This window comes from Mus musculus, chromosome 6 (assembly GCF_000001635.26).
Source record: "Mus musculus strain C57BL/6J chromosome 6, GRCm38.p6 C57BL/6J".
NCBI classification, from domain to species: Eukaryota; Metazoa; Chordata; class Mammalia; order Rodentia; family Muridae; genus Mus; species Mus musculus.
Window position 1 is genome coordinate 124470604 of NC_000072.6, and position 70250 is coordinate 124540853.

At 46.6% G+C, this 70250-nt stretch overlaps 3 protein-coding genes and 1 long non-coding RNA gene across 8 annotated transcripts in view; 2 read left to right on the plus strand and 2 right to left on the minus strand.

Annotated features, from left to right (window-relative positions):
* Positions 1-21549: 21549 nt before the first annotated feature.
* Positions 21550-23799, minus strand: Gm44096. Its single transcript, XR_003956364.1, has 3 exons — positions 23630-23799; positions 23188-23532; positions 21550-21927 (listed from the first exon to the last, which is right to left on the minus strand). It is a non-coding gene; the product is annotated as a predicted gene, 44096 (long non-coding RNA).
* C1rl (complement component 1, r subcomponent-like) lies at positions 22510-40040 on the plus strand. The gene is made up of 6 exons (NM_181344.5): positions 22510-22627; positions 23212-23440; positions 34628-34817; positions 36289-36390; positions 36487-36561; positions 37745-40040. Exons 1-6 carry the CDS (start codon positions 22548-22550, stop codon positions 38515-38517), a joined length of 1449 nt encoding a protein of 482 aa, NP_851989.3. The 5' UTR covers positions 22510-22547; the 3' UTR covers positions 38518-40040.
* A 1977-nt stretch (positions 40041-42017) lies between these two features.
* Positions 42018-52837, plus strand: C1ra (complement component 1, r subcomponent A). Its single transcript, NM_023143.3, has 11 exons — positions 42018-42197; positions 43049-43274; positions 45064-45256; positions 46109-46255; positions 46353-46549; positions 46758-46905; positions 47090-47211; positions 48749-48827; positions 49118-49273; positions 51017-51091; positions 51599-52837. Coding segments are annotated over exons 1-11 (2124 nt in total). The 5' UTR covers positions 42018-42195; the 3' UTR covers positions 52378-52837.
* Positions 52838-59740: 6903 nt separating this feature from the next.
* The window catches only part of C1s1 (complement component 1, s subcomponent 1), a 12049-nt gene continuing 1539 nt past the window's right edge, over positions 59741-70250 (minus strand). For 3 of the 5 annotated variants that reach the window (XM_011241405.2, XM_006506365.4, XM_011241404.3), the window contains exons 3-12: positions 70186-70250; positions 69718-69895; positions 66758-66883; positions 65729-65928; positions 64630-64783; positions 63755-63870; positions 63293-63371; positions 62671-62799; positions 61938-62012; positions 59742-61137 (exon numbers count right to left, since the gene is read on the minus strand). The exon at positions 70186-70250 is cut by the window's right edge and continues 143 nt beyond it. In XM_011241405.2, the coding sequence (XP_011239707.1) occupies positions 60341-61137; positions 61938-62012; positions 62671-62799; positions 63293-63371; positions 63755-63870; positions 64630-64783; positions 65729-65928; positions 66758-66883; positions 69718-69895; positions 70186-70250 (1919 nt within the window). In that variant the 3' untranslated portion in view covers positions 59742-60340. Of the gene's footprint in view, positions 61138-61937; positions 62013-62670; positions 62800-63292; positions 63372-63754; positions 63871-64629; positions 64784-65728; positions 65929-66757; positions 66884-69717; positions 69896-70185 lie in introns of all 5 variants that reach the window. The other 2 variants (NM_001097617.1, NM_144938.2) reach the window with 1 other exon arrangement.

The window sequence follows — 70250 nt, forward strand, 5'->3', positions numbered from 1 at the left end:
GAGGAGCCAAGGGCCCCTCAGTCCAGACCTCAACTCAGCCCATGAGGTCGGAGGGCAACTTGCAGAAGTGGTTCTTTCTCCCCACCATGTGCGTCCCAGAGGGATCCAGCCTGGCCATCCTGCTTATCCACTGAGAAATCTCCTCTTTCTTCCCACCATGTGAGTCCCAGAGGGATCCATCCTGGCCATCCTGCTTATCCACTGAGAAATCTCCTCTTTCTTCCCACCATGTGAGTCCCAGAGGGATCCAACCTGGCCATCCTGCTTATCCACTGAGAAATCTCCTTGGGGGAGTCTCATTTGTCTTCATTGTTCAGAAAATGCATTTCCCAGAGTGAGATCCAAGGCCATACCCACAGAGGATCACAGACTCCACCTCACCCCACAGTTGAGGACAGGTCTTTCCCATATGCTAGAACAAAGGATCAGTCTGAGCAAGACTCACACAGCCCTGGAGGAAGTTATCAGCTTCCAAATAACGGCCAGCCCACCATGGCTACACTGGAAACCATGGGCAGCTAAAGGGCTGGGGAGCGAGGGAGGAGACAGCAGACAGGACCAGGAGATGGAAGAATAAGTTACATTTGGGTACGGAAAGGACCAGCAGGGACAACTGTAAAGACCATCTGCTTACAAACCAGCAAGGCTGGGGATAAAGGACAAGAGGAACAGCTGGGTACAATGAAGCTTAGAGTCCCAGGGTCACTGTCCTGGAAAGCAACCAGAAGGGCAAAGCTGGTTCAGGGACAGCCTCAGCCTCTTCCCTCTAGAGAACTTAGTTCCTTCAGAATAAAAGTCTGTGGATCAAGTGTCAAGAAGAAAAGGGTTCAGTGTAGAAGTAACACACAGTGAGGTGGGAAAGTCAAGGAGTGGGTATCAGAAAGTCCTTGGAAGCCAGGTATGGCGGTACACATCTGATACAAGAATTTTCTCCCTGAAGGTAAGGGGAAGAGGCAGCTTCTACCCTCGTCCTTCTAAAGTCACAACAACAAATCAAAATATTTTCCACCAAAGTCCTCCTGAGGGAAGTGACATGGTTTTTGGCCTTGCTTGCAGGGTACGGATGATCCCAACCACCCGCACTGGAAAGTCCACATCCAGCATGAGTGATGGATGGCTTTCTCAGAGCTGTATAGGTGGAGCTTTCTCCCACTCCTCCCTCCCTGCCTGAGACCTAGAAGGCCATGTGCAATTGGGATAAAATCACAGTACAGCTACTTAGAAGGAGTCTGGACACTCGGTGAGGGTCCAGTGATTCTCTCTACCCCTCCTTCTAGGAGAGAATGTCCACAGTCAACAAGCCCGGCTGTGGCAATCTGGTTTGAGCACACAGAACTGATCTTATAAAGATGGGGGCTCTCCATGGCTCAGAGCAGAGCACTGTACTGGCTAGTTTTGTGTCAACTTGACACAGCTGGAGTTATCACAGAAAAAGGAGCTTCAGTTGAGGAAATGCCTTCATGAGATAACAACTGTAAGGCATTTTCTCAATTAGTGATCAAGGGGGAAAGGCCCCTTGTGGGTGGGACCATCTCTGTGCTGGTAATCTTGGTTCTATAAGAGAGCAGGCTAAGCAAGCCAGTAAAGAACATCCCTCCATGGCCTCTGCATCAGCTCCTGCTTCCTGACCTGCTTGAGTTCCAGTCCTGACTTCTTTGGTGATGAACAACAGTATGGAAGTGTAAGCCGAATAACCCCTTTCCTCCCCAACTTGCTTCTTGGTCATGATGTTTGTGCAGGAGTAGCAACCCTGACTAAGACAAGCGCTGAGTGACAATATCCAAAGCGTCAGCTCTGGGGGAGCCTGGAGGAGGGGGAAGACATGCCTGAGGCTCAGTCAGGGCTATCTAGTGAGATCTGGTCTTTGAAAAGGGATGGGGTAGAAAGTCCTTGTAACCGAGTGAATGCTCCTGCCTTCTCTTCCTGCAATAGTTAGGGCCCTCACCCACAAGAGAGAGTTACCAGGACTCTGCCCAAGAACTAGGCTTGACCTTAGGTTGACCCCAGAGTGAGTGATACTTTATCATCTGCCCAGTCTTTCTAAACGTCCTCCACGCACTGGGAAGACGAGAATCCTCTTCTCAGAAAAGTCTCCATGGACTGCTAGATCCTACCGTGTCTCTCCTCACATCACAGGAAGATGTTCCCGTATAGCCAGCCATTAACCAGGGAGCTGGAAGGCTCTATGGTGGGTGTCAGATAAGCTAAAGTGTTGGATGTAATCCTTCAGAACTCACTATGACTCAGGGGTCCACACCACCCACACCACAAGTCCCTACCTTCTGCCCCAGCAAGATCGAGAATCCTCTAGATCATTCAAAGCAACACAAACACTGGACTGAGCAGCTCCAGAAGCCTAAAGCCACTCAGACCCCAGGAAGATAGAGTGCTGTTCCCAATGTGACCAGCAGATGACGCTACTCTGCAACGGCTGCCCAGTTCAACTCCTCGGCTTTATACAACACCTTGGCTATACACACACTCCCCCTTCCCAAGCCCACATTAACAGCCTCACGAGACTGTGTCCTTCATTCAAACGGACCTCCATTCATCCTTACAAAAAAAGAGATGATTGTCAAGGGGACCAAGATGTGAGTAAAGAAAAGGCAAGAAAAAGGTCCAGGATCACAGATAGGGTGAGTCCCACCGCTAATGCTTCCTGCAGCATGTGAAACTTCCTATAGCAGTTGGCTTTGGTCACTAAAGACGTAGATCCCAGAAATATGACCAGGAATTCTGAATGCTTATTTCCATAATCTATAGAGTGGCTACATTGACGAGCTAAGCCTCTTCTCCCCACACCCTGAGACCAAGAGCCAAAACACGCAGCCCCTTGGCTTCCCCACGCTTGGGTCTCAGCCACCAGGGCTCGCCAAGACCAGCTACGTGGGCATCTGTGCTCCTCAACGAATACCGTCTCCCTCATCAGGGACTACCTAGATCCCAAGGGGACAGAGTGGGCTAACTTTCCACACCGATTCTACAGTCAGAGCAAGGGGGCCTTGGGCAGATAATTGTGTGTGCCAGTCATCAGGGGAAATACCAAGAATACCTCCTTCTCCTAGAATTCTATGAACTTTCCACGTAGCGCCATTCAGCAGTGTACCGGGAACAGAATGCACACAGGAAAACACTGGCTATTACTATTTGAATTCGTAATAAGTAGAGCTCTCCTAAATGGAAGCAGAGCATCGTATTGTACGGACACGGACAAAGCCAATGTCGATGAGATATCACTAAGGAGGTAGTCATGCCAGAGTATAAATGACTGATTTCCAGAGAAGTACAGTTAGTCAGCAGAGCTCCCTACCTGGGCTATCCAGACTGGAAACTTATCTAGAATGATCTGGATGAAGGAGAATTGTAGCGCCCCAGCCTGAGCCCCAAGACCATGATCACCAATATAGTCCACCCTGTCATGCCCAAGAAAGATACTATGCCAACATGGAGTGGGGTGTGCATACCTTTGAGTGTGTTTGCCACCCTCCCTTGCCTTCATGACAACTAAAGGGACCTTTAAAGGCAGGCAGAGGGACGGTCCTGTCACATACAGACTCATCAGCCTTCAGGCCGTACTGCACAATACACCTGGAACATATTCACACCTGCAGTCCCCATATTCACAACTGGGCCTTGGGCTTCTGCAAACACCAGGTGTAAACTCAGCCACTGTCCCCCTATCCTCCCGGTTCCCTGCCTCTGCTGAGGTACAGAGCCAGTACCATCCACCTGCCCTCGAGTTCTCGTGTTTTCCTCTTTACTGAGGGCTCCATCCAAATCTACAGACTCCCTCGGGATCATCTCTCCATGCTAAACAGCTTCCAGCTCTCCTTCCGTTCAAGCCTGAGTTAGCAGCTTCTTGGTCTTTAAGCTTTGGTTGCCTTCCTGTAATTTCAAGCAGAGGGTCCACACAGATGGACACGGAACACTTTCCCACAGAACTCTACACAGGCTGCGCGATTTGTTCTGTTTCGCCTGTCTTCTGTGTGGAGAAAGGCCTGGCTGTGGATGTGTGTGGTTGACAGGGGCGGGGCCGTATCAAAGGCTCCATTGGATATGGCAACGCCTTCCTTCCTGGTCCAATCACAAATGTTGACAGTGTGTGCAGAAAATGCCCGCCATAGCTTTCTCCTCCCTGTTGCAGAATTTCCCCTAATTTACTATAATAATAAATACGAGAAGCCAATCACTGGGCGAGAAGGAGGCAGGACTTCCGAGTCTGAGAAAGGAAGAGGGAAGGCAGGAGATGAAGAACTTCCTTTTGGATGGCAGCGGGAGAGAGGTAGACACATGTTGGCTGGAGGCTGTTAGTTCCGGTGGTGGATCCACTATGATTTGGATGATATGGGAAATTTCTAACGTAGAATAGTTGATAAATTTAGGATGCTAGGTTCCACGCCCAGTGATTGTGTTATTTGTTGATTCTAAATTTAGATTGTCTGGTATCTTCTCGCAGCGATTCAACGAGCTTCAGGGAAAGGTAACCACTGCAGAACGTGGGTTTGTAAGAGTGCGCCCCGGCTAGTCATGGAAATTTGGGAGTGCTGAGCTGGCTTGGCAGCGGCCAGACACAGCGTGGAAAAAGCAATCTCCGAGTTCTGGAGAGGCAGAACCAACTTTGGTGGGACAACCATTGGCAAAAGGGAAACATGCCATCTTGGTACCGAGACCACCGGTGCCTAGCCGGCGATAGTGTGCATCGGCTTTTGTTTTTTCTCTTTTCTCCTCCTCCTCCTCCTCCTCCTCCTCCTCCTCCTCCTCCTCCTCCTCCTCCTCCTCCTCCTCCTCCTCTTCTTCTTCTTCTTCTTCTTCTTCTTCGCCTGCGATAGTGTGCATCGACTTTTGTTTTTTCTCTTTTCTCCTCCTCCTCCTCCTCCTTTAAAAAGATTTATTTACTTATGTATAAAGCAGGCCAGAAGAGGGCACCAGATCTGATTATAGATGATTGTGAGCCACCATGTGGTTGCTGGGAATTGAACTCGGGACCTCTGGAAGAGCAGCCAGTGCTCTTGACCTCTGAGCCGGATTGTTTGGTTTTTTTTTTGTTTTTTTAAGATTTATTTATTTATTTTATGTGACTACACTATAGCTGTACAGATGGTTGTGAGCCTTCATGTGGTTGTTGGAAATTGAATTTAGGACCTCTGCTCGCTCCGGTCGGCCCTGCTTGCACCCAAATATTTATTTCTTATTATAAATAAGTACACTGTAGCTGTCTTCAGACGCACCAGAAGAGGGCGGAGCCACCATGTGGTTGCTGGGATTTGAACTCAGGACCTTTGGAAAGAGCAGTCAGTGATCTTACCTGCTGAGCCATCTCGCCAGCCCCAGATTGGTTTTTAATATTATGATTTTGCCCAGAAGATGGAGCACCTACAGCAGTGGTTCTCAACCTTCTTAATGCTTCAACCCTTTAATACAGTTAAAAACTATAAGATTATTTTTGTTGCTACTTCATAACTGTAATTTTGCTACTGTTATGAATTGCAATATATATATACCCAATATGTAGATATGATATGCAATCCCTGTGGAAGGGTCACTTAACCCCCAAACGGTTGGCAACCCACAGGTTGAGGACTGCTTCCCTACAGAGCCCACTCCTGTGGAGATGAGCTAACTCAGCATCCTTAACTCATTTCTCTGCTGCAACCCCATCCATCTCCCTACTCACCTGTGTAAAACAGCACAGTGAGCTTCCTGATGCTGACTGAGGCTTCTCTATCAGAGAGCCCAGTTTCCCCGGCCCCAGCTTTCCGTTTGTCCATGTATCTGTTAGTTCCCCAACTCCAGCAGTCTCAGGAGCTTTGCTAGGTCACGTCACTGTGGTGTGTGTGGACATGTCTCTGTGCGAGAGTGCCCTAAAGCCTCACTGACAGCCAGCCCCCACCCCTTCCTTTGTGTTCATAACAATAACTACGATGTCTTCACTGGCCTAGGCCAGTAGCCCACGCCAGAGCTAAAAGCATCTCTGGACAGGTCACTGTTGAGATGGACGGACAAAACCAGGTAAGTCCCTCTGCCTCTGAGCTTTGTCCTCTTCTGTTCCGTTGCTGCGCACGCACAGCAGGTCTGCTCTCTATCCCCGCACCCCACCCGCCCCAATCGGGGGTCCTCTCTCTTTTCCTGGTTATTTCAGGAAAGTGCTTGTTCCATCCCCTAGACACAGCTGCAAGGAAACTATCGTCATCTTCACTGTAATTTAAAAAAAAAAATGTCCTCTGGGTCTCCGGTGCCACGAGAACACATGGGGAGGGGCAGCTAGACGGCAGTGCCCCCTCTCTGTGAAGTTGCTCCCATGCTCATTCTCGGGTAGCCACTGTACAGCACAGGTGGGACAGGGTGGGCTGTCTGCAGATGAATTTACCAAAGTCAACGAGAGGGGTGGGGAGCAGAAGAGAGAAGTATGCGGCTCGATGGCTGAGACACACAGCTTCACCCGGGAACTCAGGGGTCATTGGGCGAAAGGGATGGTGCAGGGTGTAATCGAACCCCCTCCAGTTGACAAGCCATCCACCTAGGCAGTGGATAGAGGAACCTTTCCTGAAGATGTTCACTGCAAGATGAAGGTCCACACACAGCTGTTCGGATGTGGGTGGTTAAGTTTAGACTTTTTTTTTTTTTTTTAAAGACAATCTTTTCATGGAAGACACACACTGTGATTGGCCTTCAGGAGGCTAGAAGGTCATTCTTCCCGAGTTTTCTCTAGGCTGCTCTGCCATGTGCCTCTTCATCAGCTCCTTGGGTCTTTTAAATCTTTTTCTAAGCCCCACCTCCTCCTGTGTTTGATTTCCCTATGGGTATTGATCTGTCCAATCCTGTAACTATGGAGAACGAGTGCCTTCAGACTCTAGAAATGATCCCTGAAATGTTGTCCTTGAAGGTCCCTTCACAGGCCATCTCCTCCCACAATGCATCCGCTGGGGGGTGGCCAGAGTGACAGAGAAAACAGAAAAGAAGTGAAACTGTCATTGCCAAGGCTGTGGCCCTCTGGAAGGTTCCCCCACCAGCTCTCATTTCCAGTGCTCGCTCCCCAGCGGGTGACCTGTTTTGAAGGCTGTAGTGCACTGGTTCTCAGTGTGGGGGTCAAATGACCCCTTCCCAGGGGTTGCCTAAGACTGTCAGAAAACATGTTTATATTACATTCCGTTACAGTAGCAGAATTACAGTAGAATGCAGTAGCATTGAAAATAACTTTATGGTTGGGGGGTCACCACAACACACGGAACTGTATTAAAGGGTCACGGCATTAGGAAGGTTGAGAACCGCTGCTATAAATAACGTCTTTAGGAGGTGGTGTGTGACTGGTGGGAGCTTTTGAGTGGTACGCCCACTGCTTTCTCTGCCCACCCCATGTCTGCTGCAGGGTGAGCAGGCACGGCCCCGTGCTTCCACCACCACAGGTCAAACCACACCTCTACACTTTCCCACCATAGCAGGCCCAATCCCTCTGAAACTAAAGCCAAAGGAAAGTTTTCCTCCACTAAGTTGTTCCGGCTTGGTATTTTATCTCCATGGTGATAAGAGTAACAAACGTGGTTGAAAAGCAACTCTGGCGACTTTGCTTATTTTCCTGTCTTGCGTAACTTCTGACTCCGGAGTGTCTTATGGAGACGGCCATGTGGTAAGGAACAGGGACCACATCTTAGAAACAGACCTCCTGCCCAGTCAGGCTTGCAAGTGCCTCAAACCCGGAGCAGTTGAAGCCTATTAGGGACCCTGAGGCTAGACTGCCTAACTGCTCCTGACCCCAGCAACTGTGTAAAATGATACGTGACCTTCGTCTTAATCTGAGGGAAGGGACAATCGGTTACACAACAGATAACTAATATTTGAATTCCATCACATTTGGCTCATTGCCAGCCTCAGGAGTTACCAAACCAGCAAGGGTGGAGATGACTTGGGGTGGTAATCACGTGGAAACCACCAAAGGCTGCAACCTTCTCTCTCCCTCACTGGAACCGCAGACACCAGTCTCTCTTTGAGTTCACGGAGACTTTACCCTCTCGAGGCTTTTGAAAAAAGTCCCTTCCCCCTTCCTTCTGCAAGCTCCGTCTGCCCCAGTGATGTTAGAGGTCCCAGGTCCTCCCGTAGTGGCAAAAGGGGCGTCCAGCGTTTCAGATGGCTCCCGATCCCTCATGCATGTGTGCTCCTGCTCTATGGCATCAGCAGGACTCAGCGAACATCGGAGTCTTCAGAGAGAGGGTGGGCAGAGATGCAACCTCAGATGGCAACCAGTCAGAAATTCCACAAGGGGTGGAACGCTGAATTAGAAATGGTGGTGCCCTAACAAAGGCTTGTGATGCCAGAGAGGGTGAGGAAAATGTTATAAGCACTTGACTTATAGCACAGGTCTCAGTGCCATAAGCAGTGTCTTCAGCCTGGCAACAGGGACTTGCACTGTCAGCTAACAGGTGCATAGCACCCACCAGAGCCATATCTGCCATCTTCCAGGACCCTGTTACCAAATGATAGACCCTCCGTGAGCACCAGCTGGGCAGGCTACTCATCCACTCTCAGGGCTGCTCCTTCCAACAAAAGGTTCCTATCAAGGAGTGATGGGTGTGTCTGGTCAGAAGGGCATAGTGCCTGAGAAGTAGGGAGAATTTATTTTGGCTTGTGGTTCCCGGGATATCAGTCCTTTAATAGTAAGGTAGGTATGAAAACTAGAATGGCTTGATCTGTGGCAGTGTGAGTGTGTGGCACGGCTTGTTCACATGTAGGGAGATCACAAATTAGATATAGTCTTCAAGCCTCCAGCCTTACCTGTCCCACTTATGCTGGCTAATCTACATCACACATCCCAAAGGTTTCCTAGCCTTCCCAAACTATCATCATGGGGGGGCCATGTTCTCAAACACATGGTCCTGTGGGGAACAATTACACCCTAACTATAATAGCACCCAGCAATGGGCAGACATGTATTGCTGGTTAGAACCCACACTATAGAATCACACATGGGAGCAGGGCTGCATCACTGGCCTCAGCTCCCACCCTCAGATCCTAGGCCCACCCATCTACCACCTTCTCTTCCTCAATGAGATCAATGCTACTTCCCCGCTCTGGACCACACCCACATAAGGACCTAAGTTGGAGCTGATAGGCCAGGCCCTGCAGTCAGTCCTGAGCATGTCAAAATTTACAGGATAAAGTACTTCCCTCAAGGATCTAGTCCTGTGGGAAAGACAAACAAGTGGACAGGTATTCAGATATGCTTGAGTGCCTAATAAACACAGGTGAAGTAAGGTCGCCCTGAGCCAGGCCTCCCAGGGGACTAAGCAAGGAGAGAAGTAATAATGACAGTGGCTGGCTGACCATGAACGCTATTTGCCAGGTGCCACCACACACACATAAATAAAAATTATTTTATTTTTAAAAGAGCCCTGTCACAGCTGGGCCCAGTGGTGCACCTGAGAGGGAGGGGGGCCACAAGTCTTGATCATTCTCTGCTGCATAATAAGCTTGGGCCACCACAAATATGTTAGACCTGTATGGGGTCAGGGAGAGACGGGGTGTGTGTGTGTAAAGAATTGCCTTTCTGTGCCGGGTGTGGTGGCAATCCCAGCACTCGGGAGGCAGAGGCGGGCAGATTTCTGAGTTCGAGGCCAGCCTGGTCTACAGAGTGAGTTCCAGGACAGCCAAGGCTACACAGAGAAACTGCCTCGAAAAAACAAAACCAAAAACAAAAGAAAAAATAATTGCCTTTCTTTGTCTCCATTTTACAGTTAAAGAAACCAGGGAGCAAATTGCAATCATTTACTAAGGTTATATATAAAATGAAGAGGAACCGACTATCCAATACCTCCGATTTCTGAACTATTACCAGACACAAATGTAGAGCACATAGCTAGCCTCTACCACTAGGTGGCAGTAGTATCTCCACTACCCACCTCCCCTCCCTTTTTTTTTTTTTTTTTTTTTAATCCTTAGAGACTGTCAAATATCCTTATGGTGTAGTACTGCTCTGATTGGGAACGACTAAACTAACCATTTTTCTCTCTTATCTCCATAAACTCGTAATGAAGTTTATTGTTCACCCAGGACCAGGCATCCTCCTAAATAATTTAGGTTATTAACTCATTTAATCCTCACAACAGCTCTTAAGTGCGAGCATCATTGCTCTGTGTTCCACGGAGGAGGACATCAGTAGCACGGAGATGTTACGCACATTGGAGACAGTCCCAAAGCCTCTGAGTAGTGGCGCCTTGGTCTGAGCCTGTTGAATGTGGCCTGGAGCCACTGCCTTTGCAGCAGTAGTGGGCTGAAGGACGTGGAGATTGGGGGTGGGGGGGTTTCGAACAAGTGTGAGAAATTTGGACAGCATAAGATTGGTAGTGAGAGTGTAACGCAGAGCACAGCCAAACAGAGCAGAAAGAGGCTGAAGAAAGAAACTGAGAAGACACAGTTACTGAGGAGGACAGACAGACAAACCGCTCACTGGGCTCGGGCAGTGAAAAGATGTCAGATGGGAAGGGTATGATTAGCTTGTAGGCGATGACAGCAGTAGGGAGGATGGGCTGGAGCGCTAAGATTCATGGCTGGATTTTTGTGGGGTCGATTTGGACGAAGCTCTGAGTGTCCATGACTTAAGCCCATGATAGGAGACAGCATTCGGAACAAAGTCATCCGAGCCACCCTGTCCCCCAAGCCCTGGCCTGCCCACACCCCTAATGTCCATTAAGAGCAGATGCTCAGGCTCACAGCCCGCCTGACTCAGGCCACCTCAGCCCCTGATGCTGTCCTGGATCTCCCTTCAATCCTGGTCCTGGCTCCAGGAGCCCCAGAGGGTCCTGGCCCCCGGGGCAAGGCTTGGAAAGTAAAGCCAGACTGAGCTGGTTCGATGGCTCAGCAGAGTAAGGCCTTTCGCCGCCAAACCTGATGCTTGCGTGTGATGTCAGGACCCACATGGTAGAAGGAAAGATGTTACTGCCTCAAGTTGTCTTCCGACTTCCACACATGCTGAGGGTGGGCGAGAACACACACACGTTTCCCCAAAAAAATCAAAAGTAGAGGTGGCGTGGAGTAGCCAATACTGTCCCAGGCCCCTCCACCAGGTCCCTAGTTTGACACTTTGCACTGGGCAGAGCTAGTAACTCCTCTTCCAATGAAAACTACAGGAAACCCCAGGCCCTTTCTCCAGGGGTCATCCCCCAATAGAACAGCAGGTGGCAGCACCATGATTTTTCACAGTAAAATCGAGGCTGAAACCTCAAATGTGTTTCTGTCCTTCTTGGACTTTCATCAACGCATCCTCTCTGCTTTTGCTCCGCCCCCACCCCCCTCACCCTGCTCCTGCCCTTTGCCCTTCTTAGTTAATGAGAAACAAAAGCCAATGGACCCAGAAACAAAGTTAGAAGGAGAGAGGAAACATCGGAGGTAGGGGGAGATCAGTTTGTTTTCAGACCTATCCCTGGTCTCTAGAGCCCACTGTCCCAACTCCCTCAGTTCCCCAAGGTTATATCTAAGGTGGAAAAGTTCCTCGTGACTGGTGATACAGCTCAGCGCTTGCCAAGCCATTGATGTTTTGCAGAGGGCCGGGTTTGATTCCCAACATCTACACGGTAATCTATAACTCTGGCTCCATAGTCTCCGGACACCCTCTTTGACGTCCCTAGGTATCAGGCACATAACGTACATGTATAGACAAAATATTCATGCAAATAAAGTAATTTCTTAAAATTTTAAGTCCCTCATTAGTGGTCTCAGCACCTGAGTGCTGAGGCAAGAGGATTACCATGAATTTGAAGCTAGTCTGCGCTACCAAATGAGGGAAAAATAAATTTCTGACTTTTGCCTCGTCTCGTTAGACAGGACCATTATTCAGTCACATGATGTATGTCTTTTGTTTTGATCCTGTGGGATTTTAAGTATAGTAATATATTTGGGGTTGGGATGCACACATGCCGCAGCATGGGCATGGACCCATAGTGGGTCCTCACCCTCCACCTTGTCGAAGCAGGGTCCCTTTGTTGCTTTTGCTGCTGTGAGCAAGCTCTAGGCTAGCCTGTCCTCAAGTTCCACCTGTCCTGTCACTATAGAAACACTGTGATTACAGACATGTGCAACGTGGGTTCTGGGGGATGGCTTCTGTGGCTAGCTCATGCTTTTACTTGCTTAGCCATCTTCTCACCCCACCCCACCCCCTTTTTTTGGCTCTTCGAGCTAGAGTCTCCCTGTGTAGCCCAGGCTAGCCACAAACTCACAAACCTGCTGCCATGGCCTCCCATGTTCTAAGGTCACAGATGTTTAATCCCAAACCTTGTTTACATTTATAACTTTAAATATTTAAAAAGTGTATGTGTGTGTTCACTTTAAAAGCTTCCTCGGTGCATACATTCTACCATGACACACATACTTTAGTTTGTTTCGTGAGTGTTCCCTATATCTGTGAACATAATGCATTTACAATTTTACACTTCACAGGCATGACACCCTACCTCACCCCCGAGCACCCCAGTCCCATGCCTGGCCTGCTTCCTCTTTGCCAAGAATCTGTGTGAGCCCAGGTCAAGAGCATCTTGTGCTCTCTCGTGGCTGGCGTTTGGATAAGGGAAACACATCAGAATCATGACACAGGATTGATGTCTAACTCGTCAGGTGTTGTGTTAGAATGAGATGATCCCTCCCAGCTTTCCTGAGGCCAGCCCCACTGGAAGGCTTCTGTCCCAGGAGACCTGTTGGTTTCCAGCACATCAGAGTGGTCCAGTGACAACTCATCTTCCCTGTGGACCTTACAGATTTAGAGTCATGAGAAAGAATGTCTCCATTGTCTTCCTGCTGCTGTGACAAACCTTCCAACAGAAGCAACCTGAAGAGTTATTCTGGCTCACAGTTCACGGGTGCCATGCATCAAAGCAGGGAGGTGGAGGTAGCAGGGGCAGGGTTCACATCACATCCAGAGTCAGGAAGCAGGAGGACAAAGTTCCCCTGCTCCTCACAAGCTGGTCTCCTTGTCATACAGCCCAGAACCCTTACCCAGGGAACAGTCCTGCCCACAGTCAAGACGAGCAACACACGCCTTTAATCCCAGCTCTCAAATGCAGAGGCAGGTGGATCTCTGTGAGTTCAAAGACAACCTGGTCCACACAGTGAGTTCTAGGAGATGTGGGGATTAGCAGTGAGACCCTGTCTCTAAGTAAATGAATAAATCTTAAAGATGGGTCTTCCCACATCAACTAATGTAATCAAGAAAACCCCTCATAGGAGTTTCTTTCACCCAAAAGAACTCAGGCTTTATGTTGTATATAATTTACAAAGCTGGAGAGACAGCCAAAATTAAAAATCCATTGAGAATGCTGAACAGCTCAAAGGAAAACAGCCTAATAGGTTAACCATGCATTCATCAGATTGAACCGTTATAACAAAGTATCATAGGCTGGAGAGATGGCTCAGCGGTTAAGAGCACTGACTGCTCTTCCAGAGGTCCTGATTCTCAGCAACCACAAGGTGACTCACAACCATCTGTAATGGGATCTGATGCCTTCTCCTGGTGTCTCTGAAGACAGCTACAGCATACTCGTCATTCATATATATATATATATATATATATATATATATATATATATATATATATATATATACATATATATATATATATATATATATATATATATATATAATAAAATCTTTAAAAACAAAGTATCACAGAGTTAACAGAAACTCACTTTTCCTAGTTCCGCCATGGGCTTGAAGTCCCTGGTCAGGGTCTTAATCTCAGGTGCTAGTGAGGACCTTGTATTGGGTGGAAGATGGCTGCCCCTTGCAGGCATCCTTAGACACTGGAACAAGATAATAATCCCTTACAGAAATGCCAATAGCCTCGTGTCTTAGGTGACTCTCATGGAGATGTGACTGTGTAATGAAGAGGGAAGACCCACCCTGGACCTGGAAGACACTTTCCTGAGGACGGGGGTGGGGGGTGGGGTCGGGTGGCTGGACAGAGTGAAAGGCATAAAGGTAAAAACCACTGCGTCCTCAAGTTCCCCTGCCATCTTTCTGGTCGCACTACAGACCAAGTCACCCTTGCCTCCCTGCCTGCTCTGCTCTTTCTATAAACCAAACCTTCCTACCTCAAGTTCATTTGTGCCAGGTCTTGCTCACCGAGCAAGGGGAAACATATGTTCCCTCTGTCAGAAACAAGTCCCTCAGACTCAAACAAGGTTTGGGGTTCGGAAGTCCTCTTTGCCCTGTGTATCATCCTTTTAACTTTTTCTTTCCCTCCCCGCCCCTCTCCCCGTCCCCTGATGGTATTAGGCAGCTAATTGCACACTTCACACCTTAAAAATTATTGAGAACCCCAAAGAGCTTTTGCTTATGTAAGTCCTATGCATTCATAGCTACTGGGCTGGAAATTCCAATGTTAGATTTTAATATAAAAAAATATGCAACGTGCATTCCTTTGGTTAGCAGGGGTGAGTCAGCACACATCCCGTGGCCTTGGATGCGCTCCACTGCATACTTAGGAGATCAAGAGAGAAAAGCAAATACCGTCTTGAGGTTTTTGTGGAAGTCCTTTTGACCCAGAGAAAGATGCTGAAGGACTCCTAAGACTTCCCCAACTACTCACGGAAAGACACAGCTCTTTGGCGAACTACTGAGTAAGGATTTCAGTACACTCCCTAACTCCCCGTATCCAAAGGTTATGTCCACTTAATCATAAACCACACAACATAGTGGCATCACTTTGCTCCATGTGGTTATATGCATTTTAAAGACACTAAGAAGAAAAGGTTGGGCCTGGAGAGATAGTTAAGAATGCTTGCTGCATTCAGAGGATCCTGTTCGTGTCTAAGCACCAACATCAGGAGGGCCACAACCACCTGGAACTCCCGCACAGGGGATCGGATTTTAACTACAAACCCACGACATCTCTCTGCTCTTGGGCAGATCTCTTTGCCCTTCGTCCCTGAGGACATCTCTTGGGCGCTTCTGTGTCACAGGATTTTCCTTGTCCGATTTACATTAGTGCAGAGGAGGTCTGTGATTGGACAGGGAAAAGGGAGGCGGAGCTAAGAGACAGAGGGAGCGTCTCTGGGTAGGGGGAGAAGGAAGATGGCTGTGGACACAGACACGGACCTGCGTAGCGTTTACCAGTCACAAGTAGTTGTGGTATCGTAAGGTTAGATTATTTGGGATAAAGCTTTTATCATTATCAATTGGCTCTGAAATTATTGTATTGGCATCTTGTAAATTGTAATATTATTGATACATAAATCTGATTGGTTAATTACGCTCTAAGAGTCTTGATTTTACCGGGTTACTGGATATTGTAATATTTAACCGTGAGGTTCCATTTAGTTATTGGAATGGGGGATCACTGACTACATGGGTTTACGCTGAGGAAGTATTAGCGGCTCCCGCAGGGAGATGGCAGGCTCTTTTTTTTTTTTTTTTTTTTTTTTTGGTTTGGTTTATTGAGACAGGGTTTCTCTCTGTAGCCCTGGCTGTCCGTGAACTCACTCTGTAGACCAGACTGGCCTCGAACTCAGAAATCCACCTGCCTCTGCTTCCCAAGTGCTGGGATTAAAGGCGTGCACCAGAACTGCCCGGCGGCAGGCTCATTTTTTAATATTCCCCGCAACATTTCTGTCTCATGGTGCAGGTCTACCTAGTTCATCTGAATCCTGGGAGATTTTTTTTTCTTTTTTAGATGAGATCTCAGGATCGACCCATGCTGGCCTCACACTCAGTGCTACCACAGACTCCCAAGGGCTTAGGTCATGGGTGCCTTTTACATCACTGGCTCTTCCTATAGCATCGAAATGATGATGTTCCTGCTCTAGAAGAAAGCATTGACATCGAAAACGTCCTGTGTTTGCAGTGTGCCATTTTTCTCTGGCTGCTTTTTGTTCATTCACTCATTCACTCACTCATTCATTTATTCATTCATTCATTTTGTTCATTCATTCGTTCATTTTTGCTCCCAGCATTTTAGGGAACTGAGGCAGGAGGATCATGAAGTACATAGTGAGACACTGTCTCAAAAACCAAAAGCAAGAAAAATCGTCTTGGTGGCATAACTCCATGACTATAATTCCAACACTTGGACTCTGAATGCCAGAAGATTAAGAATTCAAGGCCTCAAACCAGAACTATAAAAGACCCTATCTTTTAAAAAATAAAAAATAAAAAATAAACTATCAACAACAATCAGGCGTACTGACTGATGGCACACACTTTAGCTCTAAGTCTTGGAGGCAGAATCAGGCAGAGCTCTGAGTGTCAGGTTAACCTGATCTACATAGTGGGTTCTAGACAAGTCAGAGCTAAATCTTGAGGCCACGTAGGGTGTTTTGAATAGGTATGGCTCCCATAGACACAAGTGTTTGAATGCTTGGCTATAGGGAGTGGCATTATTAGGAAGTGTGGCCTTGTTGGAAAAAGTGTGTCACTGTATGGGTAGGCTTTGAGCTCTCCTATGCTCAAGCTACATCCACTGATACAGTCTCCTTCGGCTGTCGGCTGACCAAGATGTCTTACCTCCTTCTCCAGCGCCATGTCTGCCTGGATGCTACCATGCTTCCCACCATGATGATAATGGACTAGACCTCTGAAACTATAAGCCAGCCCCAACTAAAAGTTTTCCTTTCTAAGATTTGCCTAGAACGTAGGTGCAGAGGAAAGGGTAGAGAGCTTACTCAGTATGTGGCACTTGTCCGACTCTTATTCTTCCTGTATTTCATTTTTTAGTAATAGAATTTAAATGGGGTTTTCTTTTTCAGGGTGTAAACCTGTATTTCACAGCGCAGCTTTACACAGAACACTAACAGTACATTTCTTCATATTTTATGGGGCATGGGGTGGGGGTGAAACACACAGACTTTCTATTAATATTCATCCCATATGTCAACCAACTCCCAAATAGACGCACTGTAGTTTGTTTGGAATTTGAAGGTTTAATACAAAAATCAGAGGAGGAAAAGGAGTAAGTTTATGTGACATAACTGATGGAAAAAATAAACTCAAGAGACCATTTAATATAGTCTCATGTGACCTGAAGGATATGATTTATTGACTGTGTGCCCCACCCCCAAAAATAATCTCCTTGGAATGTTTATAGCAGCCAGGTCTTCAGTCCTTCCTGACAGGAAGCAGCCAATCTCCTTATCTTGATAGGCAGGTCTTTTAGAAAACAACTGTGCCTTGGTATTGTGGTCTATGCCTGTAACTGCAGCATTTGGTGATTGGAGGCAGGAGGCTCGTCCTCTTGGGCTACTGTGATGGTTACTCTCAGTTGTCAACTTGAGCTTTGAAGTCACGCAGGAGACAAGCCTCTAGGCACACCTGTGGTAGATATTTAGCCTCTGGCCATGCCTGTGAGGAATTACGTTGTTTACGTTTATTAAGGTGGGGAGATCTTGTGGGAGTTTGAATGAGAATGATCTGTGTTGACAGATATTTGAATACTTGGTCCCCAGTTGGTGGAACTGTTTGGGAAGGCCTGGGAGGTGGTCTTGTTGGAAAAGATGTGTCACTGGGGACCAGCTTTGAGATTTCGAAAGCTCATGCTATTCCCAGTTATCTCTCTCTGCCTTGAAGTTGCATCTCAGGACAGGAGCTCTCAGCTACTGCTCCAACACCATGCCTGCCTGTCTGCCTGCCTGTCTGCCTGCCTGCCTGCTGCTATGTTCCCCACCATGGTGGTCATGGACCCAGACCCTCTGAAACTGCAAGCCCCAACTTTCATTATAAATTGCCTTGGTTAGTGGTGTCTTATCATAGTAGAAAATTAACTAAGACAGACCCACCCTAAAAATGGACTCTGGTCCTAGACTGTATGAAAAGAAGAAAGTTAGCTGAACACTAGCATTTGATGTTGTCTGCTTCCCAATTGTTTATAGGATGTGAACCGCTGTCTCGGGCATTTACTGTCTTGACTTTCTTATCATGAGGGTTTGTTTCCTTGAGCCAAAGTAAACCCTTCTCTCCTAAAATGCTTTTGTTGGGGGTATTTTAAAACAGGACAATTAACTAAGGCAGCTATATAGTCAGTTCAAAGCCAGCCTGGGTTATATGAGACCCTGTCTCAAAAAACAAACCAAATAAACAAACAACTGCAAAATTGAACTGTGTGCCATTCTTTATAGTATCTGTGGAAACTTGACTTACCAAACAAGTCAATTCTTCTGAGTTAGGTGCATCCAAGTGTCACTGGTTGGTGTGTGTACTCTGGAGAAACTATCCATTTGGTCATGGTGATAGTTATTGGTGGTGAAGACCCCACAGTAGCAGTGGGCATGTCTTCTGATCTACTTTTAGTTACTGTTAAAGTTTTAATACTATTCCCACCTTTCCTCCTTATTGTAAATGTATTTTTTTCTTGCATCTTTATATGCCATGTTTCCAACATCTGTGTCATTTTGAAAGACTGTCTCTGCATCTTAGTCAGGTTTCTATCGCTGTGATGAAATACTATGACTGTAAACAACTTAGAGGAAAAAGGTTTTATTTTGCTTAGGTTTCCACACGGAAGTCCATCATCAAAGGAAGTGAGGGCAGGGAGTCTGATGCAGAATCTGATGTAGAGGCCATGGAGCCGTGCTGCTTATTGGCTAGCTCAGTCTGACTTTTTTTTTTTTTTTTTTTTTTTTTTTTTTTTTTTTTTTACAGCACCCAGGACCAACCACCCATTGGTGGCACGGTTAACTGGGCCTGCCCACATCAATCAAGAAAATGTATGAAAATTTTCCCAATTGAAGTTCCCTCTTCCAAACCAACTCTAGCTGGTGTCAAGTTGACATAAAACTAGCTCTGCTCTGTAAATTAAGTTTTCTCATAAACATAGTTTGTGTTTCTCATTCCTTACATTTGAGTAACTTGGGGTTATATATTAGTTATTTCCTCTTTGTTCTGCTAGGAGATCTAGTAAAAGCAACTTAAAGAAGTGTTTGTTTCATCTTGCAATGCAATCAATTGCATTCCATCGTGGTGGCAATGGTGAGGGGGAAGCCTCAGGTGAGCCAGAGATGTAGCTCAGTGGGTAATGTACCTAAAGCATACAGAAGGCCATGAGTTCAGTCCCCAGCACAGCATAAACTGAGCATAGGGTGCACACCAGTTACTACTAGGACTTAGAAAGTGGAGGCCATCCTCAGCTACATATTGGGTTTGAGGCTAACCTGGGCTATGAGAGACCTTGTGTACAAAAGAAAGTTAAAAGGCCCTAGTGGTGAAGGATAGTAAATTCAGGATGTAACAGGCTACCTCACTTCAGATATGCTCCCACAGCTCCGAGTCCACACTGACATTCCCCGCTGCCACCCATGGACAGATGTGACCACCCCACAGTGTCATCTCTGAAGCAGTGATGAAGACAGGCCAGGAACTTGGTCGCCCATCCTCAGACCACAGGGCCTGTAGTCACCAGCTACACACAGCCGCCATGCTCCCTCTCCAGTCCCAAGTCCCTGGAGGCTTCCTCCCCTTTACCCAAATGCAAACTTCGGCCTTCACATCAGGGTGGGAGTAAAGTGGACCCTCCTACTCAGGTTCGATTCCCACCATGGGGACCAGCATACACCAGCCCTGGACTTTCCGTCTCTTTCTCCTCTGTCTCCCCGTGTCTTTTTAACCAGGGGTCCTGAGTTCAATTCCCAGCAACCACATGGTGATTTACAATTATCTGTAATGGGATCTGATGCCCTCTTCTGGTGTGTCTGAAGAGAGTGACAGTGTACTCACATATATAAAATAAATAAATAAACCTTTAAAAACAAACAAACAAAATCAAAAGCTCTCCTGTCCCAGGACACTCCTCAGTCCAGTTTAAGCCAGAACAGTGTGTCCTAAATACCTGCTAGTCCCATGCAAGACAGAGCTGTGGTCCGGCTCCTGCCCAGGAGTCTACTTTTAAAGCCCTCTCTTTCTCTTCTCCAGAAGATCTCCAGGGACAGTTTGACAGAGGGTCTAGCCTGGACACTCAGATTCAGGTTTCTTCCTCTGTTAACGAATGACCAGAGCTCAGAAATAGAGTACAGATTGGCCCCTGCAGACTGTCAAGGATAAAGACCAGGCCAGCTACTGCAGGATTCCTCACCTTAGCTGAATCATTGCTGTTTCCTTTCTGACAAGTTGGTCATGGACTAAAATGACTGCTCACCCTGTGGATAAGAGTGACCTCTGGCTTCCCAGGAACTCTGGGTGACCCTAGTAGGTAGAGGAGGAAACAGGTTTCAGTGGTCCTTGGGAGCTCAGCCAGAGGGGTCCACTCCTCCCACTCCTCCCACTCCTCCCACTCCTCCCACTCCTCCCACTCCTCCCACTCCTCCCACTCCTCCCCAGGGTGTGTAGGGTCAGAACATGCCACAGCGGTAGATTGTGTCTCAAAATTGTGATTGGGAAACTGTGTATGCTCCTCAGTCTCCACTTTTCCCTCAAAGGTGTGGACCAGGGCTGCTCTCATTTTGTTGTTTTGTTAAGTTTTGTTGTGTTGTGTTTTGGTTTGGTTTGATTTTTTTTTTGAGACTCACTCTGTAGACCAGGCTGGCCTCGGACTCAAAGAGATTCACCTGCTGAAATTAAAGGTGTGCACACCACTGCCTGGCTCTCCTAATCTTTTTAAGTCTGCAGAAACCAAAGACACTGAATGCATTTGTCTTAGTTGCTGTTCCATTGCTGTGAGGAGACACCATGGCCGAAGAAACTGATAGAAGAGAGTGTTGAGTTGGGGGCTGGCTTACAGTTTCAGAGGGTTAGTCCGTTATCATCACGGAGGGGAGCATGCTGGCATGCAGACATGGGGCTGGAGAAGTACCTGAGCTCTCAAGTGCACCACAAGTGCCAGGCAGAGAGAAATCCTGACTGGGCCTGATGTGGGCTTTTGAAACCCCACAGCACACTCCCAGTGACACACCTCCTCCAACAAGGCCACAGTCTCTTCCACTATCGGGAACCATCCTCATTCAAACCATACTTTGTGTGTAATGAAACCACACGACCACATGCAAGACGGAAGAAGCAACTCGCTCTTCTCAGATTGGTGTGTGAGTCTAGAATGCAAATCCTTCTGCACACCTGCCTCCTAAGAACTAGACAAGCCATGTCTGCACGTGTTCCCTAACACACTCACCTCGTCATGTGTTCCCTAACCCTCCCACACTCACCTCTGCCTATGCTCCCTAACCTCCCCATGCTCACCTCTGCAGTGCTCCCTAACCCTCTCACACTCACCTCTGCAGTGCTCCCTAACCACCCCCATGCTCACCTCTGCATCCTTAACCTCCCCATGCTCACCTCTGCAGTGCTCCCTAACCCTCCCACACTCACCTCTGCCTGTGCTCCCTAACCACCCCCATGCTCACCTCTGCATCCTTAACCCTCCCACGCTCACCAAGCCACGGGTGTGTGTCTTCCCTTGGCAGGGGGTGCAGGGAAAAATCCTCTCACTCACGCTGTGACTCCTGATATGATTAACCTTACAGCTTGGGTTGACAGCTGAGGTGAGTCCCGAGGGATTCAGAGATTCCTGGGGATGGACCACAGCCTGCTATATGAGGAGCCTCCAGATGTTGTGGTAGGGACTCAAAATGACAAAATGCATGAACTCACCCCTTCTTTTTTTAAAAAAAGATTTATTATTTATTTTATGTATATGAGTGCACAGATGGTTGTGAGCCATCATGAGGTCGATGGGAATTGAACTCAAGACCTCTGCTCGCTCCGGCCCAAAAATGTATTTACTATTATATGTAAGTACACTGTAGCTGTCTTTAGACACACCAGAAGAGGGCGTCAGATTTCATTAAGGATGGTTGTGAGCCACCATCTGGTTGCTGGGATTTGAACTCAGGACCTCCGGAAGAGCAGTCAGTGCTCTTAACCGCTGAGCCATCTCTCCAGCCCGAACTCACTGGTTCTTGACCAAGAAGGAGAGGAAAGAAAGACTCGGGGGTTCTTGAGTCACACACTTCAAGTTCTCCAAGAGGCAGACTGCTGGGGTAAATGAGGGGGGAGGAGAGATTAGTTCATTAAAGGCAGCAGTAGAGTCATAAGAAGTGTCACACAAGCCACGATACAAACATATAGTTAATAATATTCCAGAAGAACTGGGTATGCAAGTCCTTGTGATCCCAGCCCTCTGGAGGCTAAGGCGGCAGGATTGGCATGATTTGGAGCCCAGTCTAGTCTGCAGAGTGAGTTCTAGGACAGCCTGGGCTACAAAGTGAGACCCTGTTTCAAAAATACAACCAAGATCTAGGTGTGGTGTAATTCTAATGCTAGAGAGGAGGCAGAGCCTCCACTAATAGCAAGCTGGAGGCCCAGTCCAGGTTTTGCAAGACTATCTCAGCTCCCATCCCCCTAAAAAAAAGCAAAGAGCCAAAGGTCATGTGTACATATGTGTACATGTGCACATACTCTGCTCTCTCACGTGTTTTAAAGGTCTTTCCTTTCAATTATGGTGAGAGCTATTCCTGAGTCTGTCAGCAGGTGGCAGACCTGCACCCAGAGTCTCAACTCATTTCCAGTAACTTCTGCCTTCTCCCTAAAGGGCCTCCTCTAGCCCCACCTCCTACTCCCTGGCCTGAGCCAAGCACTCTAGCCAGTTCCAGATGTCAGGGTTCAGAGGCCTGGTCCCAGAGCTGGAGAACAGCCTATGGAGTTCTCCCACCACAAGCTGCATGAGCAAGATGTGAGTTTGCACCATAGAGGGCCCTGGAGAAAGAAAGGGGCTGGGAGAAAGGAAGGGAGGAAGGCAGGACATGGGGTTACATAAGTATACACACACACACACACACACACACACACACACACACACACACACACACACACACACACGGCCGGGTGGGGGGGCAGGGAGGGGCGGAGGGTAGACAGATGACCCAGAGGGAACTAACTGAATTTGCCTGTTCAGTGCTCTGAGCCAGGAATTATTTAAATGACCCTAACTTGTACTCCAGGAGGGGGTTAGGAAAGGCTGAGGCAGGAAGCCATCTGGGTTAGACTCACAAAGGAAAAGGAGCCATAATAATGTCTTCATAGGATAGAAACCCCGCAGTCTTGGAGATCGGGCTACAGAGGAATCCAGATAGGAACCTACACAGACTCGGTTCAGGAAAGTGGTATCCAGAAGTGCCCAACACTCTGGGGCCACGGACACAACTGCTAGTCCCTAAGCCTCCGGAGCCTTTATCATCTCTGGCCACAACAGAACATACACACACAGCCTCTGGTAGAGCTGTATAACCTCACCTTGTCTTCCCTGCTCACTCACAGGTGCTGGTGGCTCCTTTGGGGAATCCTCCATACTTGCCCCACACAGGCCTCTGTGCTTTTGGCCCAGCAGTCACCACAGCAACTGACATCCCCTGGATACCCAGAGCCATATCTCAAAGGCCAGGAGAGCCACACTGACATCGAGGCTCCAGAGGGGTTTGCTGTGAGGCTGACCTTCCAGGACTTTGATCTGGAGCCATCCCCAGACTGTGAAGGCGACTCTGTCACAGTGAGCTGGACAAGGGGGTGGAGAGCTGCAGGGGCTCTGGGGAGGGAGCCTCCCATGGGCAGTGGGTGATAGCTCTGCTCTGAACCACCCATCTAGAGAAGAGATAAGGTGTCCAAGTCAGAGGATCTAGGGCCTAGCTACAGCCTGATCACTCAGTATACAGCCTCCCACCCGTCCCTGGCAACTCACCAAGGGTTCCACCAAGGCATCCGCAGGGACCCACCAAGCTCTGAGAGAAGGCGGCTGCGGGGCAGAGCCTGAGTTTTGAGAGCTTACAAAGAGACACATAAATATTGTTGCTCTACAATCTTGTCAAAGGCCCGGGATCTCACCCTCCCTAGCTAGACCTTGTTGAGTGCTTTCTCTACTGAGTTAGGAAACTGGATGTAATTAATGACAAATGTTCACCCTCAGAAGAACAAGTGAAGACCGATCAAGTTCACCTGGGATGAGAGGCCACAAAATCACAGCAAGGGCATTATTCAAAATAAGAGTTCTTTTAAATCATAGTATGTTATCTTTTGAGTTAAATTTTATTTATATCAAAGTAAGATATGCATATAATTTTTAAAAATCAGAATCTTAGCCAGATGTGGTCAGTGAGACATGTTATCCCAAAACTTAAAAGGTTAAGTCAGGAAGAGCCAGCCTGAACTATACAAAACAAGTTCACAGCCAGCTTGAGCTACATTGTCTCAACAAAAAGTAAGTTACCCAGGCTACCTTTGAACTCACAGTTCTCCTGCCTCAACCTTCTGAGTGCTTAGGTTATAAATCTTATTTAAAGACTTTTTTAAAAAATTCTAAAGGGCTAGGAATACAGCTCATTAGTAAAATATGTGCCAAGACCCTAGATCCAATTCCTTTTATGGAGGAAGGTGGGGAAGGAAGAGGAATTAAAAAAAAAAAAAAAAACCCCAGCCAGGCAGTGGTGGCACACACCTTTAATTCCAGCACTTGGGAGGCAGAGGCAGGCAGATTTCTGAGTTCAAGGCAGAAACTACAGAGTGAGTTCCAGGACAGCCAGGGCAAAACCAAAAAACCAAACCAAAACAAAACAAAGCAAAAAACAAACAAACAACATCAACAAAGAGTCCTCCAGAGATTGTAATGAAAAACAATAGCTCAACCTACCCCAAGGGCAATCATTTACAGAGTAGCTATCTGCAATGGTATTTACCTCCATATGTACAAATGATATGCTTATTCTACTATGCAGTTTTTAATATTTGTCTAATTTTCCTTTAAACTTCCAGCATAGAGGGTTGGTGCTGGCTCCAGCTGTGAGACCTTCACAACCCACAGTTCCCCTCACTCATTCTCCCATTAGCAATTCTTTTACAAACCAATATTTATTATTGACAGTTAGGACTTGGAAGCATTCATGTCTGAGCACATGATATAGGTTAATTACATTTACTTTCTTTAGCTTGTTGGCTTGCCAGTCATTCTCCAGTAATGACTCCTTAGAAAGGATATGTTAAATTCTAGGCAGCCTAGGTGGATTAGTTGGTCACTCATTGCCAGTGGACAGTTTATCTGGGTATAATAATCCAGTTTTGAAATCATTTGCTTCCAGAATGTTGATGACATTGTCTTCTATCTCTAGTGTTGTTTAAAAGTCTGATGCTACTAGCATTTTCATTCTTCTGTTTTCCTACCTAGGGCTTTGTAAATATTTTCCTTATTCCAGTGTTCTGAACTTTCACAGATGGCGTTTTACTCATTGTGTGTGGTCTTTAAATTAAGATACTTTTAACCTAGTCCTTTAATTCTGGGAATGTGTGTGTTTTTACATGTGCTGGCAAGTGTCAGTGGAAGCCAGAAGAGGACACGGGATTCCCTGGAGCTGTAGTTACAGGTGGTTTGAGCCACTAATCTCTCTTGTGTGTTAGCAATCGTACGTAGTGGACTGGTTCTCTAGTTCTCTGTTCTATTCTGGTTATCAACTCCTTGACCCTTTGCTCCACTTTCTAGAATATTTCTTTGCCTTTCTTTTTTTGTGATGCCAGGAATTGACCCAGAGCCTCACACATGCTGACACACATTCTTCACTGAACTACACTTCTACCCCCAATTTCTTCGTATTTATATTCAAACTTTTTGCTTGATAATTTCTTCATAAGAACTCATTCTTTCTAAATATGTGGTTCTTACCGTACATGTGCAACATCTACTTGTTCCTCTATCGTGGGGATTAGTCTTAAATGTTTCTTCTGCTTTCTGCACTATTGCTGTTTTATCCGAGGCTATTTCATGTTTGCCTGTCTCCACCTCTGATTTTTATCTGAGACACTTTCTTGCAACATCTCATAATACTTGCCTGAACATTCATATTTAAGATTAAAACACAAAGCTTCTTATTTAAAGTGCTATATGAATAGCTACAGTCTGACGAATGATGGGTATGAAAACGGTATCTCAGTTCCTTTTCTGCTGCTGTAACACACTGCCATAGGTCAGATAATTTACAAACAATGGAACTTTTTTTGCTCACAGTCTGGAGACTGGGATATCCCAGAGGATAGTGCTGGTGGGGAGAGAACGGGCTTTGTTGTCGTAACATGGTGGCAAGCAAGCACACAAGAGCAAGGGGAAAAATGGCCTAAGTCATCCTTTCCTTTAGGAACTCACTTCTGTAGTAGTCAACCCACTCCCAAAATAAAGGCACAAATAAATCAATTACCTCTCCAGAGACCCACCTCTAAGCACTATCATCTAACTTTTTCTCTTTTCTTTCTATCTATCTTTTTTTGTTTTGTTTTTGTTTGTTTGTTTGTTTGTTTGGGGTTTTGTTTTGTTTTTCTTTTTTGTTGTTGGTTTGTTTGTTTGTTTGGGGTTTTGTTTTGTTTTTCTTTTTTGTTTGTTGTTGGTTTGTTTGTTTGTTTTTTGGTTTTTTTTTCCCCCCAAGCCAGGGTTTTTCTCTGTATAGCCCTGGCTGTCCTGGAACTCACTTTGTAGATCAGGATGGCCCCAAACTCAGAAATCCGCCTGCCTCTGCCTCCCAAGTTCTGGGATTAAAGGCGTGCACCACCACTATCCCACACTGCAACTGAACTTCATAGAGCTTTTAAATAGCCAGATCATAGCACACAGCATTAACAGGGTGACCTAGAGGTGTCTTGGGGACCTCCCAAAATGTGAGCATATAGACATCTTTTGTTTGGGACAGCAAGGTCCCCTCCAGTTTCTCCCTCAGGGCTCCCAGCAAGGTCCCCTCCAGTTTCTCCCTCAGGGCTCCCAGCATTCTGGAAACAAGCTGGGTCTAGGGATCAAGAAGTAGGATGCTTCTTAGTGTTCGGTTGGAAGATGCCCACTTCTCAGTGCTCAGTTGGAAGATGCCCACTTCTCAGTGCTCAGTTGGAAGATGCCCACTTCTCAGTGCTCAATGTTCACTCGATTCCTCTGGTTTGAGTGCTGGACTTTACCACCTCTGTCACATGTAGCTGGGGACCTCAATCCAGGGTTTCTGGTTTAAGTTCACATCTTCTACCAAAGTGTGTCAGCAAGAGCTGCCTGCTCGTGGAGGGTGGAGATGCAGGATAAAGCATCTTGAGGTCTTCCCGCCCAGGCTTCCTGTCTGTTGGCCTCTGGTCAGCCTTTTCCCCTGAAAGGGTCTTGGTTCTGCCAAACCCTGAAACTTTGCACTGGTCAATGGTGAGAACCCCACAGGCTGTGTGCTGGTTTGCACCTTTTCAAATTCAGTTCTCCTTGCCAACCTGTGCCCTGGCTTCCTCTTGTTCTAAGGCGTCATCTCCTTTCACTCTTTCTGCCCTTGGATGCTCATCTTAGAGGGAGTTTGAAGTAGGAAAAGAGATAAGAGCACACGGATGGATGCAAGCACGGGTTCTGATGCTAAATCCTTGGGGTGGGCAGTACTGGGGCTCTAAACCAGGGCCTCTCCCATGCTGGGCAAGCACTCTACCACTGAGCAAAAGCCTCATCCCCTAAAAGCATGTTCTTATGGTTTCCAGTTTAACTGGCCGTGGCTATATTCAGTTTGGCCTGTGTCAACTGAACACCTGCTATGAGCCCACTTCCTCTTTAGTCATGGATAATTTTAATCCTAGATTAAATTCTACTGCCACTCTGTTTTATTTTGTTTTGTTTCGATTTGATTTGTTTTTTTAAGACAGAATTCCTCTGTTTAGGCCTGGCTATCTGGGAACTGGCTTTGTAGACCAGACTAGCCTCAAATTCACAGAGATCCACCTGCCTCTGCTTCCCCAGTGCTGGGACTAAAGGTGTGCATCACCATGACCCACAACTCTTCCCTTTTCATTGAAGAATTCAAGTTCAAAAGGATATGATTTCTTCTTCCTTTCTCCTTCTAGAGTAAGACACACATGAAAGAAAGAAGGAAAGAAAGAAAAAAAGGAAGGAAGGAAGGAAGGAAGGAAGGAAGGAAGGAAAGAAGGAAGGAAGGAAGAGAAAGAAAGTCAGTCCCAGGTCCCACAGGGACTTGATTAAGAGCAAAATCTAACTTTAATAAGAGTTTATGGCTCTCAGTTATATGTTGACTCTACATTATTAGTTAGAAGCCTGAGTAATCTCATTTATCAGACAGTTCATGATGTTCATGAGAAAACATAAAAAGGAAACTGTAGGTTCCCAATGGTGCATTCCTATAATCCCAGAATTTAGGAAATAGAAACAAGAAGATCAGGAATTCAAGGCCAGCCTCCGCTATACACCAAAACTAGCCTGAGCTACATAGACACTGACTCAAAACTAACAAAGAAAAATAAAAATGGCTGGGAGACAATTCAGAGGGTAAAGTCATTGCTGCACAAGCAAAATGACCTGAGTTCAAATTCCCACAACCCATGCAAAAGCCAGGCATTCTGGCACACCCTTGCAACCCCAGCACTCAAGGGGTATGGCAGGGAAACGGGTAGATCCCAGGAGCTCACTGGCCAGCCAACCTCACTGAAAGGGCAAGTTCCAGGTTCAGTGAAAGACCCTGCTTAAAAAAATAAGGTGAAGAGAAATAAAGGCCATCCTGAGCTGAGCTCTGTCCTCAGTGGGCGCCTCACATACACACCTACACAGCACACACATGCAGACAGAGCGAACATAACATAAAAAATAGGAAGGGAGGGAAGGGGAAGTGGATAGGAAGAGAAGGAAAGATAAGGGAAGGAGAGAAGGGGAGAGAGAGTTTATACTCAAATCAATTGAGATGTTTCAAGTGCTTTCTGCCTTTTAAATGTGAAGAATTCCATTTGTTAATGTTGAAAGATCAATATTGAGCATGTCTGAGCAAGAAATTTTCAATGATGGAGAGATGTTTTCCTGCCAACTTCTCAGTGAATGTGACCATAGAGAGTCAGACTAGATGATGTCGTCGTAAAGAAACTTAAGTTGTGTAGAGAATGGAAGGATGGAGAATTGGCAAGATGCCAGAATAAGCCCAGTGTGGTAGCCTGGGCTACATACTGAATTCTGGGCTAACCTGGGCTACATCATGAGACCCTGCCTAAAATAAAACAACCAAGATATAAACCAGATGTGGTACTATACATCTGTAATCCCAGCCCTCAGAAGGCAGAGGCAAGAGGACCACAAATCTGAAGCCAGTCTTACAGTGTCAAAGAAGAAAAAGAGGAGGAGGCCAGAAGGGTATGACTGAAGCAGAAGCATCATCTAAGAAATGTGGGGTAACACAAAAGTTTGAGTCTACTCCAGGCTGGGTAGGGAGGTCCAAAAACCAAAGGCTGGAGTCTAACACTTGCCTGGAATCCACAAGGTCCTGGATTCTGTCATAAGCCCTTTCTGCACAGGGAAAATTTTATTAAGTTAAGTACGAATATCCAGTCTCCAGTATAACCATGCCATGTGTATTTTGTCTTTGGATTCCCACACACTGAGGATGTCCTGTGGAGTGGATAGAGCAAGGGGAAGGATACCCCATGAGGAAGGGCATGAGGCTCAGGCTGTCTTCACAGCGGGTCTTATTGTTTCACATATGTTTGGCTGTAGAAAGTTACTCAGGAAAGTGAAAGGTGACAGTTTGGAACTTACTGTGTGTGTACTCTGATTCAAACCTGGGGCACTAAAGGCACCGTGCTGAGCACTGTTATGCGGTCTCCACCGATACAGGTTTAAGCTAATGGAAACTTTCTTAGCCAGCTGGCTATTACACTGGGTGTCCAGGATCCCAGTGTAGCCCTGAGCCTTTCTCGGGATGAGCACAATATATCTCAGGTTGACATATTTCAATTAACAAGAGCAGTTAGCCTGAAGCACAACTACAGACGCCAAAAAGCAAAACTTTCCTAGAGACGTTCCCAGAACTATGGACTTTGATGGGTTAGGTCTTTGTTTTGTTTGGGGGAGGGGTGCTCTCTACGTGCTGACTTTGACAGCCTCAATGGTACTTTGATCGTGAGTCAGTTACGCTAAGGTCTGGGGACCTGGTTTTTGTGAATGAGTCAAATCATGGTCTCACCCTGCTCCTAAGGACCACTGCACTAATTTTACCAAATTGAGACAAAATTGCCTGTGCTGCTGAAGCTGCTGCCGCCCTCCTGTTAATCTAATCAGAATAAGAATGAAAGGCCCAGCCACTGCTAGTAGCAATGTAGCCAGAAGGACCAAGAGAACAGAGACCGGTACCAATTATTATTATTATTATTTTGTATCTTTCTTTTTCTTTTCAAAGTTTTCCCCTTTGACATGTGCAACGTTTTGTTTTGTTTTGTTTTGCTTATCTCCCATGATAAAGGCTGATGTGTGTATGCCGGCTCTAACCAGGAGTGCAATGAAGACAGACACTGCTCGATCTCGTTCTTGCTCTTTCTCACTCCCTCCCCACCAAATAGTACAGGATCCATATCAAAATGCACGCCCCCCCCCCCCGCTTTCCCATTATATGGATAAACTGGAGACAGAATGTGTGCTAAGATGCATAAAAGGGGGTTTGGAATGCATTAGAAGTGGCGCACTTAGTCAACCCATTAGTACACACCCACAAAGTAGTCTCCGGGTCATAGTTAAATTGCTGCTGTACAGATGAGTTAACCCGCAAGGCAGAAAACAGCAGGCATCAGAATAAGGGCAAGTATCCAGGTAAAGGGTTTTGGCTATTAGACAAGTTCCAGAATCTGGCGGGTGCTCTGACATCAATTTGAGCTGCCCCCCAGTCACAGTGAGTTTTGTTAGTCAATGGGTTGATGGCAGTCTGGTTAGCTCCTATCCTTATTGGCATACAGGGGCCGGGGGCCTAAGCATAACCAGCAATCCTGGCCGATTTCTGTCTGGGAATGATTAAGTGGTGGACCTTATCAAGAGTGGCAAATAGAGATGGAGATCCCTCGGCTTCCAGGAGGGGGGCGGGCTGGGGGGGGGGGGGAACCTCTGGCCCTGGGTGTCTTAAATGCTTTGGAGAGGAAAGTTGGTTAGGACCTTGGCATGTGTAGGACCCAAAGGTCTGGGAAACTTGAGGGGAAGTTTAAATTGTTGCCTAGCATCCGTTCCTGTGGCATTAAAGTCTGACTCCCCAGGTTTTCCCTGTTTCCCAGAGAACCAGAATCTTAAGGAATTTTCCAGGAAGCCTCTGTTTCACAACCCCAGTTTTTGCAGTGGAAACTCCCTTGCTCTTGGCAACTAGGGGGGCCCACCCACAGGGCGTGCATAAGATTGTAAACTCTGGATCAAAAGGTAAACTCCCTTGTCTTTTTTTCAATACAGCCTTTAAAGCGGGCATCCATGAGCAAATGTCAGGATGAAGGCGAGATGCTGGTCTGTAGTCACATCCTGATGCCTCTCCAGTATCTGTCTTCCTCAATTCCCAAGTCCAGGTCTGAGGGCACTGGGAATTGGACCATGACCCCAATACTCATACCAAACATAAGACTCGGGGGAAGTAAAACGGGCAGGGGGTGGAAGGGGCCTAGACCTGATGAAAACTTAATTTTAATGGCTCCATAATTTGATCTTCCCTCTGGAGTCCTCCATCAACCTGTGGGTTCCAGCTGTCCTTTTTTGCATCCTCTATGTCCTCTTGGTTGTACCATGGAGTCACTGGCAGTACTGGGTTGAGGTGTGTGTCATCAGAATATCAAGAAGCCCCACTTGTTTAGAGCGACTTGCCTGTCAGGCAACCAGATCAGCAACCCAGTTTCTCTTGCCTCAGGGAAGTTATCTTTCCGATGTCCTTGGCAGTGGAGGATACCAACTCACGGGGGAAGTCAAAGAACCTCCGGGAGGGTCAGGATTTCCTCGTTGCCTTTAATGTCCTTCTCCCAGTGGTGAGACACCTTCTTTCTCTATAGATCATGCCATGGACATGCATGATAGTAAAAGCACAGTGGCTGTCCATGTGCACAGTGGTGAGCTTTCCTTTTCCCCATCTGGGAGCCTGGGTCAGATGGATCAGTTCTGCTCTCTGGCCTGAAGAACCTGGTCTGGGCCCAAATCATTTCAGTTAAAGTAATTACTACAGCTCCCACGTACCTGGTTTCATTTTTCATCTTGTGGCAGTCATAGATACGTATCTACAAGTCGATATCAGGCAAGAACATAGCAGGATGACTAGCGGTGGGTTTCTCAAACTGGACTCGAAAGTGGCCCAGGAATAGGCCTGGGACTGGGTCACACAGGCATTAGACAGCCAGCGTTCTGATATTAAACTGCATGGGGTACTGTGAATATAAGATCCTGACCCAGAGTTAACTTTGATGGTTGGTTGGTTGATTGGTTGGTTGGTTGGTTGGTTGGTTGGTTGGTTGGTTAGTTGGTTGGCATTAACCTAGCAGTAGCTATCACAGCTCTTACACAGGTGGGCCATCCCATGACTACAGGGTCCATTTGTTTGGGCAGGTATGAAACAAAACATTTCCATGGTCTCAGAGTTTGGGTTCAAACTATTTTTTTAAGACTTATTCATTATTATATGTAAATACACTAGCTGTCTTCAGACACACCAGAAGGAGGCATCAGATTTCATTACGGATGGTTGTGAGCCACCATGTGGTTGCTAGGATTTGAACTCAGGACTTTCAGAAGAGCAGTCAGTGTTCTTAACCACTGAGCCATCTCTCCAGCCCCCTAAAACTGTTTTGTAATGTCTTTGTTCATAGACAAACAGATGAAAAGGTTTAGAGGCATCTGGGAGTGCTAAGGCTGGAATGAAACTCAGCAATTTTTAAAGCCTCAGATGCCTTTTGTTTAGTGTCAGTTCAGATTAAGGACTCAATGCCCTCTCCCCTGCTGGTGCATGGAGGCCTTGCTCTGTCTGCAAACTCCGGTATCCAGAGGTAGCAATACCTAATTGCACCTAGGATCTCTTGAAGCTGACTTTTAGTCTGTGGAGTTGGGAGGTGAAGGATGGCGGCAGTCTACCCTGAAACAGGCTCCTTTTGCCTTCCCTCAGCTGGTAGCCAGGAAAGGTAGGTAGCCTCTGGTGTCCAAAGTTGGGTGTTCTTCGCTGACACTGTGTAGCCCAAGGTCTGTAACTCCTGTTTCATCATTTATTTAGTTTTAGAGACTTGAAGGAGGTCATTTACATGTTCTAAGAGTACAGTCCCAGGATCCCTCTGAAGGAAGGACAGAAGGACAGCATTTAGTGTCTCATCAAACAGGATTGGAGAATTTTTAAGTCCTTGGGGCAACCTGGTCCAGATAAGTTGCCCACTCTGGGTTGGCTCAGTTGCAGGGCACCAAACACCTGTTTCTCCAAGCCAGGCAATATGGACTGCAATTTTCCTTAATATTAGCCCCCGACCCCTATCCTGCCAGGTCACTGGGTATTGTTTAATCTGGCGGTTGAGGCCAGGGAGGAACTGAACTAGTTAGTTGAACAATTATAAGAAGTTGGTGTTGGAAAAAAAAAGAAGTTGGTGTTGGGCCAGTTCTGGGGGGTTGATTTCTGCTCATACACCCAGGAATCTTTATTGTAAACCTGGGCAATAGTTCAACTGTATCTTTTGCTTAGGGGAAAAATATGAAGCTAGGAGATACTCTTCTGACAGAGGGTAAGAGACCAAAATTTTGCTTATATTGGTAAGTCTAACCACATCTCACCATCAGAGGTGATGGTGGTTTTCAGTTTATTTGGAAGGTCTAGTTTCTCAACCAGTTTTTTGCTGTTAAACACTGTTTTAGTTAATAATTTCATGGCTATGAAAAGACACCATGACCAAGGCAACTCTTATAAAGAAAAACATTTCATTGGAGCTGGCTTACAGGATCAGAGGTTTAGTCAGTTTTCATCACGGTGGGAACCACAGCAGTGTCCAGGCAGTCATGGCGCTGGAGAAGCTGAGAGTTCTACGTCTTGTTCCAAAGGGAAATAGGATAAAACTGTTTTGCAGGCAGCTGGGAGGAGGGTCTCAAAGTCCACCCCCCACAGTGACACAGTTCCTTCAACAAGGCCACACCTGCTCCAACAAGTCCATACCTCCTAATAGTGCCACTCCCTGGGCCAAGCATATTCAAACCACTACACCCACCAAAAAAGACTAATTCAGCCAATAGAAAATCCTACTTAGGCACCCAGTGACTATCCTGGGTATTCAGAACCCCAGTGTAGCCTTAAGCCTTTCTCGTAGCCTTAAGCCTTTCTCAGGGTGAGCTTTTAAGCACACACACATGCACACATGCGCACACACACACACACACACAGACATATCCTGGGTTGACATACTTCAGATACCAAGAACAGTTAACTAGAAGCAAACTGATAGATGGCAAAAAGCAAGGCTTTTTTACATTTAGAGATGTCGCCAGAACTGTGGACATAGATGGACGAGGCCTTTACTTTTATTTGGCAGAAGGTGCTGACTACATGCTGAATTTGATGGCTTGTGCAGGACTTCCATCATGGCTTCAGTTCCGCTAAGATCTGGGGCCTACCAAGGTCTAGGGGTCTACTACAAGCATCAGGGACTCGGTTTTGGGCAAAGCAGATATAGTCTTTTCTTGGGATTTATAATCCGGAAAGCAGAGTAAGGTTTACAAGGTAATTATAGCAGGCATAAGAGAAAGCCAGATACATGGTTACTCCAGAAGAAACTTGAGGGTCAATAATGAGACAAAAACTAATTCAGAGGACCCCCAACATAAGCAACTTCTGAGCTCCACAAAAGTGTATCACTTCCCTGTAGAGCTGGAACAAGGGCAGACATGGCCTTGCACCCTGTGGCAACTTGCCCCACACTTCCTGTCCTCTCTTTCCTCTTTCAGATTTCAACTGGAGGAACAGATGCAACCCGGCTGTGTGGGCGGCAAGGTTCCCCTCTGGGGAACCCTCCTGGTCACAGGGAGTTTGTATCTTCTGGTAGGAGCCTGCGGCTGACCTTCCAGGCACACTCGTCCTCCAAGAGCAAAATCACACACCTCCACAAAGGTTTCCTGGCTCTCTACCAAGCTGTAGGTGAGGGTCCCTCCTCAAGTTAGGAACCTTTGACCCTGACCCCTTGAAGGGCCGAGAGGAAGCATGAGTGACGGGTGGGGATTGGGGATACCTGAACTGACTCTATCCTTGTCCCAGCTGTGACCTTAATAGTGAGCAGCCCAGTTAGGAGGCAGCCATTGCTTGGCTCCGGCCGTTAATTCCAGGTAAGGTTACAAGCCCTATAAAGCTTACAGGCAGATGAGGAGAAATCAGAAAGCCAGGTAAGTGAGTGGAATTCTAGACTTTCAAACAATGACTCACTGTTTGAGAAAATAGTATTTGCACATAATAAATATCTTGTAGATGAAGGCGTGGGAAGTAAGACTTCCTCTGATGTCTGGCCTTCATCGCTGACAACCCTTCCCAGAAACAGCCCTGCTTTTTGTCTACCAGATAATCTCCTAAAGACACTCTACACCCTTGGAGCTCCACGGCATCTGCGTGTTGCACTGTGTACAGAATGCTCTGAGGGTGCCATTTTTAAGTTCAAGATATCTTTTTTTTTAATTATTTATTTTATGTATATGTATACACTGTTGCTGTCTTCAGACACACCAGAAGAGGGCACCAGATCCCATTACAGATGGGCCACCGTGTGGTTGCTGGGAATTGAACTCAGAACCTCTGGAAGAGCAGTCAGTGCACCTAACCACTGAGCCATCTCTCCAGCCCAAGATGTCTTTTTTTAGACTTACTTATTTTTTATTATGTGTATATGAGTGTTTTGCTTGCGTGTATGTGTGTGCACTGTGTGTGTGTGTATGTGTGTGTGTGTGCCTGCCTCGTATCTACAGAGGCAGAGGCATCAGATCACCTAAGCTAGAGTGCTAAACTGCCATGCGGGTGCTGGGAACTGAACCTGGATCCTCTGGAAGAGCAGCCAGTGCTCTTCCCTGCTGAGCCATCTCTCCAGCCCCAAATTCAGTATGTCTTTAAGGCGGCCTCTCATACATGTGGAGAGCACTGACTCCTTATGTCTTTAATAACACACAATATTCTCTTGATGGCTGTAATGGACATTTAGTGAGTTGGCCGGGGGCCCTTTCATGCTACCAACTGTGGCCGCGTATCTCCTTACACGCACATCTCTGAGCACTGGTGTGAGAATTTCTTTAGGGTAAATTCTTAGAAATGTAAATGCTAGGTTATAACACATTTCCATTTTTAAATTCTAAAGTTGTTTAACTTCTCTCCAAAGAAGTTTTGCTAATTAATACTCTCACCAGCTATGTCTGGAAAGGCCAGCTTCTCCATGGCTCCCTTCTCATGGTTGCTTTCAAGCTCTTGGAGTCTTAAAAAACACAATCAGTGAGAAACAGTTTGGATTTTGCTAAGACTTGTGCATTTGCCATATAGGCATGGCCAGAGTTAGCCCCCTCACTCCCCCCCACCCCCGAGTTACCACCAGTTTGCAAGCTTAGCAGCCCTAAGAACTGCTGTTTCCCTATAGCTGTGAACCAACCCAATGGGGACACCGAGGCTGTCACCACACCCGGAGCTCCCAAGATTCAGAACCACTGCCAAGATCCTTATTATAAGGCAGACCAGACAGGTGAGCCCCCCCCCCACCTTCTGAGTCCTTCTGAGCACCCATCCTATGGGGGCCTGGACACCCCCAATCCTTTGCTGCCCTCCTTCTGCTCTGCAGGGACACTTAGCTGCCCATCCTCGTGGAAGTGGAAGGACAGACAGGATGGAGGAGAGGTTCCTGAATGCGTGCCAGGTGAGTAGCTACCTGCCTAGTGCTGTTGCGGTGGCCAGATGCCAGCAGGCCTCCGCTGTCACTGGGAGGGCTGGGACACGGGGTGAAAGGAAAACCCTGGAACAAGAAAGGGGGGTGAAGGCAAAAGGCTTGTAAGAAACCGATGTCAGAGGGCCCAGAAAATAGGAGCTCACCCCTCATTCTCCAGAAGTCTCAGAGGGGTCACTGGGGGAAGCTCTGTGGTAGACCGCCTGCCTGAGATACGTAAGTTCTTGAGTTTAATCCCCAACAACACCACACACACACACACACACACCACCTCTCTCTCCCCATCACTAATCTACTTTCTACCTCTGTGGATTTGTTCATTCTGGACGATCTCATACGGTATAGGACTTCTTATGCCTGACTCCTCCCCATAGAAAATACTTTCAGGGTTATCCACTTTATAACAGCACTTCCTTCCTGTTTTGTTTTGTTTTGTTTTGTTTCTGAGACAGGGTTTCTCAGTGTAGCCCTGGCTGTCCTGGAACTCACTTTGTAGACCAGGCTGGCCTCGAACTCAGAAATCTGCCTGCCTCTGCCTCCCAAGTGCTGGGATTAAAGGCGTGCGCCACCACCGCCCAGCTTGTTTTGTTTTGTTTTAAGACACTCTCATACACCCCAAGATGGTCTCAAGCTCCCTGTGTAGCCAGGGGTGATCCTGAACTCCTGATTTTTCAGCCTGTTTCCCAAATTCTAGGATTACATCCATACACCAACATGCCTGTCAAAATCCATATTTTCAAATGAGAGCACTGCCCATCCCCAACAAAATCTGACCCATGGAACACTGAAAGGAAGCCTGGGGTTGGGGGGACGATGGCATGGGAGATGTTACAAATGAGGGAGTGACATGGAAAACAGAGACAAAAGGCACTCAAGACCTCGGACCAGAGAGAGCCCCATCAGTGTTAAGAAATGACTCAAAATTGTCTGAAGCCGCAGGCAGGAAGGCCCCAGTGTCCTTGCAGGATTTATGCCCACATAGTGTCAGGACTGATTCTCTGCTCACATCAGTACTTGTGGTATACCTGCTTGAAACGCCCTGGCCCTCTGCAGAGTCAGGCCTGGGAGCCTCCTCACGGGGACCACAGCACCTCGAGGGTCTCTAATCTAATCTCTCACGGTTGTTGATCTCTTTTCTCACTCTCCTCACTTGCAGTCTGTGGAAGACCAGTCGTCCCCCTTGCTGAGAACCCAAACACTTTTGGTTCTTCCCGAGCTAAACTGGGCAACTTCCCCTGGCAAGCCTTCACCAGCATCTATGGTCGTGGGGGTGGAGCCCTGCTGGGTGACAGATGGATCCTGACGGCTGCCCATACCATCTACCCCAAGGATAGCATCTATCTCAGAAGGAACCAGAATGTGGAAGTGTTTCTGGGTCACACAGACATAGACGAGCTACTGAAACTCGGGAACCATCCTGTCCGTAGGGTCGTGGTTCACCCAGACTACCGCCAACATGAGTCCCACAACTTCAATGGAGATATTGCTCTCCTGGAACTTGAGCAGAGAGTCCCTCTGGGGCCCAATCTCCTCCCAGTCTGTCTGCCGGACAACGAGACCCTCTACCACAGCGGCCTGTGGGGTTACGTCAGTGGGTTTGGTGTGGAGATGGGCTGGTTAACAACAAAGTTGAAATACTCAAAACTGCCTGTAGCTCCCAGGGAGGCCTGTGAAGCCTGGCTCCACCAGAGGCAGCGAACTGAGGTGTTTTCTGACAATATGTTCTGTGTTGGGGAAGAGATGCAGGTGAACAGTGTCTGCCAGGGAGACAGCGGCAGCGTCTATGTGGTGTGGGACGATCTTGCTCTCCGCTGGGTGGCCACAGGCATTGTATCCTGGGGCATCGGGTGTGGCAAGGGGTACGGCTTCTACACCAAAGTGCTCAGCTACATGGATTGGATTAAGAGGGTGATTGAAGGTAAAGACTGACCCCAGGGGGCCCGAGGAGTGGCCAGCCAGTGCTGTGGAGGTCCCTGCTAAGAACGGGCAGGAGTGAGGATCCACTTGAAACCGGGAGACCCCATTTAAGTCACTGGTTCAGCAGGGCAGTGGTGGCACAAGTCTTTAATCCCAGCACTTGGGAGGCAGAGACAGGTGGATTTCTGAGTTCCAGGTCAGCCTGGTCTACAGATTGAGTTCCAGGACAGGTAGGGCTACACAGAGAAACCCTGTATCAAAAACTAAACAAAAAAAAAAAAAAAAAAAGTCACTGATTCAGCAACCCACTGCCAAGAGAAAGCCCCGCCTCCCCAGACCACGCTGTCCCAAATCAGAAACAGAACCTTCTGCTCTCCTGGGTTTTATACCAAGCAACCTTTGCTCAGAATGTCTTTTTGTTTGTTCAAGGCAGGATTTCACTCTGTAGCCAGGCTGGCCTTGAACTCACGGCAATGCTCCCGCTTCAGCCTCCCAAACACTGGGATTACAAGCGTGTACACCTGCATCATCACCATGTGTGTCTTTTTTTAATTCCCCGACCTCAGCTATGGACGGTTTCTTCTGTATTTACTCATGGTCTCTTGTGTTTCTGAAATATTCTGAAAACCCTTACAATGAGCTTCAAATATGCCTCCTGTCCCAGCTTCTCCAGACAATCGTGGCAATACTCGATTCCATTTTACATCTACTGTAAGCCAGGAGCATCGCCTGTTGTCTCATCCAGTCCTCCCTCCCTGTTGGCAGAGGGTGTGTTTTCTGTCATTCATGCCTCACAAAGAGGAAACGGAAGCTCCCACAGATCCCGTGGCTTGTGGAAGTTCCAAAGCTGGTTCTCCACTGAGGCTTCATTCATCCCAGCATGTTTGCCCAGCATGCTCTGTCTCCGGGATTCCTCCCAGTTGCCCCGCAGACCTGCCTGAGCACCCATTTCACCTTCCGGGCTCCACCACTGTACAGACTCCATCCCTGGGAAGGCCTGTTTCTATGAAGATTGTACCACCAGCTCTCACTTTCCTGCTGGCCCTCATCACCCAGGGCATTGCGAGCCTGAGAAGATGAACTCTTTAATTTGTAGGGAAGATTTGGAGTGATTTATACTAAAAGACAAAATAAAACACACGAGTTCAGTGATAATAGAAAATGAATACCATAAAAGAGAGGGGAGAAAAGGAAGGGGGTTAGTGTTGAGATGAACGTGCTCTAAAGTCAAAGGTTAAATTTATCTTTGAAATAACAGCAGCATCCAAGCTAAGCCATAATACACACTAAAATCCCAGCCACGCGGGAGGCTGAGGCAGAAGGATCATAAGTTCAAGGCCAGCTTTGATCTCATTTCAAAGTTAACAAAAAATTAAAACATAGTAGTGGTGCCTTATGCCTTTAGTCCTAGCACTGCGGGAAGTTCAAGGCCAGCCTGGTCTACAAAGTCAGTTCCAGGATAGCCAGGGCTACACAGGGAAACCCTGTCTTAAAAACCAATAAATAAACAAATAAATTAATAAATAGTTGGCAGGATATAAATATGGTTGATTCTACTTTTTAAACCCTATGCACAATTCAAAAGACTATTAAAAGTAGTCTAGGGGTTTGGAGAGATGACTCAGAGGTCCCTGGAATGGAAACACACACACACACACACACACACACACACACACACACACACACACACACAAATAGCTCACATGTGTCTATAACTCCAGGTCTGGAGTTTCCAACAACCTCTCTGGCCTCCACAGACACTGCGTGCACAGGTGCACATGCATCCACCCAGGCAAAACACTTATGAACATAAAGTACAAATAAGTAAATTATTTTTAAAAATAGGTTAAAAGTAACAGTATTCCAAGAATACTAAGCAGAAGTTATTTTGGGTGGAGCGATTTTGACTGATTATTTTCTCTTATTTTCTACTGACTAAATTTTAAGTAGTAAGCATATGTCATTCTTATTGAACTTTTTATTTTGATAAAAATTATATATTTTCTTACAGACAAAGCAAAAGACATATATTTGTCTATATCTATGTAATATTTTTATCTCTAGATGCAGATCTAAACTTTATTTGTATGTTTAAACAAAATGGAAATGGGGCAGGACCTGAGGTGGTAAGGTCCAGGTTTGGCATATTTTTTTGGTCAAGTCACATGACATCAGAACAGAACTCAGAATCCCTAGAAGCAATGTAGATGAGATTTTTCAATTGACTTGCTTTCTTGGACCACACCCTTCCATCTGATCCTTCTGCCACAGTTATGAACAAGCCATGCACATACACACACACACACACACACACACACACACACACACACACACCTACTTCTTAGGATACCAACATGCAATTCACTAGGCAAGATTTCCTCTTCCTTCTGTCTTCTGATCTAGTCCATTTCCTATCCCTCATCATTGGTCTTTCCCGACCTTATCTTACCCTGATAAAATCTTGGAAGCCCTCCCCACCCCTCCCTCTCTCCTAGCCACTACCTTCATTCAGGCTTCTGCCCCAGTGCTGGGAAAATCTTCCAAACCTCCGTGCGTTTCACATCTTGTGTGTGCCTGCTCTCCGGCCTCATGCCAAGGTCACTGTCAAGGGGAGACTGCCTCCATCGTTGTGGATCCTTTAAGTTCACAGGCTGACCCCTAATACGAATTATCCCATACGTGGACAAGTCGGGAGAGAAGAGCGAGTAGGGGAGGAACATTTTCTCTAATCAGGAACACCTTACAGGAACTGGCATGCCTGCTCTGTAGTCCAAGCCTCCACAAAACAAAGTGCCATAAATTTTTTGGTGGAGACAGGAACAAATTTTTTAAACAGGACACCATGTCCTTGTGGACAGCACAGCTGTCCCGGGTACCTGGTTTCCCTTCTAAGAAGAAAGAGTCACTCTCCCTCTGCGGCCACACCCTTTGCTTGAAGCGCTAAGTAGTTGTATCCCTGAAGACTCGAGCTGACCATATGTCCAGGAAAAGATGTTTCTTCCACTCTGCAGCTGCCCTATCTTCAACAAGATCTAAGTTCACTGGGAAGCCAGAGTTCAAGGATGGAGGCGGGAGCTCAAAGCATAGCCTTGCTTTAGTGTCCTGTGATCTTGCAACTCCATCACACTCATATCCACACCTGTACACCTCGGTGCCCTCCTCAACCCAGTTCTTCTTCACCTCACCCTGTGCATTGAAACCCCAGCTCCTTGGCTTCCAGGTGAATAAGAATTGCAAAAAAGGGGCCAATAGGAAAGCAGAGCCTTTAAGTGCCTCCACAATCTACGATGCCTGTGGCGAGGATCCTGGAATAAAGGGCAACTAGCAGCCCCAGGAAAGTCTCCCAGAAAATGTTAATCCGATTTAGAGACCCCAGAGTCTGGCCCTCCAAACCAAATGTTTCCAGGTCCCTAAAACTTCAGATCCCATCGCCTCAGCCATTCCCCAAATGGACCACCAGATGGCACCAGCAAGCAACGAGGATTTCAAAACCAAAACTAAACTGGGAACTCAGATTTTTTTTGCTGTTTATGCAAATGCTTCATTCCCTGAAACATTCCTCCGGGAATGGTCACCCCCTCCACTGCCACAATCCTTCCCTCCCCTGTATGCCTACTCCCTCCTTCAACTTACAGTGCCTGAAGACTCTGTCAGGAGAGCTGAGGACCCAAAACAAACTGGCCTTGAGACATGTGAGTAAGACTGATGGGTATCAAGGGAGGAAAGAGGAGTTGGGCATAGGAAGCAAACATGCGCCCATATTACTTTAAAGAAAAAAAAAAAAGAATACGGAAAGAAAATGGAAGGGGAATAAGAAGAGGAATACAATATCCTTCTTCCCATACTGCCAGCTCCAGAGCACATACTTCTCAGGGTCACTCCTCAGCCCTCCTCCCAGGGTCCAGACCCTTAGACATGAGCTGAGCTAGCCTCTCCTTTCTTGACTCTGGGTTCATAGCAGGGTAACAGTGAGGGGAGGGAACTCTCTGAGAGAGGAGAGAACCCCCCCACGTGTATTTCTCAGACCCCACATGTGTTTCTCTCTCCCCCCCCACACACGTGTGTTTCTCAGACCCCACGTGTGTTTCTCTCCCCCCCCCACACACACACGTGTGTTTCTCAGACCCCACCTGTGTTTCTCAGACATGATGAAGGGTTTCTCCCAGGGGTCTTTGCTGAAGCCTTGGGAAACTTTGCAGAGCCATCACTGGAAAACTTCACCCTCAGATAGCTTCTACTCCAGGAAGAAAAGGAGGCAAAAGAGAAGGGCAGAGAAGGCAGTTCAGAGGCTGGGGGTGGGGAGTGTGATAGAGTCCAGTGACCCCTGGACTGGGCACTGACCTACGAGAAACTCAGCTGCAGCAGATGCAGAGGCTGCTGATGCCCCCAATCACAGAACCACTATGAAGTCTACAATGGGCATGGGGGAAGAACCAGGCAGTTTAGTCATCCTATTCCTGCCTAAGGCAGTTCAAATAGCAAGGGTGCTACACAACACCCTTGATCCTCCAGCCCCACAAACACTCGCCTCTCTCTTTGACAGGTGGCTCTTTGCCCTCCTGGTGACCCTGTTCTATGGGGTGGAAGGCTCCATTTACCTCCCTCAGAAGCTCTATGGAGAGGTGACCTCCCCTCTGTATCCCAAGCCTTACCCCAGTGACTTGGAGACAACCACTGTGATCACTGTCCCCATGGGGTACAGGGTGAAGCTGGTCTTCTGGCAGTTTGACGTGGAGCCTTCTGAAGGCTGCTTCTATGACTATGTTAAGGTAGGCGTCAGAGTGGGAGGGAGGGGAAACAAAACTGGAAGTTTGTGCTCTGAATACTCTGGACAATATGCCTGCACCCCATCACTGTACAGCTCTGTAGAAATGTTGGCCTTGGGTCGCTGGTGCCATAGAGGGGGTATCCATGGACTTTTGAGGCCTTCAGTGAGATTCATGAGGAAAAGGGGCAGGCATGGGGGTGTTTGTTCCAGTAGATTTCACTATGTATTGGAGTTAGGACACAGCTAACCATAAGGCCTTGAGAAACAGCCATGCCTCAGTTTCCCTGAATGGTAACCTACTGCATCCAAAACAAGAAGAAAAGAAACATATGAAAGGTGTCACATGTCCTTCAGGGAAGACAAGGACCTTGGTCACCCCTGTATGTACCCTTCAAAGGGTTTCTTTCTTAGCCTCATCTTTCTACATCCAGTAAAAATAAAAGGCAGGATTCAAGCAGAGCCTATGCTCTTCCTCGCACTATGAGGCTCAGGCAACAGCCAGGAGACTAAGAAAATAACGAGAAAACTCCACACTTCCCCAACAAAGGGGACTCAACAAGTCTGCAGCGTTGAGGGAGGGGTGCATCCCACGGCAAAGCTAGCAAGGAGAACGTCGTCTGCTTTGGACAAAGTAAGGAATCTGTGAGACAAAGCAGGGAAGACACTAGGTGATGCTGGCCAGTGAGGAGACCTCTGGGTACCATTTGTACTATCATGTTCAGCTGGGTCTATCAGGAGGCTGAGTTGAGTGCGGCTTTTAAAACAAGAATTGGTGGAAGGAGTTACAGAGACAAAGTTTGGAGCTGAGACGAAAGGATGGACCATGTAGAGACTGCCATATCCAGGGATCCACCCCATAATCAGCTTCCAAACGCTGACACCATTGCATACACTAGCAAGATTTTATCGAAAGGACCAAGATGTAGCTGTCTCTTGTGAGACTATGCCGGGGCCTAGCAAACACAGAAGTGGATGCTCACAGTCAGCTAATGGATGGATCACAGGGATCCCAATGGAGGAGCTAGAGAAAGCACCCAAGGAGCTAAAGGTGTCTGCAACCCTATAGGTGGAACAACATTATGAACTAACCAGTACCCCGGAGCTCTTGACTCTAGCTGCATATGTATCAAAAGATGGCCTAGTCGGCCATCACTGGTAAGAGAGGCCCATTGGACACGAAAACTTTATATGCCCCAGTACAGGGGAACGCCAGGGCCAAAAAGGGGGAGTGGGTGGGTAGGGGAGTGGGGGTGGGTGGGTATGGGGGACTTTTTGTATAGCATTGGAAATGTAAATGAGCTAAATACCTAATAAAAAATGGAAAAAAAAAAAAAACAAGAATTGGGACGAAGGCAGAAGAACTACAGGCTCAATCCCAGTCCAGAGCTGGCAAGATGGGTCAGTGGGTAAAGGCCCTTGCCTCCAAGTCTTCAACCTAAGTTCAATCCCAAGGATGTCCATGATGGAGGGAAAGACCTGACTTTTGCAAGTCATCCTCTGGGCTCCCCATGTATTCCCCTGTAACATGCCCCTCGACATAGACAGAGACAGAGGCCTTAATTAATGCCATCAAGGCAAGCCTAGGCTACATTGTGATATCCTAACTTAAGAAAACAAACTTAATGAAAGACAGAGATGGACCCATAAGCATCACTTGAGGGTGTGCACAGCAGCCAGATCTGACAGATAGTAACATTAGATCAGGATTCAATCCAAGGAGGGTCTCTCTGGCTGCCACACGGGACCAGACTCCTTAGCAGGGCTTCTCTCCATTGTCCTCCCTCCAACAGATTTCTGCTGATAAGCAAACACTGGGGAGGTTCTGTGGGCAGCTGGATTCTCCCCTGGGCAACCCCCCAGGAAGCAAGGAATTCATGTCCCAAGGAAACAAGATGCTGCTGACCTTCCACACAGACTTCTCCAATGAGGAGAATGGGACCATCATGTTCTACAAGGGCTTCCTGGCCTACTACCAGGCTGTAGGTGAGTGCTCCCCACAGCCAGCCCTTCACTCTGGCCTCAGCCATGGGAGTGGGGCTGGGGCATGTTTGAGCCCTGTTGTAGTAATTTCTTAATCTCCATCGGGGATTTCTACCCTTTGATCATTCAGTTCCCAGATAAAACTTTTATATTTATAATAAGCCTTCATCAGTGATAGAGCTGGGCAGATATCAACTCTCTATGCTCTTACATCTACCTCCCTGTTAACAACCCTGAGATATGATTGGCTGTATTCCATCCAGATAGCTCTTACTCAGACTGGGCAGCTCTCATGGGCAATTCTCATGATTGCTCTCCTCTTCTCTCCACCTTCTATCTTGTCCATCGTGGACCTCCTTGGACCCCAAGCCCAGGAACCAAAACTTTACCTACCTCTCTTCTGGCCAGCTATAGGTTGCCAGTATCTTTACTCAACCAACAGTTCTAAATTAAAGAGCAAGTCACACAGTATCACTTGGTGGATGTGAGGATTCTCTTACCCCTAAGGACAACCAGACCTCGGGGACCAGTATTTAGCATTGCAACACAAAGCAACAGACCAAACCTCAACAGAGCCCAAAGAAGCCAGAAGCCTAGCTTTCCTTATTTCTCTCCTCAAGATGGGGTCTGACCATCTGGGCTCTTCTACCACCAAGCAGCTCCCAGAGAACATAGAGAGGCAAAGGGGCCAGAAGTGGACTTTGTCTCCAGGCTTCTAGTACATGACTCTTTGAGGGGAAAAAAAAACCCGCACAAAATATTCTGAACATAGGAAGAGATAGCACAACAGTAGCACACCTCGCCCCAGAATTCTGTGGAGAGGGATGTAACCCTTCCTTCTGGAATCCCTTCCAGACCTTGATGAATGTGCATCGCAGCCCAACTCAGTGGAAGAGGGTTTGCAGCCCCGATGCCAACATCTGTGTCACAACTATGTTGGAGGCTACTTCTGTTCCTGCCATCCTGGCTATGAGCTTCAGAAAGATGGGCAATCCTGCCAGGGTGAGGCTGAGTGGGAAGGGTGGGAAGGCAAAGGCAGAGCAGAGGCTTGCTGGGCCAGCCTAACACCCTAACAGCCCCTCTGATTCTGCATTTATAGCTGAGTGCAGCAGTGAGCTCTACACAGAGCCCTCAGGCTATGTCTCCAGCCTTGAATACCCTCAGCCCTATCCACCGGATCTACGCTGCAACTACAGCATCCGGGTGGAGAGGGGCCTCACTGTGCACCTCAAGTTCCTGGATCCTTTTGAAATTGATGACCACCAGCAAGTGCACTGCCCCTATGACCAGCTCCAGGTAGAGCTAGACTTCAAACTTTCTTTCTATTACTCGAGTGGCTCCCCAGGTCCCTGCTCCTTCCTGGGACCTTGGACTGAGTGGGACAGGGACACATTGTTCACCAGGATCATAGAGGTCTAGAGTAGCTTCTCTACCCTTGTCCACCCAAGGGGACTTGTGTAAAAAGAAGAGAACTAACCATGATCTCCTCCCCTTTTCCCATCAGATCTACGCTAATGGGAAGAACTTGGGTGAATTCTGTGGAAAGCAAAGGCCTCCAGACCTTGACACCAGCAGCAATGCAGTGGATCTGCTGTTCTTCACAGATGAGTCAGGGGACAGCCGAGGCTGGAAGCTGCACTACACCACTGAAAGTGAGAGGGTTAGGGTGGAGCATGGCTTCCTGGGAAACTTGTGTTGAACATGGATGAGACCTGGGGTATTGTCTCTAGGCCCCCTAAACTAAAATAAGATATGTAGGTGCCTCCCTCGCCTGCCAGTAATAAGGCAAACAGGAGGGGACCAATGGCTCTGACAAGCGCATGCCCTCACCATCAGCCATCAAGTGCCCCCAGCCCAAGGCTCTGGATGAGTTCACCATCATCCAGGATCCGCAGCCTCAGTACCAGTTCCGGGATTACTTCATTGTCACCTGCAAGCAAGGCTACCAGCTCATGGAGGTAAGAGGCCAAGGCTCATGGGACAAATCCTCTGGGTGTCCCAGGAGGAAGAGATGGCTAGATCTCAAATGGAGCCATGGAGGTTGGGGCTGGAAGAATCAATCTGTCTGCCCTCAGATCTGAATAAACATCAAAGGGACTGAAGATCAAGGTCCACTCAGGCTATAGAGCAAGTTCAAGGCCAACCGGGGTGACTCGGTGAGATCTCATCTCAAATTCAAAAGTGAAAAAAGGGCTGAGGATATAGCTAAGAAGGAAAGGGCTTGCAAAGGATGCTGGTGGTCCTAGGTTTAAGGCCAGGTACAGACAGGAAAGAAGAACAAAAAGAATCTACTTTGTCTGGTCTGCATACAGGAAACGCTCAGAGAGTTCATTTTTTGTTTGTTTGTTTGTTTGTTTTGTTTTGTTTTGTTTTGTTTTGTTTTAAGAACCTGATGTCTCTGCTGGGTGGTGGTGGCTCATGACTTTAATCCTAGCTCCTAAGGACACAGAGCCAGTAGAGTCAGGAAGATCACTGTGAATTCATAGGCCAGACTGGTCTACAGAGAGAATTCTAGAACAGCCAGTGCTACACAGAAAAACCCTGTCTCAAAAAAAGAAAAAGAGAGACAGAGAGAGAGAGAGAGAGAGAGAGAGAGAGAGAGAGAGAGAGCAAGAGAGAGGAGTTAAATAGACAGAGAGAAGGGATGGTTGGCTGGTAGGTTGGTGATGATCAGTGTCACTGTATAGCCCAGGCTAGATTTAAACTCTTTATCCTCCTGCCTCTACCTCCTGAGTGCTGGGATTACAAGTGCCCTTAGACCCATCTGATGGTTGTTCTTAATAAGTTATTTATAACCAGGGGCAGTGGCACCTACACCTGTAACTCAAGAGGAAACTCATGAGAGAAAAATCATGAATTTGAGGCCAGCCTGGGCTACATAGCTAATCTAGGACAGCCTAGGCTATATAACAAAGCCTTGTCTCAAAAAAATAATATTTTCCAATATTATCAAGTGAGTACCAGCCACTCTTTGACCTTGTGCTAACTGACCACTCACCTGACATGTCACCGTGTTAAACCCCTATGAAAGCAGTCAGGTAGCACTAGTAGTTTAAGGAAAGCCCTGGGCTTTAAGAAAACTGCAATGTGGGAGGAAGTGTGATGGAGACCTTGGCTGGTAGAACGTTTCAGGAATAGGCAAAAGCCTGGGTTTGCTCTAGAAAATGGTCTTTGTTTTGATACAAAAGTACAATCCTGACTTGTCTTTATTACACTTTGGGAGGGAGTTGGGGGTCTAGTGGAAACAGGCAAGGGTCTAAAAACAAAGTTAAAACCTTGCTGTGTGTTTCTGCTTTGAAACTTGGCATCCCATCTGCAGCCCTGAATTGAGAGCACTAGCTAGGGAGAATGGGGAGGAGGGAGGAGGAGGCACATCTGTGAGGGAGCTGAGGTCTAAGAGATGGACACAGCGCCCATCACATTCCCACAGTCGTTGTACACCTTGGAAGTGGGGGGCCTGAGTGCTGACTGCATGTCTAACTTCGGCTTAAACAGGGAAATCAGGCGCTACTCTCCTTCACAGCTGTTTGCCAGAATGATGGCACATGGCATCGTGCCATGCCCAGGTGCAAGAGTAAGTCACAAACTGGATGAGTAAGTCACATCCCTTAATCTTGAGACTTGAGCTGGGAGGGAGAAAGACCCCTCATCTCCAAGGGTCCTGCCTCCTGACTTGTTCCTTAGAAACTGTTTAGGCCTCATCTCAGACCTGATGGGCTCTGCCAGAACTGAATTTTACTCTATCTAGTGCAAGTGTGCACCCTACTGACCATACTTCTCTGAGGTCCCTGAGACCCCCAATTGCCCGACTGAAGTCTTGCACAGGTGTCCTCCACTTCCTTACAACCCTGTGTTCTCTCTAAGTCAAGAACTGTGGGCAGCCCCAAAGCCTGTCTAATGGGGACTTCCGCTACATCACCACAAAAGGCGTGACCACCTATGAAGCCAGTATCCAGTATCACTGCCATGAACCATATTACAAGATGCTGACCAGAGCTGGCAGCAGCGAGTCCATGCGAGGTAGGAACTGAGACCCATCATGGTTTTTATTCCCCTTTCAGCTCTGAGGGACATTTGACATTTGTTCAGTGGAGTCCTGGGTCCCAAATGAAGGATTCAACATTACAATGCCCAAAACGATGACAACAACAACAACAACAACAACATAAAACCCTAATAGTTTAAAGAAAAGAGCACCAAGCCAATGGAAAGCAAAGATTCGAATCTCTTAAGCCACTACTTCCCTCTCACCACCACACCTATTACCAATACTGCCACGACCAGTAACAATGCACTAATCACCAATAGCACCCTACCAGCACAATACCACCATAGCCACCACTGACACACTACCAATACCAACATCATCACCATCATCACTTCCAACACCAACGATTGCCACTACCATACCAACAGCAGCAACAGCAAAGCCATAGGCAACACCAACATCACCACCATACTGATATTACCACCACCAACATTGGCAATCTCCAGTTACCATCCATTCTACCATCACTAAGAACACGGCACCGCCATCACCACCACCACATGTACAGTGACACTCCCCAATCTCAGGCTGCCACGCTGTGATCTTTTGCATTCAGGTTTACTTAATGATTCTCAAACTCATCTGTGGGGGGTTGTTTACTGTAGTCATGGAGATTGGACCTAGGGCCTCTCTCATGAATTCAAAGCATGCACTCTTACCATTGAGCTATAGTCCCAGCATGCCCCACTGGTGTATTTAATATTCTGTTCTCCCCTCCTCTCTCTCTCTGACTCTCTCTCACTCTCTCTGTCCCTGTCTCTCACTCTCTCTGTCTCTGTCTCTGTCTCTCACTCTCTCTGTCTCTCGCTCTCTCTGTCTCAGTCTCTCACTCTCTCTCTCTGTCTCTCTGTCTCTGTCTCTCTCTGTCTCTGGCTCTCTTTCTCTCTCTCCCAAAAATCTCTGAATAGATGAGGATGATTTTAAACATCTAATCTTCCTACCTCTATACCCCAGGGATTACAGGTATATACCACCACATCTAACTAAAATTTCTCTTTAAAGTATACAAAAAGAAAAATTCAAGACTGAGGACTTATCTACCATGTGAGAGTCCCTGAGTTACATATTCAACACTGGAAATATGGAAGGAAGGAAGGAAGGGTTTAATCTTAGTTTCCTCATTTTAAAAAATGAACTTAATACATGCTTGAAAGTGTCACCAAATTTAAACGAGATAATGCAGATAAAACACTCAGTAACCAAGATGGCAGAGTGACAGCAATCAGACGATGTTGCTATTGCTGGATGTGGTCCTGCACTCCCAGAATACCAGCATTTGGGTTACTATAGCTGAAGATGGAGAATTCATGGCCAGCTTGGGCTATATAGTAAATTCAAGGTCAGCTTGTTCTTAACAATAAATCCTGGAAAGAGTTATACAGGAAGGAAGACATGGCATTATCGTCTGCAATCCTCCTATCAAGATGCAGTCACTGGTAAGCTCGGAAGGCTTCCTTCCAAAGTAGGCATCAGCTCAAATATATATAGCTAAGTATTCTGGGTTTTTTTTCACTCAACAATAAGACGAAATACATATACGGATTCTTTTTAACATTATATATCCATATACATTTGAACCAGTTAATTTTGATCCTTGACTATGGTGTCTCCTTTCTCCAACTCCCTCTATAACACCTTCAGTGTCCAATGGCCTCTGCTGCCTGCTTTTCTGGTCCACCACCTCCAGCCTTGACACAAACTCTTTTAATCCTCAGGGATATATACCTGCACAGCCCAAGGCATTTGGAAGAATGAAGAGGAAGGAGAGAAAATGCCCCGGTGTCTGCCAGGTAAAGAGTGGATGAGCCAGATGTCATTTGCAGTCTGTGGGGGGAGGGGGGGAGCATTCTACAGAGAGAGATCAAGTAAGGTGATGCTTCAACTCCAAGGGAAACACCCGATAAGGAGTAAGGAAAAGGAGCGAGAGAGTGTGTGCCAGGAAAAAGAGAGAGGTACAGAAAATCTAAACTAGTCCTGATGGTCTAGTGCTCCCATGAACAAGGAATCAGAGAGTAAAGTCAAGAGAAATTCCCAGAAGGAATTAGTAAGAACAGGGAGAGTTAGCCAAGAATGGGTGGAAGAAGGGACTATGGGAAAAGGAAGACAAAGGAGGGAGAGAGAGAGAGGTATTGGGGGAAGGGAGGGGAAGGGGAGGAGAGTTAAGAGCTGCAGCAGAGGCAGGGGTGGGGGTTGTCCTGAGGAGGTAGAGGGGGAATGTTGGGGGGGGGTGATGAACAAAAGAGGGAAGAAGGGGCTGGAACCTGCAGCTGACAGGTTCTCATCTTGTCTCTCTGCAGTGTGTGGGAAACCTGTCAACCCTGTGACACAGAAGGAGCGCATCATCAGAGGGCAGCCAGCCAGGCCCGGCAACTTCCCCTGGCAGGCCTTCACCACTACCCACGGGCGAGGGGGTGGGGCCCTGCTTGGAGACCGCTGGATCCTCACAGCAGCCCACACCATCTACCCCAAGCATCACAACAAGGAAAACGACAATGCCAACCCCAAAATGCTTGTTTTCCTGGGCCACACAAATGTGGAACAGATCAAAAAACTGGGACATCACCCAGTCCGTAGGGTCATCATACACCCAGACTACCGCCAAGATGAACCTAACAATTTTGAAGGAGACATTGCTCTACTGGAGCTGGAAAACAGTGTCACACTGGGCCCCGAACTCCTCCCCATCTGTCTCCCAGACAATGAGACCTTCTATGGCCAAGGCCTCATGGGTTATGTCAGCGGATTCGGGATAACAGAAGATAAGTTAGCTTTCGATCTCAGGTTCGTCAGACTGCCTGTAGCTGACAGTGAGGCATGCCAGAGATGGCTCCAGACAAAAAAGGATACTTCTCCATTTTCTCAAAATATGTTCTGTTCTGGGGACCCAGCTGTACAGCAAGACGCCTGCCAAGGGGACAGTGGGGGTGTTTTTGCAGTCAGGGACAGAAATCGTGATATTTGGGTGGCTACGGGCATCGTATCCTGGGGCATTGGGTGTGGTGAGGGATATGGCTTCTACACCAAGGTACTGAATTATGTTGACTGGATCAAGAAAGAGATGGGAGACGAAAACTGAACCCAGTGTTCACTGGGTCAGAATCCAGGGTATAGTGTATTAAAAAAAATGTATCTGACCAATTGTTGATAAGCACTATGATTCTCATATAAAAATCAAAGATGCAGAACGTGTATAGAATAAACTCTCTTTTCTGTAATCCCATCAACGTTATGGTATTTTGTTGTGTTTTCAATATAGTTTGATTGTGTGGCCCAGTGTGGAGAGCCGCAATAACATTTACCATCATAAGATGGCACTGGCTCCTCAGTGCCTTATGCCACCTAAACAAAGAACAAGCTATATGCGCATGTGCTAGGAGCAAAAGCCCGCCAAAAGTCACTAGTCCACCCTGGGGCTTGGGAGATCGTGGGTGGAGCAACCAGTCATAGTTAGGCACGTCACACCAGAGGGTATTTAAGCAACACGTTTCTGAGCCTTTTTGCCTTTCTCGTCAAGATGTAATAAAGGGTAGCCATGGAAGGATCTTGTGTTCTGTGTGCGTTCCTGCGGGCGGGGACAAAGCTCAGGACAGCCCAGGCTGCCCTAAAGTATACAGTCCTCCTGCTGAAGCTCGGGATTAAAGCTTACAATGATGAGTTGGAGGGTTGCTCCCCAGTTAAGAGTATAGACTGTTAGAAAGGCAAGGGTGGGGGGCTGAGGAGATGGCTCAGTGGTTAAGAGCGCCGAATGCTCTTCCAAAGGTCCCAAGTTCAAATCCCAGCAACCACATGGTGGCTCACAACCATCCGTAACGAAATCTGATGCCCTCTTCTGGAGTATCTGAGGACAGCTACAGTGTATTTATATATAATAAATAAATAAATAAATAAATAAATAAATAAATAAATAAATAAATAAATAAATCTTTAAAAAAAAAAAAGAAAAGAAAGGCAAGGGTGGTGCACACCTTTAATCCCAGCACTCAGGAGGCAGAGACAGGTGGGTCTCTGAGTTTGAGGCCAGCCTGGTCTACAGAGTGAATTCCAGGACAGCCAGGGCTATACAGAGAAACCCTGTCTCACAATAGATAGATAGATAGATAGATAGATAGATAGATAGATAGATAGATAGATAGATAGATAGATAGGTAGGTAGGTAGGTAGGTAGGTAGGTAGATAGATAGATAGATAGATAGATAGATAGATAGATAGATAGATAGATAGAGTATGAACTGTCCTTGCATAGTTCAAACATCATTTGATTTCCAGCACCCATGATTCACCACGGCTCACAACTCCCTCTAACTCCAGCTTCAGCCTTCCAACACCTGCACATACCCATCCATACACATATACATAGCTAAAATACTATCCTATATTTTGTCTTAGTTGTACAACATAAAGAAAGCCATGATTTTTTTTAACATTTTTAAATGCATTCCCTTCTTATTAAATCTTCTGGAAGGGAAGGAAATTGTGAATTTATGTCTCTAAGTTCAGTCACTAATCATTTGACACAGGTTCTTACTGTTAGGACCTAGGTAAAATATTAAGGCCTAGATGGAATGTTAAGGCCTAGGTAGCTGCTCCTGGACAGCCTGCCATTATAAGGAAACTTTCTCATATGTTTCTGCTGTTACTAGGAAACTTTCTAATGACAAGATTGGTTACATATTCTTTTATGTTCTGTGCCCTTGGAAACCAATCACCATAGTTAGTAAGTAAGTTAGTAAGACTGTTTTGTAGAGTTACCCACAATGAGCTTGGACCCAAACCAGCCACCCAACAGCACCTCCTGCAACTGTATAAGTTTTGAAGGTATAAGCTGCCCCTGGGATGGACCCCAACATAAGAGAGACACCTGTGCCAATATAAGAAACTATTTGGAGTAAGACTCCCATTTTGAGTATCAGTTGAGTAAAGTTTAAGTTCCCAAGGCCTCCCTGGGAACTGGCATCCTACTTGGCAGAAAGAGACATGTACGTGGGTAACTGACATCCTGGTTGGCAAGCTAAGACATGAATGTTAGACAAGGCAAGTCCCCTGCCACAGATGAATACCCCAACCAATGGGGACAGGATAAGTGCACAACAAAGACAAGTTTCTAAGGATGTCCCCTATCCCTAAATCCTGATTGCAAAGGTGCAGATGTTTGTGGATTTGGGGCTTAAAAACCCTTTAAGATCTGAACTCAGGGTCATGTTTCAGTTCCCAAATCAGGACCAGTGCCCTGGACAACCAGTTCTGGACACCATGTTCTGTTGTAGTTTGTCAAAAGACCCTCACTCACACAAAGAGCACAGAGACCGCTATCGTTGCAAACGCCTGAGGATTTGACTTATTCAACATATTAGGGAACCCCCTCTCAGCACCCAGGCCGGAGGAGAGACCCAGACAAAGAAAGAACACACTTTGGATACCTTTGTAAAGGCCAGATATAGGCACCAGGGTAGTTTGGCTTATTTTAATTGGTGTAGCCAATAACCTTTTTAGACATCGGCTGGTTTGTATAGGGTGACTCTCATTTTGTCTGTCCTTGAGGTTTTCAGTGTGAGGAGGGGCAGAGGAATGGTTAATCTTGTTTTGGAAGCTTAGTAATTTTGACCATTAAAACTATGTTTCTATATTTGTTTAGTCATCCAGCTTTTTATCTGACTCTGTACTTTTCTTAGTACAGTTTCAAAATTCCTTTTGAAGGGGGAAGTTACTGGGTAGTATTGAATTTATTTTGGATATTACATTTCAACAAACTATCCCTGTCTGACTGAGATCAGTGTTCAGGTAGTTTCTAAGGCAATTCCTGGACCCCAACATTTCCTGTGCTGTCCAGGCTGATCTGAAATTCATACTCCATGAAGTTCTCCCTCCTCAGCATCTTGGGAGCTGAGACTTCAGCTATGTGCCACCATGCCCACTTTACCCACAGTATTTTGAAGAAAAAAAAACCAATATACTTTCTTTTCAATTTTTAGTTGTTTTTGATATGTATGGGAAAATACCTGCATATGCATGTGTGTACTGTGTTCATGCAGTTTCCCCCAAGAAACCAGAAAAGGACACTGGATCCTGTGAGGGTGGGGTTGCACATGATTGTGAGCTATGTAGGTGCTTGGAACCAGCCCTGGTCCTCTGCAAGAGGAGCCGGTGCTCCTAACCCCTGAGCAACCTCTCCAGCCCAGCCTTTCCTCTTGTTAAGGTGATTGTTTCAAGAATTTTGTTATGATAATGGAAAGCTGACTAATGGCTTGTCTACTGGTCTATTTCATCCTAACAAAAAAATGATGATTCACCAGACGCTGTGCCTGTCTGTAATGCCAGCATGCAGGAAGTAGAGGCAGGAGGAGCCCGAATTCAAGGCCACTCTGGCTATACAGCTTGTTCAAGATCAGCCCAGGGAGCATAAAGACTGTTTCTGTGAGGAGACAAAAGGAAAAAGTTCTAAAGAGAGGCTCTGGAGAGGCACTGGAGAGATGGCTCAGTACTTAAAAGCACTTGATACTCTTGCCTAGGACCTGGGTTCAGTTCTCAACACCCAAATGGTGGCTCACAACCATCTATAATTCCAATTCCAGAGGATCTGATGCCCTCTTCTTGCCTCTGTAGGCAACAGGCATGCATGTGGTGCACAGACATACACTCAAATTCCCATACATATAAAATAAATGTAAATAAATCTTTTTCAAAATATAATTGTAAAAAGGACAGTATACAGGTGGACAGTATACAAAGGACAGTATACAAAGAACAATTTGGATGAACTTATATTTTTTTACATTTTATTTATTTATATTTATTTATTCATTTATTCATTTATTCTGTGTGAGTGTGAGTGTGTGTGTGTGTCTGTGTCTGTGTGTGTGTGTGTGTGTGTGTGTGTGTGTGTGTGTGTGTGTGTGTACCGGGGGAGTGTACCTGTACAATGGCACCTTTGTGGCATGCAGAGAACAATTTACAGGAGTAAATGATCTTCTACAACCTGAGAATTGAACTCATGTCTTCAAACCATGTGGCCACATCTGAGCTTCTCTTTCTCTTTCTCTGTCTCTGTCTCTCTGTCTCTGTCTCTCTGTCTGTCTCTCTCTGTCTCTGTCTCTCTCTCTCTGTCTCTCTCTCTCTCTCTCTCTCTCTCTCTCTCTCTCTCTCTCTCTCTCTCTCTCTCATTTATTTAGTGTTTATTTTGAGATATGGTCCCACTATGTGGCTGGGCTGGCCTTGAACTTAGGATCCTTCTACCCCCAGCCTCCTGAGTGTCTGGGGTGATACTCCTGTACCACCACCCTTGCCAGTAAGGAGGGAGTTTCCTCAGGCACCTGATTTCATGAGCTAAAAGTCCAAGCAGACTGGAACTTCTCACTGGAAACATGGCAACCTTTTCTATAAACCTGTCAGTCTCTAAGCTTGAAGCACAACACCTTCAGAGGTAAGAGGACTAGCAACTCACATCCTTATCTAGACAGGAAGATGGAGGCCATCCTAGACTTCATGAGACCCTGTCTTTAAAAAAAAAAAAAAAAGGTATATGGTTTTAGCTCATTTTTCACTTTTTGCTGTTATCTCAAATGTGAAAAGAAAGGAAACACTCTATCACAGGTCATGGTTCTCAATGGGTTTCTTTCCTTTTTTCTGGAGTAGAATTCACTGTTTTTTATATTTTAATTTTATTTATTTTACGCCTCTGAATATGTTGTCTGGACGTAAGACTGTGCATCATGTGTGCCTAAGGAGGACAGAAGGGGTAGTCAGATTGCCTGGGACAGAAGTTACAGACAGCTGGAACCACCATGAAGGTGATGGGAAGTGAACCCTGTGAAAGAACAGCCAGTGCTCTTAACTGCTGAGCTATCTCTCCAGCCCTGTTTCTCCAGGATTGTTGTTGTTGTTGTTGTTGTTGTTGTTGTTGTTGTTGTTGCTGTTGTTGTTGTTGTTGATGATGATAATGATGGTGATATTTTTTGTTTGCTATGTTGCGTTTTGTTTTGCTTTCTGAGACAGGGTCTAGATTCCATCTCTGTAGCCCAAACTGGCTTTGAACTCATTCTATAAGCCTGCCTGGATTCGCATGCAAAACCCTCCTGCTTCAGCTCCCTAAGCAGCTGGTGTTAGCAGGACCCGGGCCCAGCAGGCTGGTTCCCCATTCTGGTTACCAATGATGTGTTTACCCTGCAGTATAAATGAACTTTTGAACTGAACTATTTAGCTCTGTGCAAGATCAGAGTCCTTTCTTGATAAGCTCCAAACATGCTTGTTCACTCTGGCAAAAAAGAGGTCCTGAAAGCCACCTCTCACAGCAGACCTGCCAGAACCCTGTGCCCGAACCAGAGCCCCTTACCCAATCCAGAGCCCCACCCCCAGCCCAGATTCTTATTCTGTTTTTCTGTGTCTGTTTTTTATGGTGCCGGGGATTGAATTCAGAGCCTTGTGCATACTAGACAAGCACTGTATCGTTGAGTTAAACCTCCACCACTGTTATCATTTTAAATTACGTGTGCATGTGCATGTGTGTCTGCTTCCATACATGTGCACACAAGAGCTCACATGTGGAAGTCAGTGGACAACGTATGAGAACTGGTACTCTCCTTCTACCCTGTGGGGCTTGGGGAACAAACCCAGGTTGCCAGGCTTGGTAGCAAGTGCCTTTACCCACCTAGCCATCTCGCAGATTCGCTCTTTTTAAAATTTATTATTCTTTCTATTTTGTTTTGAGACAGGGTCTCACTATGTAGCTCTGACTGGCCTGGAATTTGCTATGTGGATCAGGCTGTCTTCAAACTCCCCGAGATCCACCTGCCTCGGCCTCCCTAAGTGCTGGAATATAAGGAACACACTACCACATCCAGCTCCTCCTCTGCCCCATTTAGTAGTAGTAGTTGTTGTAGCAGTAGCAGTAGCAGTAGCAGTAGCAGTAGCAGTAGCAGTAGCAGTAGCAGTAGCAGTAGCAGTAGCAGTAGCAGTAGCAGTAGCAGTAGCAGTAGCAGTAGCAGTAGCAGTAGCAGTAACAGTAGCAGCGGTAGCGGTAGCGGTAGTGGTAGCGGTAATGGTAATGGTAGTGTGTTTGTGCATATGTTTCAAATTGGTCACGCTCATGCCAAGGCACACTGTGTGTGGTGGTCACAGTACACCTTGGGAAGTCAGTTCTTTCCTTCCACAGATTTGGGGATGGGACTTAGGATTTGTCAAGCTTATACTTTCTAGCCCTGGACTCTTGTTCTCAATCCTTAACTCTCATGAAAAGGGATGGATCTCCTGTGTTCAGCTTCTACAAGGCTGTATTTGTGCTGCAGTTTGTAGCTCAGTCAGTAGACAGGGTGTCTGAAACCTTAGAGCTGGGTCTTCAGCACACATAAACCATGCATGGTAGTGCACCAGTCATTGCAGGACTCAGAAAGTGGAGGCAGGAAGATCAGTTCAAAGTTGTCCTTCGATATTTTTGAGGCCAGCCTGTGCTATAGATAAGGTTCTCAACATGTGGGCCCACACCATCCAATGACCAGAATTTCCAATGGTCTTAGCAAATGAGACACCACTCAGTAGCAAAATTACAGTTATGAAGTAGCAACAAAAATAAGTTTATGGTTAGAGGTTCCTAAGATCACTGGAAATATGTGTTTTCCAATGGTTGTGACCCACAGGTTGAGAACCAATGCTCTTTTTATTTTTTTTTAATTGTGTTTCAGGGCTATAATATATCTCATATCCCCGGTGTAGAACACTTGCTTAGCAAGTGATCCTTTGGATCCCCTACTCGGCCTAGCCAATGAACTTATATGTACACACTCGATGTGTTGGCATAGACCTGTCAGGGGCAAGGAAACAGTAAATTCCAGGCCACAGCATGAGTTCAAAGCCAATGCCAACTACATAGTGAGATCATGTCGCACACAGAATGTCATTATTCTAGTCTATAGTGAGATCATGTCACACACAGAATGTCATTATTCTAGTCTATAGTGAGATCATGTCACACACAGAATGTCATTATTCTATAGTCTATAGTGAGATCATGTCACACACAGAATGTCTTTACTCTATAGTCTATAGTGAAATCATGTCACACACCAGATGTTTTTATTCTATGATCCTTTGGCACTCTTGGAGAGAAGGAGATTTTGTTTCATTTTGGTGTTGTTGGGTGTTTGTTTGTTTGTTTGTTTGTTTGTTTCAAAACAAGGTTTCTCTGTATAGCCCTGGCTGTCCTGGAGCTCACTCTGTAGACCAGGCTGGCCTCGAACTCAGAAATCTGCCTGTCTCTGCCTCCCAAGTACTGGGATTAAAGGCGTGTGCCACCACTTCCCAGCTCATTCTGCTGTTTTGTTTTCAGATTTCTTCCCTAGAGTCAGGGAAGTTATATCTGAACTTTTGGCTGACACATTTTGCTACAGAGATCACTCCATTTTGTCACCTAACGGACAGACTAAGCAAAACTACCAAAAAAAGCAGACCAGCAATGTTCAATTTCTATTTTACTAAGTCATTACACTGTATGATACAAAGGAGGATTACAAGAAAATTAATTTCTAGGAAATATATTGAAGCAACTCACAGAGAAAAACTAAGGTAGTCATTTCTAACTTCTGAGTATTCGGTAAGTCTCACTAGAAAGAATAAAAGGCTGTGTTCCCTGTCTGCATCTTGTTAGAGATGCAGAGTTCCATGCTGTTGATGCCTGAATTCCATGATGCTATGCCCCCAAATCTCCCTCTCTCCCTTCGTGGCTCTCCATACAGCCAGAACCAGGTTGGAAGCATGCTTTGCTGTAAATTATTCAGGAATTTCAAGCAGGTTAAATGAGGGAAGATCGGATAAGATATCCCTGTGGAATAGCGCAAGATAGAAGGGTTTCTGCCATGTTGTTAGCAATAGTAACTGAATAACCAACACGGCTCAGTGATCAACCCTGCCTCCATGCAGACTCTTTGACAATCAAGTTCAGCATTAACCATACTCCCACATCTTCTCTCCATCGTTGTGAAATAAGGGGACCACCATAGGATCTGAGAACAGTGAGCTTGCTATGCCCTTGAGGGGAGTTGTCGCCCTACGGATTAGTCCTTCCTGGGCCCACTATTCTCCTGCATAGTTTTCAGGATCCAGTCCACGTAATTCTTTACCTTTGTGTAGACCCCATAAGTCCCACACCTTTTCCCCCAAGACACCAAGCCAGCTACATAGAATTTGGGGACCGTGACATTGGGGACCTGGAAAGCAAAAGCCCCGCCGCTGTCCCCGTGACAGCTGTCAACACCTTTCTCGCCAGCACAGATCATGTTGTCAGTGAAAACATAGTCCTCAGGCCTTACAGTGGGGTTCTCCTCTTTCACCTGTTTGCAGGTTTCTAAAGAGGTTACTGGTACCTTTGCCCCTCTGAGGTTGATAACAAAGACTTTCTTTTCTGTACTGCCCCACCCTGAGATCAGCCCCATGTCACCCGGTGAGACGTTGTACTCTGAGGAGGTGCCTGGTAGGCAGATGGGGGAGACTTTGGGTCCCATTTTCACAGGGTCTTTCAGCTGCACCAGGGCAATGTCATTGTCAAAATTTGTCCGTGTGTTTGGGTCATCTTCTTTCTTCCAGCTGGGATGAATAAAGACACGTTTACTGTAGAGTCTCTGGGCATTTTCCAAGAGAGTTGTCCTCACAGACATGGTCCCGACATACATTAAAGGGTCGGAGATTTTCTCCAAAACGTGAGCAGCCGTCAGCACCCAGTACTCATTAATAAGAGCCCCACTAGCTCTGGGGTGATTAAAGAAGACTTGCCAGGGAAAATTTTCAATCTTTGCAGGTTGTCCTCCAAATATCCTCTGATGCACTTGAAAGGGCTCGGTGGGTACTCCACAGGCTAGGAAGGAATAAGAACCAAATAGAGAGATGCATCAAATGATGATGACCTCTGAAAAGTTCAGCCTCTCAAATGTTCTACCCAATGGGTGGCAGAGTTCTTCAGCATGTCTTAATCAATATTAGTCAACTACCTCCACATCTGACTTTTCCTCCTCTCACCAAAACACCCCCTTTGCCAATGCCAAGCAGATTTATGGAGGATACTGGCTCAACAGGAGGGTTAAATGAATGACTAAATCTAAATGAGCTAGTATTTCACAGTTCACTGCTTGACCCACAGCCCTTCTGAGGCATAATTCATGCTTAACCTCTAAGGCCAAAAACCCAACTAGATCCAATGCTGAGAGACTCTTCACTGGACACAGGTAACAGCAGCAGGCTTTCTGCCTTCAACTGCTACTCAGATGAAGTCCTTATCTAGTGTGTGTGTGGTGCAGGGTTGTGGGGTCTCACTATGTAGTCCAGATTGGTCTCACAACTCACAATCCTTTCTCAGAATCCAGAGTGCTAGGATTACAAGTGTACACCCAGCTCTCTTAGCATGGTTTGATCTGCACTTCCCTAGTGACTGATGTGACAGCAACTGTTGATGACGGCAGTCTTTTCTATTTCCCTTCAAGTTGACCTAAGTTGATGCCATTGAAGGAATTTCCCAGTCCAGAGTTCCTATCACTTCACTGTGCTGAGCTCCCGGAGACAGGGCTAAGCCCTTTCCGGGAGGGTAACAGCTAATTTCATGCAATGCTTACTCCCTGCGTGTATAGCTACAGTTTCTACCCACACCACAGCCCAGATTACCTGGAATACATCTTGGAAGCTCAATACCCAGCTGGTCATTTACCCATCTCCCATTTGCAGCACATCGATACTCCCCTAGAATAATACAAGGAACATATCACATTCCGCACATCTCTCCTCCTTCCCCCTTTATTCAAAGCTCCAGCCCCTTTGGACATTGAACAGGTAAGCAGATCAAATGAGCTAGAAAAGAACCTTCAGCTGGGAATGATGGCACTGCTATGTAAGCCCAACACTTAGCAGGTAGATGCAGAAAGATCCAGGCCAGCCTCTGCTACATAGAAAAGGCCGCCTTAAACCCTGTGAATCCATCTCAAAAAGACTAGAGAGAGATGAGGAGGAGAGGATGGGGGAAGAAGAAGAAAAGGGGGATAGCTCAGGCTCACCTTCAACAATTCCTACCCTATCTTTCAAGGGCTAGGATTACAAACCTCCACCACCATGCCTGTCCTCCTGTGGATTTTATCTGAAATAACTGCTATGGAGTCAGATAACTACATGAAATCAGTGCTATTAAGGAACTCCTGTTGCACGCTGACACTAAGCTGGTGGCTTCTATGACATCCTGAATGATCCTGAGTACAAACCCCATCCCACAAGACAACTGTGTCCTTAGACTAAGCCAAAAGGATGACAATATCTTCTCTGTCTCTCCAACCAGAGAGAAAAAGCAGTAACCACCTCCAAATCACCCACACTCCTTCCCTCTCTCTTCTCTGGTAGAAGAACCTACCACCTTCTTCATGTTCCATGTAGTAATATGGCTCTTCACACGTGTAGTGAACAACAGTACCAAACACACTATTCTCTGGCTCTTCAACTTTACCATTCGCAATGGGATCTGGAATTCCACAATACACAGCTACAAGAAGAATTGGGGAAATAGACAGTCACTCCCTCCCAGAAAGAGTTAGGGACCCATTCCATCTTCACCCCTCCCATAGCCACACCCATAATCACCCCTTGATGAATCTCTCAAAGCCAGCCTTCTTGCAGCACCTTCTCTAACACAATTCTCTAGCCCTCTGAGAGCTGCCAATGCAGATGGCTCTTGAAAGAGACCAGGAGGAACATAGTTCTCTGGTTGGTAGGAGCCTCCTGTGCAAGCCTGGAATGTACTCCCATAGAGCTATTGATAACAGATCCCATTGCCCGTTTCTTTAGACGAAACATGGTAGTCTAATTGGCCTAAGACTAGGAGAGGGCTAGACAATTCTCTATGACAGACTCCTTCAAAAATGCAAGTCATTTTCTTGAGAGCCTGGAGGGAAACCATGCATTTGAATTTTGATGTGTTGATTATTCCATCCACCTTGGGAGGGGAAAGAGGAATTCTGCTTTGAAGAGACACCTACGTTGACATTTTAGACCGGAGTTGCTCCACTGTCCATCGCTTTGACAAGTGGAATAGTATGAAGTAGAGCTAACATGTCCCTGGAGGAAAACAAATATCAACATTAATTTAATAAGCATACAGAAAACCAAATCCAATAATGAAATTGAATCTCTGGTCTTGGATCAATGACAAGTCCTTTTCAAAAGATACTTGGAACATCTTTAGAAGAGTAACCCAATGTACCCAGGAGCTGCGATGAGAAGACAACTCTGTCCCGGCATTTCAGCTCCCCGTCCACGGGAAGACTGAGGGCAGAGAGGGCAAGCTGGACCAAGAGATCCAGACCTCACAGGAACGACTGACAACCTTGATTCGGCCCATCCTTGGGAGGGGTTAATACCTTGATCAGGCAGCGACAACCTCTTGTGCTACAATACTGATCCAAGCCTGAGGTTAAAAAGATGCCTGTGTGGTACTTTACCTCCACAACTTCAAATCCGTCCACACAGGTTATCTTCACCACATCTTTAAACACGTATTTTGCCTTATCGGGCTGCCAAGTAGAATTGGCAGTGATTTTTTTGGCACAGGAGATGGCTTGGAGACAACAGAAATGAGATTTTACTAAATAGCTGGAAACCGTGTGCTATTTTGCATCATTCCCACCACCACCACCACCACCACCACCACCACCACCACCACCACCCCCGTTTTGAGACAGGATCTCTCTGTGTACCATAGGATAGATTGGGGTTTGCCCAAGCTAGTCTATCTTGCAGTAATTCTCCTGCCTCCACTTCTCCAGGACTGGAATTATATCTGTGTAATAGCATCTTCAGACATTCTCACATTTTCTGTGTATGGGGCAGGGGGGCTAGTGTACCAACCCACAGGCTGAAGAAGGACACTGGGTGCCTGCTCTGTCACTCTGTACCTTACCCTCTTGAGAGAGGATATCTCACTATACCTGGAGCTTGCCATGTTTGCCCAGGCTAGCTGACCCCAAGACCCCGTGGTGTCCCTTTCTCTGCCCATCACTCCAAGACATAGGAGTTACAAACATACTTGGCTATGGCTAGATTTTTGCTATAAATACAAACTCAGATCCTCATGCCTAGCACACTATCCCTGTTCCCACAAACGTTCCAAAGTTTCCCATTGTCCTCAGTTCTAATGTCTAACATTCCAACTTGTAAAAGGATATGATGCCACACATTGGCTGCCCCTCCTCCCCCTTGTCTGTATTTTTGAGACTAGTTAAAAAAATATTAGCTGAAGAACAGTCTCTGTGTTTTTAGTCTACATGTCCAAATAATGTTGTATCCCCAGTCAAAGAGGAGTTTTTAGGGTACTCACGATCTCCATGGTAACGAAGCTTCCAACCCTTCTTTTGCCCCATTAGGTCAGTTTGAAAGACAATGCCGAGAGTATTGCTCTGGGTTCTAATAGTTAGCGGTCCAGGGAACCCATTACCACAGTAAGGACCAAACTGTTGGTTTTTTGAAGCAAACTGGAAGGAAACAATGTTACAAAACACAAGAGAGAAAAATGTATAGGAAATAATTAAACGATGTGGTATGAAGTGAGAGTGTCCTTAGTGGAACAGAGAGAGAGAGAGAGAGAGAGAGAGAGAGAAGGAAGGGAAGGGAAGGGAAGGGAAGGGAAGGGAAGGGAAGGGAAGGGAAGGGAAGGGAAGGGAAGGGAAGGGAAGGGAAGGGAAGGGAAGGGAGAAAGGAAGAGGAGAGAGACAGAGAGAGAGAGAGAGAGAGAGAGAGAGAGAGAGAGAGAGAGAGAGAGAGAGAGAGAGAGAGAGAGAGAGAAAGTGGAGGAGGAAAGATCACTGTAATTACAAACAATGGGTCTGTTAGTGTAGGCCTTTAATCACAGCTACTTGGAAGACCGAGACAGGAGGATTACAAATTAAAGTCAGCTTGGGCAATTCAAGGAAACATTGTGCTGAAATACAAAAATAGAAAGGGCTGCAAAAGTAGCTCAGTGGTATAGCTCTTACCTATCATGCTTGGGGCCAAAGGTTCAATCCCCAGTGCAGGAAGGAAGAAATAAAGGCATGGAGGGAGGGAGGGAGGGAGGGAGAGAGAGGAGAGGGAGATTAAAGGAGGAAGGAGGATGCTCTCACCAGGAGTGGAAACTGACATCTGTAATCCTAGCACTCAAGAGGCTGTGAAGAGAGGGCATTTTGAGTTTTGAGTCCAGCCTGGGCTACATAGCAAAGCCCTGGCTTAAGGAAACACCAGGATAAAGATGTAGACAGAGAGAGCCAGAGAAAGAGAGGAAAGAGACAGAGAGAATCAAAAAGTAAAACTAGTCTCTGAGCAACGGCTGTAGCTATGCAGTGGAGTGTTTGCCCAGAACCACAGAGAATGCGGCTGCCAGAGAAGCCTCAGCAATCTAAATGAGTTGGGGGTCAGAACCAAGCTCATTATCTACAACGCACAGTTAAACTGTCAGGGCAGTTCCCCTCTGAGTCAGCGGGCTCCACATCAAAATCTTCTCTCTGCATCGTCACCACCACTTGGAAGCCCTCCTGCAGCTGAATCTGGTATTCACACCTTGAGTTCTCCGGGTATGGATTGGGATAATTGGGACTTGAGATCTCCCCAATCAGGGCAGTGAACACATCTCCACTACAGTTGACTAGAGGAGAGAAAATGGGAAAGGACCAATCAGATACAGAGACAAGAAGTCCCCGCCCTCTCTGTTCCTTACCTCATAACCTCAGAGTTCTCCATTCAGACTAGCCTACCATCTGTTCTCAAAAGAAGCCTCCATGAAGCAATTACCCACAATGCTATGAGGCAAGCTAGCCAATGCCTTTGCATGGTCTCTCTGTTTGCTGTGGTTATATATGAAAGTTTCCATGTGGAACTTTCCATAGTTGTGAACAAACTCGGGCAGTCTCTTCACAGGCATCTATCCCTCTTTTCCAATAAACCAACTTTACCTCGAAGCCTCCTGTTGTGCTTTGGGTCTTAATCATCTCCAAAAGTGACATATGCTAAGGGCTTGGTCACTGGCCTGTGACACTGTTAGGTGGGTGGTGGAATCTTCATCTAGCCTGTTAGCTGGAAGTAAGGTCATGGAACTATGACCTGAAAAGGACATTTGTACCTCTGCCCTCCCTCTCTGCCTCCCTGCTGCCCTGTGATGAGCAACTTTGCTCTACCATCTGACTCCCTTTCGTGATGATCCACCTGGTCACTGACCCCAAAACAATGGATCTGCCCACTCTACACCATGAACCAAAATAAACATTGTATCCTTATAACTGTTGAAGTCACCGTTCACAGCAATGTAAAGGTGATGGACCTTATCTTCCCCCTCCTGAGGATCCTATTCAGTTTGTGAACAGCTAACAGCAGGTGCAATTTGGAGGGAAAGCCTAATCAAACTTGGAACGATAGACTAAGCCCTCAATCCATCCCAAATCCCAGGGAACATGAAGACCTCTGGAGGCTAAACTCACCTCCACAATTCCTCATGTCATCGTGGAGGAAGTATTCTGGGGGACAGGAGCAGAAGTATCCACCAATGAAGTTATTGCAGAAGTGGCTACAGGGGACATCTGTAAAATCTGTGCATTCATTTATGTCTGCAAAAAGCAGAGAAAACTCAAGGTGAAGAACAAAGACCAAGAAGGAAGAACGATGGAAGCCAAATCTATAAGGATAAAGCACAAACAAACAAACTAAACCAGAAAAGGTTTGTTGCTTAAATACTCTCCAAGCCAGGTATAATGGCTCATGCCAGTAATCCCAGTATTCAGGTAGGTGAAACAGAAAGACATGAGTTCAAAGCCAGCCTGGGCTTCAACGCAAAACCTTTTCTCCAAGAAAGAAAGGAAGAGAGACAGACAGAGTCAGAGACAGACAAGACAGAGAGTAAGAGACAGAGGGACAGCTGGAAGGAAGGAAGAAGTGAAGGAGGAAGGGAGAGAGGAAGAGTAGGAGACAGCAAAGGAGGAAGGAAGGAAGACTCTAAGGCCCCAAGAACATCATGAAAGAGGGGGACATGCACAAAAGAATGTAGGAGCCAGAGGAACAGACGGAAGTTTTGCGGGATGCTGTCTTCCAGGCGTGATAGGCCACGACACTCTTAGGTCACCACGGCTGTTATTATCTGAACAAGACTGTGCCTGGCGATATCCTGTCATGGCATGGGGAAGGACTCAGGAGGACTCCACCCCACCCCGAGGCGCTATAGGCAACTAATTTATTACTGCAGGAAGAGAGACATCTTTAGCATGCAGCCACTGGTAAGGTGCCGATGTACCTATAAGTAACCCCTAGACAAGCTCTTACACAATCCTAATGAAAAAATAAAAAGGACTGAAAAGCAAAACACAGAAGAGAGGGGGGATTAGGAGGAGACAATGTACTGAGGGCCACTTGGACAAAAACATAGATGAGTATGAACATGTCATAATGAAACCATTATTATGTACAGGTAAGACATTTTAATAAAAGAAGTTTGGAGGGGTAGAGATATGGCTCACTGGTTAAGAGTATGTGCTATCATTCCAGAGGTTCAATTCCCAGCACCCACAAGGCAGCTCACAACGCTATAATTCCAGTGCAGTTCCAGGGACCCAATGCCTTCTGGTGGACTCCTCAGATACCCTATGTATGTGATGCACATACTTGCTAGCAAGCAAAACACCTACACACATGAGATAAATAAAAGATTTAAAATAATAAAATAAATCTTAACACACTTTAGTTTTTCAATATTTATGGATGTATTTATTGTATTGATATTTTATACTACATGCAGGTCTGGTGCACTTTGAGATCAGAAAAGAGTATAAGATGCTCTTGTTTTGGAGTTACCAACAGTTGTGAGCTGCCATGTGGATGCTGGGAACTGAACTCTGGTCCTCTATGAACACAGCAAGTTCCCTGAACTGCTGGGTCATCTCTTTCCAGCCCCATATTTTAAAATCTACGAATACAATCTAAACTACTTTTCTGAAGTCTGACTCAGAGCTGTGTTTTGCCACGGCGCTGTAAGGAGCTCCACCATGAAAACCCTATGACTTTTCTTGCGTACAAACTATACAACACCCTGCCCAATTGGTACATGCTGTAACTCCAGCATTCAGAAGACTGAAGCAAGAGAATCAGGAGTTCAAGGCCAGCCTGGGCTACATAGAGACACTCTGTCTGGAAAAGAAAAGAATCTGTGCCAGAGACACCGCTGAAAGGAAAGACGGTGGTGACGTCACCTGGGGAGAAAGGTTAGGACCTACTTTATAGGATGTTGGTCTTTCTGTAAAACTGATGACATTTGGACTTACGAGCAGGCCTAACTTCATTTTAACCTGGAGATGGATGTAGAAGGACCTAGTACCACATAGTCCTGCTTATACATTCCTTGGCAAAGTATTAATGTTCTCAGTTTTCAGTTTTTCCCTAGTCTTGAGGTTTCTGAGATCCTTTCAGACACAAAGGAAGCATTCATTCACTAAGCTGGAGTGATTATCTTTTAATACAGAGTCTTCTGTAACCCAGGCTGCCCTTGAATTCCTGATTCTCCTGCCTCTGCTTAGGACTGGAATTACAGGTGTGTGCACCATGACAGAATTCCCAGCCCTCCTTTTAATTTTTTTTTCTTTGAAACAGGATCTCTATTTATATACCCCTGGCTGTACCAGAACTCACTCTAGAGACCAGGCTAGCCTCAAATTCACAGAGATATGCCTGCCTCTGCTTCCTGAGTGATGGGATTAAATTAGCATTTCTTATTACTATCCATGCCCGTTTATGTGCATGACAGAGGCATGCCAGGGCAGACATATGAAGGTCAAAGGACAAGCGTATAGCGTTCGTTATTCCTTCTACCTTCTCATGGAACCTGAACTCTAATGGGTGGTTGTATAGCAACCATTTCACTGACTGAACTGTCTCAACAGCGTTCTCTTTACTTCTGATAGGAAGACAGGTTCTTACTAAGTTGCCCCTGTTGACCTAGAGTTGACAGTTCTTCTGCTTCAGCCTTCAGAGTGTATGGGATTACAGTCCTGCACCACTGAGACCAGATCCGTATCTTTATAGGAAGACCATGCCGACCACACTGCAGAATTGAGGTGAAGGTTGCATTCATGTAAGCAAGCCTCCTGATAGAGAACCATTTCTCAGTGGTTCTCAGTCTCATTATCTGCTTTACCACCACTAACATGCGATAAAGTCACACAAAGGCAAGGCAATTCCTAAGCAGACCCAGGGCAAGTCAACATTCATTAAAGATGTAAGCAGCCCGGGGGCAGTGGCACAAAGCTGGAGTCTTGGAGTGTCCACCCATGGCTGCATAGCCAGACTATGACTCAAAGAGAGAAAACAGAATCCTCATTTCATGCACTGCGTGGTCCTTTACCTGCCTCCCATCTTTTAGTTTGATCCAGATGTCACGTACAGACGGATGCCTTACCTATGGCAGTGTAGTATGCTGCAAAGCCCGTAAACCGTTCTTCGTTGGAGAAGTCTGAGGTAAAGACCACCTGAAGTTTATTGTATGGGAACTGAAACTCTTCTATAATGGGGGAGTTGGGGCTCTTGCTGGTCCTCTGGCCACAGAGTCTCCCTTCCTCGATGTCTCCTGAGATTATCTAAGAGAAGAAGGAAATGTAAAACTGAGAATGGGCAAAGAGAGCAGAACCTTTACTCCCGATCTCCAGCTCCGTCTGTCTGTCCGGTCTGTCTCCCCCACCCCCACCTCATGTTCCCCCAGTGCTGGGGACCAAACTCAGGGACATGTCCTTGCATGGCAAGTACCCTGCCATTGAGCCATGCCCCTACCCCATAGGACGGCTTGACAACACACAGCCCCCTAAATCCTCTCATTCCTCCATCCCCCCCCCGCTCCTCCCATCCCTCTCCCTCCTGTGCTGTAATATACCTGCACTGAGTCGTATGCACAGCTCTCTGACGGCTCTATGTCCACATGGGTAAAGTAAAGGTGAA

What these genes read in the sequence shown, in the direction of transcription:
- C1ra (NM_023143.3), top strand. An exon ending in GCTTCTATGACTATGTTAAG is followed by an intron (nt 43,275 to 45,063) that starts GTAGGCGTCAGA and finishes TCCCTCCAACAG; the next exon opens with ATTTCTGCTGATAAGCAAAC. An exon ending in TGCCATGCCCAGGTGCAAGA is followed by an intron (nt 48,828 to 49,117) that starts GTAAGTCACAAA and finishes GTTCTCTCTAAG; the next exon opens with TCAAGAACTGTGGGCAGCCC.
- C1rl (NM_181344.5), top strand. Translation starts at nt 22,548, where the DNA reads ATGTCAGGGTTCAGAGGCCTGGTCCCAGAGCTGGAGAACAGCCTATGG. An exon ending in ACAAGCTGCATGAGCAAGAT is followed by an intron (nt 22,628 to 23,211) that starts GTGAGTTTGCAC and finishes GCTCACTCACAG; the next exon opens with GTGCTGGTGGCTCCTTTGGG. An exon ending in GGTTCCTGAATGCGTGCCAG is followed by an intron (nt 36,562 to 37,744) that starts GTGAGTAGCTAC and finishes CCTCACTTGCAG; the next exon opens with TCTGTGGAAGACCAGTCGTC.